The sequence below is a fragment of the Myxocyprinus asiaticus genome, chromosome 16, assembly GCF_019703515.2.
Source record: "Myxocyprinus asiaticus isolate MX2 ecotype Aquarium Trade chromosome 16, UBuf_Myxa_2, whole genome shotgun sequence".
In the NCBI taxonomy this organism is placed as follows: domain Eukaryota; kingdom Metazoa; phylum Chordata; class Actinopteri; order Cypriniformes; family Catostomidae; genus Myxocyprinus; species Myxocyprinus asiaticus.
Window position 1 is genome coordinate 22,785,721 of NC_059359.1, and position 72,089 is coordinate 22,857,809.

General features: G+C 40.5%; 1 protein-coding gene across 4 annotated transcripts; it reads right to left on the reverse strand.

The window, feature by feature from the left end:
• Positions 1–1,253: 1,253 nt before the first annotated feature.
• LOC127453937 (nuclear receptor subfamily 4 group A member 3-like) lies at positions 1,254–29,212 on the reverse strand. Of its 4 annotated transcripts, XM_051720754.1 has the most exons (9): positions 28,911–29,212; positions 25,950–26,102; positions 24,925–25,006; positions 21,652–22,505; positions 15,763–15,892; positions 14,312–14,475; positions 13,689–13,885; positions 10,117–10,295; positions 1,254–3,235 (listed from the first exon to the last, which is right to left on the reverse strand). In XM_051720754.1, the coding sequence occupies exons 3-9, from the start codon at positions 24,986–24,988 to the stop codon at positions 2,964–2,966; spliced, it is 1,860 nt and encodes a 619-aa protein (XP_051576714.1). In that variant the 5' UTR covers positions 24,989–25,006; positions 25,950–26,102; positions 28,911–29,212; the 3' UTR covers positions 1,254–2,963. The 4 variants fall into 4 exon arrangements, with proteins under 4 accessions (XP_051576714.1, XP_051576716.1, XP_051576717.1 ...); XM_051720756.1 differs by lacking the exon at positions 24,925–25,006; XM_051720757.1 differs by lacking the exons at positions 24,925–25,006; positions 25,950–26,102.
• Positions 29,213–72,089: the final 42,877 nt, after the last annotated feature.

Consider the following 72,089-nt stretch of genomic DNA (forward strand, 5'->3'; position numbering starts at 1 on the left):
CAAAAGTGCACTTTGGCATTACAGATCATTTGCATGTGTGTGTGTGTGTGTGTTTGTGTGCGCCAGTCTTGTTCTTTCCTTTAAAGCTTTGTTTCCACTTCAAACAGTGTGTGTCCAGCCCTGCTGATCCTCTCAACACACTTACTAACATCCAATCAATATATCATGAGCCACACAAACACACAGCACACCATACTTACGGGGAAATGAGGTGTGTGTGTGCCCCTCCCCTGCAGCTCTAATACAGGGTTTTAATGAAGACTCTAGGGGGGTGGGCTACCGGTCACTCTGAATCGATCTGCCCTCCCCCAGACTGACAGCTTTACCAACCTGCCCTCCACCTGTCTAAGTGTGTGTGCTGGTTTGAGTGTGTTTATAACATCCTCCTAAAGTTCAAAATTCAGGCGTATTGAAAGATGACAAAAATAATATGAGCCCTTACATATTAAATTTCCATAATGGAAAATGTTTATTTTCCTAACATTCTTTAACTAACTTTTTATCTTAAATTTGTATATTTAAACATATAACACACAGTTCCCCATTTATGTCAAATGTGTAGAACAGAATATTATGAAAAATATCAAACGTTAGTTAAATATATAAACAGAGGAATTGAGTTTTGACAGGGGCATTTAAAAAAGCGTCTGGTCAAATATCTCTTAGTTTTACATCCACTGCATTGGCATGCAGACTATTAAGGGTCATTGTGAGATACTTTAAAGTTTGCATTCATGTATATGTGTGTATGTATGTTCATGTGCATGTGTATGCATAGTGAGCTTTGCACTTGACAATCCAAGACAGATTTGGAGAGTAAAGGAGAAAGACAAAGAAAGAGCAGCCGTGTTAGTGGTTATGTGTGTAAGTGTGCCTTAGCGCTCAAATGTCACAACTTGGATCGATGGAGCTTAATGAGGACCGCAGGCCTGATGTGGTCAGAATCCCTCCAAAAATGATCAGAATCTGTTCCCCTGCTCAATCTCCTTTCAATGCTCTATGCATTGAAAGAGGGGTCTCTCAGAGCTCTGACCAAGATACCTGACACATATAAACACAGATTAGGGTACTTGATGGAATTAGGCTGTAAAGGCACGACACGTCAATGGTTTTTGAACTTGACAAAGGGGGAGTCCCTCGGCCTCATCCTGAGTCACAACAACAAACAAGTTTCAACAGTTCTGATGTTTTCAGACTTTCACACAAAAACACTCCACACAGAGGTAAACAGAAAAAAGACGCTTTCACACAAATCAGAATTTCTTTTTTTTTTTTATGATTTCAAAGTGCTGAACAGAGCCTCCAGTGAACCAAAGAGAGAGAGAAAAAACTAAACAAACCAAGAGAGACATTGAAAAACATGTTTTTTTTTCTTTTTTTCATGTTTCTTCTCCAAAAAAAAAAAACAAAACAAAAAAAAAAAAAAACAATGCACAACTTGTACCACAAGATTTGAAAAAGCTATCAAATAAAAACACCTCAAAATATAAGTTTTGTATTGTGTGTGTGTGTGTGTGTGTGTGTGTGTGTGTATATATATATATATATATATATATATATATATATATATATATATATATATATATATATATATATATATATATATATATATATATATGATTTGTACTTTCTCATCTGTTGAAACTGCTGCCGTATGTTAAAGTAAGCGAGAACGCCCAGTCAGTATGTGTGTTCAAGCCCTTGAGGAGCTGGCAGTCTTTGCTAAATAAATACAAGCAGAGGAGAGAAGGAGAAAACCATGCATATAATCCTTTTTTAGTTTTGTACATATAAAATAAATTTTTGCAGCAATGTCCACCATTGATAAAATGGTCTAGACTATATAAACATACAAAAATGAGCATGAACGCGGAATGTTTCATTCCATCCATCCTGTCGTCTCCCTCTGCACCTGTATCACTCTTCTGCCTTCTCTTATCCTTCTCTTTCTGTAATTTAAGTGCTCGAAGCCTGAATTCTACTTCTAATAATTTAAGTCCGTTATCCTACCCCTAAACTCCTTGGTTTTTAATAATAATAATAATAATAAAAAAAATAGTAATTTCAAGCCTGTGAAACTTCGTCATTAAAAAGTTAATGCGTAGACTGGGCTAAAATCATCTAAATTTAAAACCTTTACCTTATAAGGCGAGTCTTAGTATTAAAATAATTTAGAGTTTGAAATAGGACTGGAGTGCGTGCGCGCGCGCGCACACACACACACACACACTCTCTTTCTCTCTTCATTTACAATAGCACTTAGTAAATTGCACTTGTTTGCAGGTTTCTGGGGTGTGATCAACTGTGATTCTGGACATTAATGCACTCTGTCGTTCTGTCTGTGTGTGCCGAAAGCCTCCCTCAGAGACACTCCTACGTGTTTTCACACACACATCCACTTCGTTTCTGCCAATAACAGTTTATATGTCATAATCTGGCATCTGAAGCTGGCTTTTTGGATCCGTGTGTATGTGTGAAAGGACAGTATGTGTGCACTTGTGTGTCTGTGTGTGTATGTTAGTGATAAACAACGGTTAAAGTCAATTATGGTGGAACTTTTGGACCGCCTGCAAAGGAGCCGTCAGGTCTGCTTACACAAACACAAACACATTCTCGCACCAATAATACTTCTAACATGATACACTGAGCTATAGGCATTGGTCACAGCCATGCTCTCTTTCCCAATGCATGTTACACGCCAGTCATACAAACACGCTCAAACCCCATCTCGTATCTACACTATCAGGCGCAGAGCAGAGATTAAAAGCGCTTATATGATCAGTTTGCTTTCTTCCTCCTCAGACACATTGTTTCCTGTGAGGATTTGGGGGACTCATGGGATATTGAGTTCAGTGTCACTTAGATACTAGCTCTGTCCCTCAAAGGGTGAGTTTATAGCCGCTGTGGGCGTGTCTTAGTGAGCTTGTGGGCGTGTTAGTGGTGTGCAATAGCAGGCGAGGTCATCAATAGGGCAAGGTGTCCAGAAACCTATCGATGAGTGGTGGGGGTGGGACCAGGTCCTCAAGCTTATGGTAGAAGATCCTCTGCAAGCCTTGCGTCCGCTGAGATCGAAGCTCCGCCCTCAAGCCAAGCACAGCTCCGACAGGGGGTGGAGCCTTTCCAGCTGAAGCCACAACTCCAGCACCAACTGAGCTCAGATGGTCTCGCAGGCAGCAGACGAGTTTGGACTGCAGTTCCTCCACTTTCTTGGGCTCCTTCAGACCAGGACATTGTTCTAAAGTGAGAAAGAATTTTTTTTTTTACTAAATATTGTTAAAATGTCAATACAACAACTTAAATACAACAACTACACTGGCCTCTCTTTTGTGAACGTGAACCACCTCAATTAGGTGTAACACCTGCTTGCATAAACAAACACACCTACACACCAATTTGAGATTTACCAAAAGAAATTTAGAACAATTAGAAGGATTATCTGGAGCAATTAACCAAATTAAATGAGAGCCCAACACTAATTTTGTTACCCATAACAGCCCTGCAGTCCCTGAACACCAGCCGCCTGTTTATGTGAGATTAATCTATGACTCCATACACACATAAACACAAGCATGTCTTTATGTGCAACATGGCTAAAAGTTTGTGGACACCCTAAATGTATCTGCTATAACAGTTTCTACACTTCTGGGAAAGTTTTCAACTAGATGTTGGAACATGGATGGGGGGGGGGGGGGTTTGCTCCCATTCAGACACAAGAACATCAGTGAGGAGGACAGGCACTAATGTTGGGTAATGTGGCCTGGCTTGCATTCGCCATTCCAATTAATCTCAAAAGTGTTCAATGGGGTTCAGGTCTAGGTTTTGTGCAGGCCAGTCAAATTCTTCCACACCTCAGTAAACCATTTCTTTATGGACCTCAGTTTGTGCACAGGGGCACAAGGATGCTGGTGCTGGTGTTCAAACAAGGCTTTTTGTCTAGCTCAACAAATAGTTGACCAACTTAACCAGGGAAGTTTTGCTGGTGAACTACATGATCCGCTAGCTAGATCAGCACTGCGTGAGAATCACATTCTGGTTAAGCTGGTATTTTCAGCATGGTATGTGTGTGTTTGAAATGTGCCCAGAGTAGCTCCACTGTCATTGCATTCAGCCTACATCCTCTTTTACTCTCAGTCTCAGTCTTTTTTCCCTTGCTCTCTCTATCTCTCCTGGGGGATGATCGATGGCGCTCTTTCACTGCAGACACTTTTAGAGGGTCGATAGACTGAGTGGAGGACTGGAAAGTGGGGGACAGAGAGAGATCAAGAGAGAGAGAGAGAGAGAGAGAGAGAGAGAGAGAGAGAGAGAGGTAGGGGATGGAGGAGGAGAGCAGAGCTCTGCTGAGTAGCGCTCAATTCCTCTACTGAGTTAAGTGCTGCTCCATAGGGGCACACACACGGGCACACACACACACGCACACACATTCCTCTGTAGATTGTGGCAGAGAAAACGGAGAACATTGGGAGCTGGATGGGTGAGCAGTTAAATTGATGGCAGATTTGTTTCTCTCTCTTTCTCTGCTATTCTCTGCTACAGAGGTACTAATTATTGGACCAAAAACCTCTAAAAATAAGCTGCTAAAATATAATTTGACTCTCGATGGATGTACTGTTACACCATCTTCAACAGCGAAGAACTTAGGTGTTATATTTGATACCAATCTGTCCTTTGAAAATCAAATTACCAATGTTTGTAGAACAGCATTCTTCCACCTAAGAAATATTGCTAAATTACGACACATGCTCTCTGTTGCTGATGCTGAAAAACTAATTCATGCGTTCATGACCTCAAGACTAGATTATTGTAATGCATTACTGGGAGGATGTCCAGCAAGATCAATAAATAAACATCAATTGGTTCAAAATGCAGCAGCCAGAGTGCTGACGAGAACCAAGAAATATGATCATATTAGCCCCATTTTATCATCGTTACATTGGCTACCTGTTAAATATCATATTAATTTAAAAATTCTGTTTACTACATATAAAGCTTTGAATGGTCTAGCTCCATAGTACTTAAGTGACCTTCTACCATGCTATATTCCATCACATTCATTACGATCGCAAAATTCTGGCCTGTTAATAATTCCTAGAATATCAAAATCCACAAAAGGAGGTAGATCCTTTTCATATTTGGCTCTTAAACTATGGAATAGTCTCCCTAACATTGTTCGAGATGCAGGCACACTCACTCAGTTTAAGTCTAGATTAAAGACTCTATCTAATCTATTTAGTCAGGCATACACCTAATTTATCCTTCAACTCACAATTAGGCTGCTTTAGTTAGGTCTGCCGGAACCAGAAACAGTGATCATGATCTATAACTCTGCAATACATTGAATGGCATCTATGCTTATTTGTTACCCTGTCTCAACCTCGGGACTCCTATACTGAGGTCACCAGAACTGGCTGGATCCAGCTCCATTCCTGCTTCGTGTTGGACTCCACTTCTACGTGTCGCTGTGTGATGATGACTAATAGCAGCCGGTGCCAGCCAAACATCACTTCAGTCTATTACGATGGACTTCAGAGGATGAACTGATGCCAACTCCAACCATAAGACATGGGATACTTCATATGCCATTGCCTGAACCTTGGATTTAGGATAGACCTCACCGAAATTACCGGCCAGGTTGAATTGCGATGCACCTAACTGATCTCTGCCTGCATCACCTCGGTCTAATGATGGACTACACTCTTAAAATGGAACACATAGACTATCAATTAATTGCCAACAAAACCCTTCATCAGCCAACTAACAAGGAAAATTGCATCTATGTGAACTTCTGCAGTTAATCCAGGATGAACTTCAAAGACATTAGTCATTAATCTTACAGTTCATAAAAAATCTTTGGTTTAAACACTGACCCTTAACACTTACTTAATTTAATAATTTTAAACCATGACTTGCACTATACATTAGTAATATTGCCATTATATTCATGATGTTAGCCAGAGGGGAACAGGCCCCCACATTGAGTCTCTCCCAAGGTTATTTTTCTCCATTAACCAACATCTTATGGAGTTTTGTGTTCTTTGCCACAGTCGCCTTCGGCTTGCTCACTGGGGTTATAAATACACTTATTATTTAATTACTTATTTAATCACTTATACAATCGTATTTTATCAAACTACACAATGATGACTCTAAGACATTATAGATATTACAGTTTTATCTTCTGTTAATGCCTGATCTTCTGTAAAGCTGCTTTGAAACGATGTGTGTTGTGAAAGGCGCTATACAAATAAAAATGACTTGACTTGACTAATATATTTTTTAACTCTTGAAAGATGTTGCATTACAAATGAAATTAATCTGAACCATCATATAATTATTTATAAAGTAAAATCTTTACATTGATTATTCTAAAATACAAACTGAAAGTTTTAATGATTTTAAATGAAGAACAACAATCAATCTATTTAAAAGGTGGAGTGTGTAATTTTTTTTCATATTAAAATACCTTCTCCTACCCTAATGTAATATACAGAGACACCCTTAAGTAAGCCATTCGTAGGATGATTTCCCTGAATGGTGAAAATACTGTGGCATTGTGGAGTTGTAAAAAAATTGCTCTGTTTTTGATAATCCAAAACAGCGTGATACAGCTACATAGCTCAACCAATGAGGTGGCACTATCTGATTGGCTGACCAGTGGAAGATGGGGTGATTGTTTTTGAATTTCATTGGTGAAATTTATGGCACAGAAATTACACAGTTCACCTTTTTTTGCTTTTTTTTTATTTCACATTTTATATTATAAATGTTTTCCCCAGTATCGTGACATGTTTTTTTAGAGTTTCTTTGAGTTGCTTGTCAGTCTGTGAGTGTATTTGTGTGCTTGTGACAGCGACAGTGTGTGCGTTAATCTATATATAGGTCGATCTGCTGTTTAGCCTCAGTGTTAATAATGCATGGCAAGATTCAAGCACCTGCTGACACAAACACACACACACTGTCCTATTTTGTCAACCAATAATCAACTATATCCACCTGTGCTCACAGAGGACACACGTACAAACCTCACACCATCTCTCTGTCTCTGTTGAGTGTGTGTGTGTGTGTGTGTGTGTGTGTGTGATTAATGGGGATTATTTCTGCTGTTCAGGTAAACCTAATCTCTGTCAGCACCTGCCTCACACCTGTGATCACTGTGACAACCACTAGCAACTGGACAAAAGGGGTGTAAGGACGGGAATAAGAGAATGATAACAGCAAAAGGAGCTGGGAGGAAGTGAACATGTTGGAGTGTAATGCGTGGAGAACATGACAGGATAGGGATCACACACTACACTTCCTTCCACATGGAAGTGTGTGTGTGTTTGCATATATCTATCTATCTATCTATCTATTTACAGTGCGTGTGTGTTTGTATATATATATATATATATACACACATACAGGGTTGGAAAGGTTACTTTTACAGATTACAGAATACATGCTGTAAAATGCAATTTGTAACATATTCCATTAGATTACTCAAAGTCAGTAACGTAATCTAAATACTTTGGATTACTTCTTCAGTACTGGCAAATTTTTCACTTGTTTTGACTATAAACAATTAAATAAAGTAAGAAAACGCACTTAAATTTATCTTGCTTTAAGGATTTTTTTTTCTCCCCAATTTGGAATGCCCAATTCCCAATGCGCTCTAAGTCCTCGTGGTGGCATAGTGACTCGCCTCAATCCGGGTGGCGGAGGATGAATCTCAGTTGCCTCTGTGTCTGAGACCGCCAATCCGCGCATCTTATCACGTGGCTTGTTGAACGCGTTACCACGGAGACATAACGCATGTGGAGGCTTCACGCCATTCACTGAGACATCCACGCACAACTCACCACGCACCCCACTGAAAGCGAACCACATTATAGCGACCACATTATACCGACCACGAGGAGGTTACCCCATGTGACTCTACCCTCCCTAGCAACCGGGTCAATTTAGTTGCTTAGGAGACCTGGCTGGAGTCACTCAGCACGTTCTGATTCGAACTCGCTTTAAAGATTTTTTGATATTTTTACAGAAAAACAATATTAAAATTCTCATTAAGAATACGATTTTTGCAGTACATCTTTACTCTAATATCAATGGTCTTACTAGAGAAAAAAAAGTTATGCTCCAATGTGCATTTTTGTCATAGATATATTGGTTGTAGCTTTCTATATGATGTAAAAGGCTACATTGGTTAGCATTTCTTGTAAAAATACCCTAACCTCATAAATACATTGACAAGGCGTGTAATCGTGTATTTATTGGATTTATGTTTCATCTGTCAAAGCGTTTCTAACTGTTTTCTTGTTAAGCTGTAGAAACGTGATGCAGCGCCTCTATTAAGCTCCCAAGGGAAAATTCCTCAATGACATCATATTCACCTTTTCATTCACAACAGTATGAACTTGTATGAATGTAACACATCTTAAGAAAGTGTTTCACTGCTGTTCGAAAGCTCCTCAGATTGCATCTTTTATATGGATAAATGTTTTCCAACTGAATAGTCTAAACATTAAATGAAACAAATGACAATAAAATGCAAAGTAATCTCTTCAGTAATTAAAACACTTTTTGAATGTAACTGTATTCTGATTACCAATTATTTAAACTGTAACTGTTGTGGAATACAGTTACTAATATTTTGTATTTTAAATACGTAATCCCGTTACTCCCCAACCCTGTATATATATATATATATATATATATATATATATATATATATATATATATATACTATATCTGTATGTAAGTCGACCTGCTGTTTAGCTGTTTACCTTCTGTTTCTATATATATATATATATGTGTGTGTGTGACCTGCTCCATCATTTTGACTCAGAATCACATTTTCAGTTTTATGGACTAAAGTAAAAAGAAATGTCTAATGATATCATTTTTATGTTTTTGTCCCAAACCGTTGCCAATATATAATAATTTGAATGCTGGCTGTCATAAAACCTTGTTTTTGAGAAAACGGCACTTGTAATCAAACCAAAGAAACACTGATTCACTGATTATATTAGAGAAGATTATTTCAGCTAATGGCATTGTCTTTCAACATCCCATATGAATGTTCATTCATGTGTTTTTTTTGTGCTGCAATTTTGTATTAAAGAGGAGGGCTGATCGGAGGAGAGATGCCAGATGCAGCGCTCCTGTCTGACTTGACTTCAGCACGATTGGACACACCACATAAAAAAAAAAAAGAAAACATTTATAGTTTTAAATTCATTTCAAGACTTTGTTTTATCAAAAACAACAGAAAACCCTTACAGTTAAAACAAAAGGTTTTCCAAAAACGGCCCATTGCGACTTATGACTCATTCTGAGGGAGTGAGTCATATAAGTGATTATATGTACGTTTATTTAGAGGCAGTGCTTGAATTAGCATGCTGACAGTGTGCAGTGCTTCAGCTGTTAGACAGTTTGAATGGTAAAATCCAATCAGAAAAGCAACTGTAACCGTAAAAGGATGGGCAAGGAGGCAGCGGGAACCAGCTGAACAGTCAATGTAAGTATTAATATTATAAATTAACTCAAATCAATGTTAACACAAGCACATAGACACACACACACAGCGTCCGCATGTGGCTCTCTCTCTCTTGAACTGGCGCCTCCAACTCGTCTTTATCCTCCTCCCGGCTGATTAGCCCGATTCAGGGCCGGGCATGTGTCCCGGTCCCACCCACCTCCTCGTCACAGCAACATCTGTTAATTCATCCTCTTTAAAGAACTGCCACTATAGCCATACACATTCAGACCGACGTCTTTGGCCATTGCATCACGTTTTACGCTGGTTTTGGATTGTCCCACTATAAGCATTGCGCTTTTAAGATGGCTTAAAAATGAAAAATAGTCCAACTTTTAGAAATGTGCCTCGAGACCACCATATTCTGTTCCATTACATTGTTCTCCATCTACCTGTTTTGGAATGCAAAAACGTGCCTTAAGTAAATGCTCCCTACGAAACGTGGCTGATCGGGCTCAAGTTACCGCAAAAGTAGCCTAGTTATACAGCGCTTCCTTAAGACTGATTAGTCGACTAGTTGTTCAGACAACCCATGGCTAGTGGAAATGGAAAATATGTAGTTTTGTACACGTCTAATGTGTGCATTGAGGATTGTGTGTTACCTGTGAGCAGAACCAGGGCACATAAGCAGGAGAAAGCATGCAGGTCTAGGTTGAGACCCTGCAGGTGAGCGCTAAAGTCACGGATGGAGTCCAGCCACTCTCCAAATCCACGCAGACACTGAAGCCGGTGCAGGACCAGGCCTGTACAAAACACAAACTTCTCTTCTGCCAGCAATGACCTGAGCAAGAGAAAGGTAGAGAGGGGGAGGGGGGTTAAGGACTGTTTGTTATTTATACTGGTTCAAGGTGCTGTTTGAAGGCAAGAGTTCAGTGGCTGACTTTCATCTTTTAATTAATCAGCTTTTTTCTCATTCCCGTCAGAACAGGTACCTGTTTCAATTTAGCATTTGTGAGCCTCTAATTTTCAGTATGTAGACACACGCTATCAAAAAGGCACAAACACACAGACTCACGCAAACATAAACACTCTGATTATCACCTCTCTCTGATTCATGTGATGACGATCTGTACTCTGATTTGCCGCTGAAAATCTGTGTTTAATGCGTACTGCACGGAAACAATTACCATAGCGACAAATGAAAGCCAGCACAGGGAAGAGCACATCAAAGATAGGAATGGACCTAATTATGCCAAGCTTTCCCAATTAAAGCTTTTAAAACATTCCTGAGATTATACTCTTTATTTCTCTCTCTCTCATTCTCTCTCTCTCTCTCTTTCTGCTCTGTCCTTCACTGAGGGTTAAAGCAGTAAAGTTTTATCTTCGTGGTCACAGTGTATTCTGAGGTTGAATATTTATTTGCAGTTTTAATGGTGGAATAAAAATTTTTGAGGAAGAACATAATTGCACTGAAACACCCAAACACTCTCGCCCTCCACTCATCCATCTCTCTCTCTCTTCGTCTACATCCACTCTCTATGCCCGTCTCACCTCTTCACTCTCAACCCTGCAATTTAGAAAGAAAAACTTCCTCTCTTTTTCCAGTGGAGTGCTGGCTTCTGCTGCATGAACTGTTCTTCATTAGTCCACACTTGCAAACACGAAAGCACACACTCATATAGATTGGGAGAAGAGAGGAGGAGGAATATTCAAGAGTCATCTACTAGGCTGCTTTTGATGTTTCGAGGGGTAAATAATCAAAATATGTGCTTCATTAATGCAGCCTAATGGTCTTAACACCCTAGACATGAATGCATATATACAGACAACAAACACAGAGCCAATAATGTTGGTATATTATCTACCAGTAGAGAAAAGAGACTGAGAAAAGAAAGAGAGAGAAAAAAAAGAGAAAGAAAGCCCCCTATTATTGAGTAATATCAACAACAGGAACCTCGAGGAGGGAAAGGGACACATTCCTTTTAAATTTGTATCTGAGCAAGTCGGTCTCTTTGCTGTCCATTTATTCATTAGTCTCAATGTGGCATAAGAATGTCTGCATGTCCGTATACGAGTGTATTTGTGAGCTTGTGAATATCAGACACCATTCTCTGGTGTGTGCCATCTATTTTCGATATGTATGAGAACTGTGCATGTTTTGAGAGTGGAAAATGTGTAAGTTGGTCTGCATTGTGATTTTTTGAGTGTATGTGACGTAGGCCCGGATGAATCCCCCCACTTAAATGAGTCAGAACCCAAGTCTGCAGCTCCCTACTGAGGCTGTGACGCCACCACCCACTGCCCTCCCTCCCCGCACCTGCTTCTACACCATCAGAGAGGGAGAAAGAAACAGAAAAGTAGAGGGAGGTTCGAGAACCAGTGCTAGTTAAACAGGGAGCAGCTGAGCTGAGACAAAAATCCACTTCCTGTTAAAGCAACATCAAAATGTCACTGAGTCACAACACAAACACATCCACACACACACACACACTTAACGTCTTGAAACAACAGGTTACTTCAAGTCTGGATTCAAACTGTGCTTTGATTTAATGAATGCCAAAAAATGTAACAAAGCAAGTAAAATAGAAATGTGACATACTGTGTGTAATACTATGCAAGAGTTCTGGAAATGTAATATACTGTAAATTATGTTGTGTTATCGGTCTAAAACAGTTTTTGCCACACATAATGTCTGGGTTGGAGGTGAACAGGCAGGGCTTCTAACCAATAAACTTAAATAAGAGAATTCCAAAGGATCTTCCACACAGTGTCCATAGTAACCTTACAGTGCTGAATAGAGAGACGAAACACGTGCTCGCACATGTAGATACACACACACACTGATAGAAAATGTCATGTGATGTCACATTGTAACAACAGTGATTCCATTATATTGAACAATATAAATCACGCAGTCAGTGAATGACTTTTTCCACAGTCATAATGATACTTTATACCTCTTGCTTATTTCTCAGCTAGAAAGAAAAACAACCGACACTAGTTAGACATCACTAACAGCAAGTGAATGAGAATTTTGACAGTTGCTACAAGTTTAGATTCATAGGTTAATCTGTGACGATTGTTACCACCTACAACTTTCTGTTCTGAAGAGAGTTGTCTTGGTATACTTTATCCTCAGTTTCTTATTATATTTTCTCTGTATAACATTAGATTTTTACAAGCATTTTGGTATATTTTTATATAGACTTTGGGTTATGCACTTTAAAAAAATATATATATATATTTTTCTGGTCTTGCAAAGACTTTCTGAAAGCCTCCTTGAATAAAAAAAAAAAAAAAAAAAGGGTAACTACCTGTTCATCAGTGTCAGAAATGTTTTTACTATTTACTCATTTAAAGGAATATTCCGGGTGTATGTGGAATAATGTTGATTACCACAAAAAATAATTTTGACTTGTCCATCATTTTCTTTAAATAAATAAATAAAAAATCTGAGTTAGAGTGATGCACTTACGATTGAAGTTTTTGGAGGGTTTAAAGGCAGAAATGTGAAGCTTATAATTTTATAAAAGCACTTACATTAATTATTCTGTTAAACCTCATGTATTATTTGAGCTGTAAAGTTGTTTAAATCATCATTTGTACAGTCTTTTTAGTGTTTTAGGGTTTGTTGACATTACATCGTCATCGCAACAAAGTTGTAAAATTGGCTATAACTTTACACAGAAAATGTTAGTAAGCAATTTTATCACCCTAAAATCACGTGAACACGCATATAGTTTATGTCTTGTGGCTATACTTTTGAAATAGTAAGCATTTTAATGTTTATGGATTGGCCCCCATTTACTTCCATAGTAAGTGCCTCGCTGTAACCCAGATTATTGCTTTTTATTAAAGAAAAGTTAAACATTAAATCAACATTATGTCACAAATGCTGTTGATTGAGCTTAACTTGTATTCAACTTGGAATATTACTTTAAGTTGAATTTAAGTTGAGTATTTTTTTTTTCCTTAGTAGGGCATATTTACTTTATAAAAACACAGTATGTTTTCATTCCATGTCAAATGCTTAAATTTAATCAGTTAATTAAAATAAAATCTGAATAATTAGACTGATTAAAATAGGCATAGAACAGAATTTTAAGTAGTTAATTTATGACCCTGCTGTCCACCCCCTTTGCCAAACAAAGATGACCTGGACCGTGTTAGCATTTATAAATCTGTGTACACATTGTGTATTTGCACTGTAAGATCTGTATGTGTTTACATGTACCTGTTTGCAAGGCGAAGCACAAACAGCTCAAGGAAGGCAGAGTCAATGAGCAGGTTCTGGTCATCATGGTGAAGCTCAGAGAATCCAGGCAAGCGTTCAGCCCAGCAGCGTGTCACCTCCATGGAGCCAGTTAGCACTCTATAGAACATCTGGATCTGCTGTGATTCAGACAGACCCTCTGGCTCCACTGAACTGAACTACAGGAAGAGAGAGAGATGGGTATGTCACACAAATCACAATCAATAATTTCAATGTGATGACAATGGATATTAACCCTCTGAATATTAACATTCAAACAACAATAGGTGACTTTGATCCTGTCCTATAATTATAGAGGACTGTTCTCTTGTCATTGTATTTTCTATATATGATGATAAATTCAAAACGGCTGACAAAAGTGCAAATGCACTAGTACAACTATATACTATTGCTATGGATAAATGTGTAACTGACTGGCAATGATTATATTTCATGTTTTGAAGTAAACAGAAACATAGTATTTTTCCTTTGTAATTTAATAATTCATTTATGAAAGGGTTAAATAACACTGATCTTCGAAAATTAGGCTAGACTGATGTAATGGCAAAAGTATTTCCCAAACACACACACACATACTCGGGTACCTGACTGTAGTCTAGTTCTCGTGGTGTAGACTGGGAGTAGGCCCGCACTAGTGCATTGAGCAGGGTAAGAGGGGGTGATGGGGGTGAGGGCTCAGACTGCAGTGGACTCTTTGGTTTGGACGGCAGGCGACCTCTCCTCCCCTTTAGGTTGTCTGTGCGTACCACTGTGTCAAAAACAACAATGCACCATCTTAACAATGCAATTAAACAATGCACAATTCTTACACTTGGTCCATGCAATTATAACATCTAAGAACTAAATACAAAGACTATTTAGTAGAGACAGGCCACTTCTATAAAAAGGAATGGGAGAAATTGGAATGAACAACGGTCAATGGATGTAGAAAGGAAGTCCCTCTTTACAGGTAAAAGAGCCAATCACCTTTTAGATACAGACATCGCCTGTCAATCAACTCGAAAAAGTGCATGCACATTGGCAATACAAGCCAGGAAAATTGAGTTTTTAGCGTAATCTGAGGTAAAGAAGTAAAATTTATGATTCCAGTATTGTCAGATGTTACTACTGATTTAAAATATTTTCTTTGATCGTAATCTTGACCGTTTGTTTTTGAGATTTTGGTCTTTCCCCATTCAAGTAGATAGGAGATGCACTGCCATGATTAGAAATAGCCTTCCGAGAGAGTTAGACAGTAGATTGACTTGCTAGAAAGACATTGCTAAATATTAAAAAAATCATATAATGCAAGTCCACACTCACATGCAAAATCTTTTACTTTACAATTACTTTTTATTTTCACTTTTTTAAGTTTACAACCTTTTGCCCTTTCCCAGTTTCTAACTCCAAACATTCTATCCCTCTCAAAAATACAGAATTGACCAGTAGGTGGCAGTTGAAAGCTGCATGATCTGCATGAGAGAAGGGCACTAGGAGAGCAAACGTGAGATATTATAAGAATAGTGTATGTCTGTGCTAATAACCGTTCGGGTTGTATAAAATTAACCAATGTGTGATCTTTTGAATCACACTACATTCATGCTTAAATTCTATAAATATTAAATGTCCTCAACCCCATAGGCCTGTGACTTTCCTGTGAGTTGTGTTATTACCGGCTCTAAAGCTGTTGATGGGCTGTGATTGCAGAGGCGAAGAATTGCTGGTAAACACCTCTATTATAGTTTAATTCATACACACATTCATACTAACCAACCAAACCAGCTATGTACCAAATCTCTATCAATGCATGCCGCTTCTTGATCATAGGGTGTGAGTCTGTGGATTTTAAGTGATTAAGATTAAGAGTGTCTATCTCCTATTCCGCCAGTCTCTAACCAGAGGTTCAGCTGGGGTCATATGCACCAAGGCCTATTGTGTGATAATTGACTTGAGTGGCTTGGCCAGATAATACAACGTATATTAGACTCATGTATAAGTGGTTTGCTTCCTGTATCCCTGTGCACTTACTTTACAGGTATATGTGTGCATGTGTTACCTTCTTTCACCATGCCTACATTGAGACACTTCTGGAAGCGGCAGTACTGGCAGCGATTTCGTCTCCTTTTGTCCACAGGGCAGTTTTTACTGGCCAAACACACATACTTTGCATTCTTCTGCACTGTCCTCTGCAGCCACAGACAATAAAAAGGGAAAGAGAAGAGAGAAGATAAACAATAAGCTAACAGGTCTAAACATTCTATCTATTAAATTTAATCCCATTTCGGCTAAGATTTAAAAAGATGGCTTGCAGGTCAGATTTTAATTGCAATGTGAAAAAGCTCCAGCTCCATCAGGATAATTAGATAAAATTAATTTCCCAACATGCCTGGCCTGCAGGAGGGACAATTTTATTAGCGCGTGCCACTGACAATGAAGATCAGTGCAAAGAGTGCAGAGGCCACTCCCGCGAGACATCCCGCACTGCGTGATAAAATTGTTTGTGAAACTCGCGGATCAGCTCACGGCACCTCAGGGTTTTGGCGGATCATGCCACTGCAATAGCCCCCTGGGAGTTGTTTTCTCCTCGGCTGGATATGCACGATTATTGCTGACCTTATTAAAATGAAATCAAAACGATCTGCGAGCGCTCCCGCCCTCAGAACCGTAGCAAACAGGAAACAACTTAACACAAGCTCTGTGCATAACAATGCTAAGGTTTAGACATCAAGCCCACGTGCTACTGCTGAACCAAAAGATTAAGCATTTTCCGTGAGAGCATTAAGTTATACAGTGATATCCTAAACAAACAAAAACAAAACTTTAACAAGCTACAACTGCGGTCAATTTAATTGCACTAAAACTTACACCAACAATGCCCGTTTCATTGTGCAGTTATTCAATTAGCTATGCTGCTAGTAGTTAAATGTTAAGCAAATAAACAACAGAAATGGAAAACATAATTTTCATGATGGTCATCTAGGTAAGGCTTTCATTACCTTTTTTTACAGTTCTTATTTAGAGTTTCCTTTTTAAATGTAAATAAAGGGGCTAGCAACTATAGTGATTCCTGATTACGCACTGAAGCTAGAAATGTGTTTTTAAATGTCAAATGGTCTGTTGTTGTTACTTTATTTTTTAGTTTGTAATGCTTTTAATAAAGACAATCAAGACAAATCATCATACACACACACACACACACACACACACACACACACACACACACACACAGCTGTTTCCAACAGGTGTAAATTAAAACAATTATAGCACCTGTGATTCCAAGGAAGCTGGAATTTTACCATCAGGTTAGGCCAAAACACCCTCCCACACAAAAATCATCCATGTGATTTGCACAGTCTCTCATATTTCACTTTAATTGACTGCCAAAAAAGCAAAACTATCACTGTGGCCAGAGTGGACTGATATCCCTGTAGACAAACCAATGCACCAACACTTAGAGGAGTCTAGTCAATTGAGAGCCAGTTACAGCTAATGCTGAATTTACACAGATTCATTCTGACTTGATTTAAGATACAACCTGTGGCGCACATCATCTTAAAAGCAGCCTGGGGTTAGTAGAAAATTAACTCCTCGTCCTTTCAATCACACCACATGTACAGAGTTATTTGAGTATAACTGTATTCTATACTTGATAGTTGGTTCAGACTGTGACAGATTCAAAGTTTACAGTCTGCAAATGCCGGTTTTATTGCTGCAGGAGCATGGCAAATTAATATAGACATCTCATGATTTTTATGAAATGAGATAAATGGCTGTACTGTATGTATGCTGGCCAATAGGTGACTGAAATGTCTACTGTGTTAATTCACGTTTGTATACATTTTAAATGATTTCACACTGCAAACAGTGCAGCAATTGTAATGTTTTTTTATTTGTGTCTTTAAAGGAATAGTTCACCCAAAAATGAAAAATCCCTCTTAATTTACTCACCCACATGCCATCCCAGATGTGTATGACTTACTTCGGCTGAACACAAATGAAGATTTAAGAAGAATATTTCAGCTCTGTGGTACCTCAAAATGCAAGTGAATTGATACCAAAATTTTGAAGTTCCTTGCTCCATGGCATACTACCCATACTACTCTTAATACTTCCGCCAAATGTGTCTATGGCAGAAATAGTATGAGTAGTATGGTAGAATGCAATTTCGAACTCAGCCTATATCTTCAGAAGGGATATAATAGATGTGGGTGAGAAACAGATCAATATTTAAGTCAGTTTTTACTATAAATTCTCCTCCCTGCCCAGTAGGTGGCGATATGCATGAAGAATGCAAATCACCAAAAACAAAAGAAGAATGCAAAAGTAAAAGTGGAGATTGGTAGTAAAAAAGGACTTAAACATTGATCTGTTTCTCACCCACACCTATCATATCGCTTATCGAAGATATGGATTTAACCACTGGAGTCATATGGATTACTTTTATGCTGCCTTTATGTGCTTTTTTGAGCTTCAAAATTTGGTACCTACAGAGCTGAAATATTCTTCTAAAAATCTTTGTTTGTGTTCTGCCGAAAAAAGAAAGTCATCCACATCTAGGAAGGGATGACGGTGAGTAAATTATGAGAGAATGTACATTTTTAGGTGAACTATCGCTTTAATTTCTTGAATTGTTTGAATGGTATAAGGACATAAAAGGCTAGATTATAACTTTAAAGGGTTAGTTCACTTAAAAAAATTATAATTCTCTAATTTACTCACCCTCATGTTGTTCCAAACAAGTATGACTTTTTCAAAATGAGATGTTCATTTACTTACATTGTATCGAAAATAAGTTATATGGGTCTGGAACAACATAAGTTGTTTACTACACAAGTAAATGACAGAATTTTCATTTTTGGGTGAACTACCCCTTAAATTACCATATCTTTCAGTTTCTGATGCACACACAGATGGCAAAATAAATCCACTCTATACAAGTCAGAAGAGCTTGTTACACTCCATGTAAGACAAAATGAAAAAACAAAAATCTACCATCACTGTCTGACTACCATCATTCTCTCACACATGCACACACACACACATACACACACACCCATACATACAGAGTCGCGGTCCAGTGCACAGCAGGGTCCTTAGGGTTGGTAAAGACAAGCAGTTGTGGATTCATGACATGTAACATGTGCTAATGGCCCTGTCGCAAATTAAAACCCTTAGGGAACCTATATCCCCCTCTCCTCGTCCTCTCCTCCCCTAATCAGAGATGATCAGACTTTCTTCTCTCACCCTCTCTCTCTCTACTCTGGGTGTGTAATTAGATGTGTGTGTGTGTGTGTGTGTGTGTGGCTGTTCAATAGGAGAGGTGGAACAGGGTCATCATTAATTGGTTAAGTATGTTTATTGTATGAGTGTCTTGCACACTTGGACAGTATTATGAGAAAATGTCTTCTACCCACTCTTTCACTCAGATTTTGACAAACTGTGTTCACAAATCAAGTAAATTTTGGTTTATTATTTTGGTTATTATGTGGTTTATTATTCAAATGCTAAGAGAAAACATTTATCTTTGTTGATTCAATTACTGTAAAGTGCTTGAGACAAGTTCTTATTCAGTTGCACTATGTTAAGAGCTGTTAAACTTTTATTCCAGTGGAGTGGGTTGTGGAGGTTTTGTGAATGAGCAAGCCTGTCCTTAACCTCCATTAGGTAAATATTCAGAATAAATTTTCTCACTCAGAGTGCGTTATGAGTCACTGAGTAATTTCAAACCAAAGAAACAGTGTGAAAATAAGTGGAGAGGAGTAGGTGAGCAAAACAGAGAGAAAAGATTTGGTGTGCCGATATTTTATTTTCTGAAACAGCAGAAGCAGTTTGTATTCAGATGGAAAGTAAGTAAAATGATTTAGTGCCTGTTAATGAACATAAAAAACAAAAGCCAGGGAAAATCTGAATAATTTGAGCAGATAAATGCATGCACACCCCATTAAAATTTATTTTATAAACTAGCGTACTAGGAATCAATATGCATATTCAATATTTAAGAATAAACTCTATTGTATAAAAAACATTTATCTGAATTTTAGCTGCCACACAGTGCCACACAATACTCTGCTTTGCATTAAGATGCACCTGCTAATATTTATATTGTGAGTTAATGAGTTGCCTGAGATAATTAAATGGTTAGTGTGTTATGTGAGTTAGTGGTGAGTGTGTGTGTGTGTGTGTGTGTGTGTGTGTGTGTGCATAAAAATAAGTATGCTGATTGTCTAAAACTTGCCAGTGTGCTTATGTCATTGTGGATGTAATTTGTGTGTGTGCATGTTTGCTAGTGTTGCAGTGATGACTACAAAGCCTCAGGCTTACTAACCCCTGCTTCTATTAATTACTAAATAAAAACTATTTGTGAAACTAATTGAAAAGAGGCATAATTTATTTCTGCACCAGACCACAGGCCATTTTGAATTATTTCAGCTCTGCCACTCTCTCTCCCCTTAACTTTCAGTGTTAGTTTTTCAGCAATTTCCTACTCATTCTCTCCATATGTTAAAGTCTTCTCAGTGTTTCTGTAGGATAAAATTTTTTTAAACCTGAGCAAAAAAGAAAAAAAGACTTACCCAAAAAGGCCCAATTAACACAATTTACCCAATTTTATTTTATTTTTATTTTTTTATTATATCTTTCTATTTTACACTCTTTGGTGTGTGTGTGTGTGTGTGTGTGTGTGTGTGTGTGTGTATGTGTGTGTGTGTGTGTGTGTATGTGTTCCTGGCTATAGCTCCGAGCTGCTGTATTTTAAGTGTGCGCCGCTGTCACACCTCTCACTGGTCACCGAGGGAAACGACCCTCACAGGCGCCTTGGCAACCGCCGCTCAGACGATTTGTGAAAGCACTCAAAGACACACAAACGTTCACACTCAGAACACACAAGCCAGTACTTTCATGAAAAGGATGAGCAAACCTGTCACAGTAAAACATCTCTGAAACTGAAACTAAACATTCTTTCAGGTTTTGTACAGGAACACAAATTATTTTTTGTACAACCTCAAACACTTCATATGTTAAGTCATATAGATTGTAACACATTCAAACACCCCACCCCTTCAGAACTAAATGAACAAACACATACAGCTCACTGAAAAATCACTATTCACATGGTGGGCTTTAACCTTGTTTCAAATGCCTGCGGAGTGTGTAACAATGGTTGGTTATCCCTGAGCCTCACACTCAGAGAATGAGGTGTGATCGTTTTAGAGCCATGTGAGACTCTTCAGCCAAGAGCTCCTTTCAAAGCAATAATAAAACTAATGACGCTAATGAATACAAAATTAACAAACACTACCTTGGCCACACTGCCACACAGAAAAAAAAAAGGAAAAAAAAAAAAAACTGCTGACCAACACACACTCAAATTTGACAATAAACCATCTACAACCTCCTAACACTCTTTTTAATGATAGACATGAAACAATGAGAAATGCATTACACTTTAAGCACACACTGAGAAGCACGATTTCAGCATAAACTGCAAACACCTACATATCAACTTTTCATAACAAAACAGCCATATATTAGACCACAATACTTTGAAAATGTTAATGCATCATGGGGAATCCAAATTAAATGTGTGTTTCCCGTCTGTTTCAACTGACCTCAGCTCACTGTGTTCCAGCTCACTAGTTTGGTCTACAGCCCTGTGCTTTAAAGGCCCAAATACTGGCGAGTCAGTTATATTGTATGCTCTGCAGTGCAATCTTTCAGTGTAAATAGTAAATAAAATGCTCCTATTGACATAAAAAGGATTGTTATACATGTTTGCATTAGTATGTTTGCGCCAACACTAATGACAATGATGGAACTTTATATTTCTTGAGAGTGGATGGGATTTCAAAGGGTACCTTTGAGCTGAGAACTATAGAAAATTATTGAATGTATATGTATGTTAACCACAATATTGAATGTTGTTCTTGTTGAGATGCTAAATTCTTACCTTAAAGAAGCCTTTGCAGCCCTCACAGGTACGTACACCGTAATGCTGGCAAGCCGCGTTGTCTCCGCACACTGCACAGGTACCCTCTCCAGAGCTGGTGCGACTGGGTGGCGATGGCAAACTCTCTCCCAGCAGTGGCGGGCATGGGCCCATGCCCAGAGAGCGGAACGCCAGGCCACTGGGCTTACCCATGTTCAGGGGGTACATGTGTGAGTGTGTTTGAGAGTGTGCGTGTGAGTGTGAGTGAGTATGCGTATGTGTATCCAGGCTAGGCGGCACATGTGAAGATGAAGACGAGGTTGAAGGAGAGCGTTCGGGGCGCAGTGGAAGGCCTATGGCAGTGTCGTAGCTGCTGGTGGAGGGTGGGCCCGTCTGCTCATAGAAATGAGGGAAGCGGGGACTCTTCAGTGGGCCTTCAATCAGGCAGGTCTGGGGCACAGGGGGAAGACTGTGTTCATCCCACAAGAAAGAGCTGCTGTGTGTGCCTGGGTGAAGTGGCGTGGGGGGCGTTGATGGAGGTGACTGCTTAAAGTACATGGAGCTTCCAGCTATTGCCTCATCAGATGGTGCCATGGGAGGGTAAGACTCCTCCTCCTTCTTGATTATGGTGCATTGATGAGACATTTGATAAAGACAGGAAGGTTTGGGCTCAAAGCCTCCTTCCACAAACACATTAAAACTGGGCAGGGAAGTGGTGGCGGCTGCCGCGGAGATCTCCCCCCCACCAAGTTCACACTTCGTGTAGTCTGTTGCCATGAGGTCAGCGGTGTAGTCACCATGGTAACCAAAGGACTGGGCGGAGTAGCTGGACCCATGAGGTGCAGGGCCGTACTGGGCCTGAACACAGGGCATGTCTACAGAGACGTTGGGGGGGGGGGGGGGGGGTGGGAGAGACTTAATGAATATCAAATTGCCTTTTGGCTGAATTTCTTCAGGTGTAAAGAGGATATGATGTCAAACACTGCATTTCATCCCTATTCTGTTAGTACCGAGTTAGTAGATAAACCATTCACCTGGAAACATGTGTTAGGCCATGAGCTGGTGGGCACACATGCAAAAAGATACAGACCTCAGTCCTGGCGCGTGTTCTTTCAATGTTACAAAAAGCAATGAAATAAAATGTCTTATTTACTCTGAATGAACATTTAAACTATTGCAATATCTCCTTCAACCTTAATGATGACAGTTAGGTAGTTTTGCTGGATTTTAATTTCCCACCACTTCTGAGCGAACACAGTCCAACCCACAGCACACACATACCTACACTTGACTCGGCAAATCATTCTTCAGTTATTCATTACAGCCCTTATATCTTGTCTACTTGGCACAAAAATAAATAAGTATAGATGTAAACATGCAAAACTGCACAAAACATGCACACCTTGTTCAGACTGAGAAAGATGTATAGTCATTTATTTTCTAAGTTTTAATCAAAACACTATGAGATTGTATCACTTTTTTTTTTTTTTTTTTTTACTAATTTTAATCAGTTGTGTACAAACACCAAACACCTGTTGAAATAAAATTATTATTAAAAGCAAAGAGGAACTCCCTTGTTTCTGTTCATTTAGTATTTCCTGGGCCAGCACTACTCCAGGAAAACCATATTGCCAACGCGCTCTCTCTGAGTTATATAACCTACAACTGTGCGCCTTGACGCTGCAGCTGTTTAAGTGCATCCGTGCATAGCTACCTGAGTCCGTGTGTGTGTGTTATTTGTTTGCTTATTTTTACTAGGTGGGGAAGTGTACACACACCCGACGTCGGACTGACGCTGTCGCGTGGTCTCTCCGTAATTCTTGTTCCTCCAGCACCTCGTGTGTTTAGTAAAATCAGTAGGCTTATCAATTCTGAATGCTTCTTTACCTGCAATGACTCGTACCGGTGTGCGCGCGCCTTCCGTTTCCTACGCACACCGCCGACTATGCACACAAACGCATATTGGCATAAAGCATGATCGATAACAGTGAGTTTAATGTCAGTAGACATTTCTGTTACGCCACTAAAATCAAAAGATAACGAGCGTTATTTACTCACGTGAAGAGATATAGGATACCTCTCTAAGAAAAGATCGACCTTTTCCTCTAAAATTGGTTGGCTTTTTTTTTTTTTTACTAAAAAGGCAGCCTGAAATCGACCTTCTAAGTGTCAAGGTAATTTTGTAGACGGATATTTTCTTTCACATGCTAGATTTATATTTTCAATTTTAATATTTAATGAACCAGTTCGAGGTATTTTGTGAAAATTCAACTTAAAATAAATAAATAAATGAATAAATAAATTATATATATATATAGAGAGAGAGAGAGAGAGAGAGAGAGAGAGAGAGAGAGGGGTGTTCATATGGTAACCTATTCATATTTATGTAAGCTAGAGGAAGTGTGAGGTGTCCAAGCGCGGGCAAGAGGGACAAGGTGCGACCCCACTCATCGTCATGGATACTGACGGAGGACTGGTTTGAGGTCACTCGCGCTGGATGGAGCATTGCAAGAGTGAGTCACACTTTCTTATGCCACCGACATCACAGAAAATACCCTACTTTGTGAGTGTGTGCACTTAATATAAGTAATTCCATCCAAAGACTTATTTTACTAACGAATCCTTATGTCTCATTCTCAATTGAAACTTGAAAAATATAAACCCATAGCTTTACATACATTTTAAAGTAGGCTCTATTTGTTTTATATCTAAAAAAGTTTCACTAATTTCAACAAACATACATTTCTGTAAGCCATCGATAGGAACAAATATGCTGAAGAAAATACTTTTGAATAATTTTGAAATGTAATGGCAGTGTTAATCGCAATTGGCATTTGGCCAAATTAAAGTTGAGGTGTTTTTCATATTTATTTGACACATTTAAAGCCAGCTCAAATTATAAAAGGCTAAGGCAAAACCCAATACAAAAAGGACCTGTTATTTGTTTCACTCTCTCCTTCTCTCTTGTGTATCCGTTTATGGTTTATCCGTGCACGTGCATATGCAAACCCCACAGCATGTCGATTCGCAACCTCATGTCCACCATTCACCATGATATGGATAATTAAAAGGAAAACGCGACCATAACAACGGGGAACCCCCCCCAAAAAAAGCCTAGACCACATAAAGTCATACTGAAACGAAGATTTACAGCTCTAGTGAGTGTGTGTGTGTGTGTGTGTGTGTGCGTGCGTGCGTGCGTGCGTGTGTGTATATGCACCAGACAGAGAGCCTCACACAAATACACACACAGGGTTTAAGAAAGCGCTTTAGAGGGATGAAACAGTTTCTAACCTCGAGGTGTGCATTTTAGATGGACAAAATGCAGCTGTTCCAATAACTGTGATCGCTTGTTCATTGTCAGAGTGCCATAGATCTAACAAACAAACAAAAATCAACGATATAAAAAAATAAATAAATCAATGCACAAATGACACGCTAACAAGCATCAATTTGGTCTTAATGTAAATATTAATAATTAGAACAGGTAGCACAAATACATTAGCCCAACCCACACTTTTTCTTTCCATACACCAAGACAACACAGAAAATGCATTCTAACAGAAGCACATGAGGTTGCTATCGGACCATGGAGAAGACAGTATACTAGTGGTAGAGTGTATAAAATGAAACATGAACTGGAATAGAAAGTCACTCTTATCTGCCAATAAAACAATACGTCCAACCACCATCTCCGCGGCTCATATTTTAGACCGGATTAAATGCAATTTTGCTGAGGAATTTTGTACAGAACAACGACAATAATGACTTAAAATCAGTTTTTAGTCAGTTCTGAAAGAAATCAAGGCCTTTATTTCCAGTACAAAAACAAACTCAATCAAATATCTCAAGTTTCCCTACTTTCCAGATCTTTTAGTTTACATATAGGCCTACATTATATATATATATATATATATATATATATATATATATATATATATATATATATATATATATATATATATAACTCCTATGAGATAATTATTGCATGAATCAAACTTTACTTTTTCAAATCGTTTTAGGGGAACAAAATATCAATACATGGTCCTGAAATTTCCCAGCTTCGAAAGCCAAGTCAAACCAAAATGTTATAGGCCAACATAGGCTACTTGTTCACCGGCTTACAGGTTTTTTCAAAATAAGATACACCCCCATTATTTAACAACGATTCACATTTAGTGAAGGTGAAAGATGATAGTCCAATAGCCTATGTATGATCTAGTTTAAATATTTAATGGTGCACATAAAGTAGGCTATCTTTACAAAATGGGGTGAGGTATCTTTCTGAATGGGGTGAGATTCTAAGTGGGTTGTGGTACCTGGTTGGCCTTTTGCTCGCTGAATCGTGGTCAGTTTCACGGGTGGAGGCTGCACGCGTCGGGGGTTCGGGGCTGCTTCAGCACACGCGGCGGGAGAGGTATCTGGTAGCCGGGACTCAGACCTGGGCTGCAGGCGCTCTTCCGAACCGGAGTCTAAGCACAGGACGATATAGTTCACATGAAGAAAGTCGCACACAAACACTGTACTGTAAAAATGATAAAGAGAAACGCGCAGGCTTTTCTGACACTACACAGCTGGATTCCATTTATTTTCACGTCAGAGTGCAAGCTAATCTAAAGAAGTCTTAAAAGAGACTGACTACACGTTTGGGCTCCACCATTCACAAGTCTTCTATTTTATTCTAGACATGTGCATGCAAAAATGTAAAAGAGGTTTAGGTCACCTAAATTCGTGCATTAACATTTTGCTACATATTTTGTTAAATCAAAATTCATACTAAATATATATAGCCTAATAAAATGTTCGAAATATGTGAATTGTGAAAAAAGACACGAATAGCCTACAGAAAGTTGTTTAATTAGAATACGAATCTGACTTGACCATTTCGATACTTTGTCTACAGAAATAATACAAAATGTAACGTTGACAACAATGCTGATCGAAGCCTTTGTGCACAATCCAACAATATTTAAAAAGGAAAACTCCACCAACAACAAAGTAAACTTGGAGAAAAATCGTACTTGTGTAAGACTCGATGAAAAAAAAAAAAAAAAAAAAAAAAAAACAGCACGCAAAAATGTAGGAAAGTCAAAAGGTAATTAGCATTTTTAAGCACAAAAAATAACTTAGGAACATGATCTCACACGTGATATCTACAAATGTAATGTTTCATTTCTGGTGTTCCTTCTGGTGCTGCACGCGAGCTTGGAGTTAGAGCAGTTCTGTTCGTCTAATAAAAGATTTTGCCTTGTTGTTTTTGTTCCTTTAGCTCAGAATAATGCCACTCTACTCTCAAGAGTGACATTATTCACCTGGGCACTCACAGAAGTCTGACAGTCCCCCGTCTTCAAATAAACACGAGCGCCACCGAGGAGTTTTTAAAAGCAGCTAGCGCCCCCTCCCTGACAGAGGCGCGCTCACACAAAGCCAGCCCTCAACACTGTGTACAATATTGAGCAATGCTGCTTATCTCTCAGCCCCTGTTACTCTCGTGATTTGGGAATATGACTGGAGGACGTGATTTAGCCTATACATTGTATAATGACCTAAATAGCCTATAGCCTTACATTTTTAAGTTAAGCTTTTCTAATCGCCATTAATAGTAGGCTACAATGAAGCGGATAGCTTTCTGTATAATTTATTACGTTTATTTTTTTTAGTTCAAAAATGTGTCTTTTTAGGTCATGTGTCATTTTGACAGAGCGTGTTTCAGTGTGTACTACATCTAGAGCCGCCGGTCCGCTTGTGCCCCGGTAACCCAGAGAACCGCGAGAGAGCACTGAAGCACGCGCTTTGTAAGAGGCGCTCCGTTCTGCGTTCAATAAGTGCACAAGATAGAGGCTTTCCAGCAAACGCACAAAGAAAAGGAGACAGTGGAGATAAAGGGATGGAAAAATACAAGTAAAATAAATTAGCTTGGAGAACGGGATTTGACATCTGTCTGGGACAGTGATCTGAGGGGAAAGAGACAGAGAGACAGTCTTTCTGCAAAACCACTTAAACAGGTGATATGTCCTCCCTGACCCAATCTCGCGTGCTTTAGAATATAACTTTTGTATAATAACTCACTTACGCTGACCAATACCTATAGTGTTGTATCATATAAGCTACCACTTGGAGTTGGGGGTGGGTTGCCATTATTCTGATGTAAACAGACAATGAAATACAAAATTACAAAGCTTTTTGCAGTAAGCCATATAAAACTATGAACATCGATACCTGTCATTGCACATCACCATCTGGTTTGATTCGAGCTGAACTGAAGTATAAACCGCAAACTAGCAATAACTTTTTGAAAGCGCGTTGCACGTGAGTGGTGTCACACTATTACCAAACATAAGAATGTAAACACCACTATACCCGTAACACACTCAATCACACTGTATAAAGTTATTAAATAGATATTAAAGTGTTCTGAAAGCAGTGAAACACTTCATGTCACAAGGTAGACTATGCCCCTAATAGATAATCATTTAGGCTAAAATTAAACTCCTCAAGAAAACATTGTCGAAAAAGAGCGAGAGAGTGCTAAATAGAAAAATAAAACTTGAGCTCATTGTGAATAGCTTCTTACAGTTTGTGAAGATTTACACCTGATTATTGTTCAAATGTGTATTTCACTGTGTAGCTAGCCTATGTGTGCATACGGTAAATAGGCTACAAGACAGAATGAATGGAGCTCGTGCAGTCGTCTGATTCAAACGTGGGAAAAGCTATATTGATGAGGCAATAGAAGTCACTGAAAGTCGTCTCAACGCACATACTACTACAAGCGAATAAATAAACATTTGCACAATATCAGTTAAAGTTTGTAAGAAACACGGAGCGCGTGCCACTCACTCTGTATATTACTAGGGCGCATCTCACGAGACTCTCAACCGGCTCCGCGCGAGCTACCAGCGGTTTCACCTAGGTGAGTTAGTGGCATCCCATTTCCATGACAACCAGAGAGAGTATTATATGCTAGCTTTCGCAAATTAAATTCGTTTTCAGTCCATGCATCTGCTAGAGAGACATCACAACACGGCTCGTTTGTTTTCGTGGTGAGGATCAACAGGTTACTAGAAACAAACGCGGAGCAGAAAGTTCTCAAAAACATTGGCATTGCAATAATAATAATAATAATAATAATAATAATAATAATAATAATAAAATATGAGCGGAGACCGCAGTACAAACTACACAAAACAGACCAAGCATGTTCTTAATATTTTCACATTTGCCTGCGTAAATTAGTGTGGTTTTTCTATAAAGCGTATTAAAATTAAATTCCCACTTACTTGCTTTCTGTTGAGGTTCCGTCTTTACATGTGTTTTTAAAGCCTTAATAATTCCTTGTGCATATCCAACAGAATTAGGCAAAAACTGAAAATAGTGGTTGAATTGAAGTTGAATTTAGAGTCGCAAAAGTTGATGATTTTTCATTTAAAAATATTATTTGGTTGATTTTCCTCTTAGCTAAGAAGAAAAAAGTACTCCGTGGTTCTGTCAGCTCCACTTTTAAAGTGTCGGCGTTACTAACGGAGAGGAGGATGCGCTGGGCTGAAATTGCAATGTGCCTTTGTTTATGTGGCGCGCTGAGCGAGAGAAAGTCTAATAGCACATTTATGTGTGTCTGCCTTCTACATAGCGAGCCTGGTATGCGCTACGTCAATGTGACGCCATGGGAGAGGTGACGTCGAGCCTGCACTGTAGCGCTCCCCCTGCCTCGCTGGTACAGTATACACAAGCCGTACAGTCCATGCCAGGGAGAAAGAGAGGGGAGGAGGGAAAATCTTCCGAGTCTTTGTCAGGTGTTGGCTGAAATGGCGCGGTAGGGCATGTGTTACACTGTTTTGCTTGAGGACATGTTCATATTTCAAACGTCTTATATTTTACTATTCTGCCAACAAGTGCAAAAGTATAAAACTATGTGGTACAGACATGCATAAATGTGGCCTCAGTCAGTGTTTTTGTTTTCACTTTGAAATGCTCACTCCAACGCTGAAGTTAGTAATCATTACCGTTTAATAAAGTGTGTAAAGTTAACACATTATGAATGTGTGCGCTTGTGAACTTTTATCTTTGAAAGACTGGAAGGCAACCTACCGTCAGACTGATAGATTGGCCCAAAAGAGGGGTCATTTTGTAATTCACTTCAAAATGATATATAAAATGAATATATTAGTATGTAGTCATTTATGAATGCAAAAATGACTATAAACCCATTTAAAAAAAAGCAGGTACATTATAAGGCAGCAAAGCAGGTTGGATTTGAAATCCAAGGGTGTCCGAGGCGCGCCCACTAAACAAACTATGAAACATACAAACTCAATAATGGCCAATCACAAGACGCGTAATTTCTTGGCCACGTTCTAAATCTGGCCAATGATCAGCTCCCGGAGGCGGGGTGAGAGCTTGACGCACTGAGGCGCGTGATTGACGCAGGCAATGTTACTAAATTTAGCAGCGGGCGGCCCGGCGGTGTGAGATAGTAGATCCTTCATTCATTGTGCCGGGGCGGGTCCGTTTATTTTAGACATTTGATTGTGTTCCAGCCAATCCAAATATAGTCGTAGACAGGTATTTTTAGCGGAAGCGTGTCCCCATTACCTCTTGCCAGGGAACAACCTTATGATATACTCATACTGTAATGGGAGAAAGTAGACTGAATCGATAACCTCTGGTTATTTCGCTCGTTTGCAGGTTGTTTTTCTCTCCATTCGTACTATGTTTAAACAATTTTTTTTTTTTAACTATGTAACCTCGCTCGCTTGGGTCTCCGGAAAAGCAGTATAGGTGCGGTCACTAAACACGTTTCGGTTGTTTTGTAGCCTAAATTATTTTTTGTTTTGTTATTTTTTTGGTAGTAGCATACGGTTTTAAAGGCGAATGTTAGAAAGGGACAACACTTTTTGCGTTGTAGTTTATCCGGACTCGCTACAAAATATCTCTGAGTAGTCTCGATACAATATAGTGCACCGTGTCTGTGGGCGAGGAAGGGTTACAGTTAAAATAAAATTAGGTAAAATATCACAGGTAATGTTTCATCCTCAACTGAAGAGAAAAAATAGTACTGTGTAAGCTGCACTTGTGAAGCACAGAAAATCATAATACGTCAATGTAATCCCCATTCAGAATTTTTTGACTATTTCCCAACTACAAGAAGTCCAGTAGCACATGAGGTGGTCTGTAGTTGAGGGGAACATGCTCTCCGTCGCGAGACCTCGGGGCTGGGTATGGAAACGGTGTGCGCGCGGAGGAAAACTCACTCCTCGGAGCACTGTTACTTTGCCGTCACGGGGAATCCCCTCTCCGTGACCTTCCCCCGCCTCTTTAGCGATTAACGAGGTAGCGGGGAAACCGGGACAAGACAGAGACAAGACCGATTCTGCTTGGGTGGTTAACAGACAAATAGTCTGATAAAATATCACTTAACACACTTTTTAGAACCAGATATAAATTAACAGTGAAATATATCGGGAAAAGTGTAAAACTGTTGGTATATCTTGAAAATATGATGGCCCTATTCATCTTAACCTGAAATGCTATGAAGGTCAACTAATTACCTGCACCTAAACACCTTCATATATGTTACTCTGTAAATACTAATAGGTATCTAAAAAAAAAAAAAAAAAGAAATAAAATAGTTGACTTAAAGGAACAGTTCACTAAAAAAATGAAAATTCTCTCATCATTTATTCACCCTCATGCCATCCTAGATGTGTATGACTTTCTTCTGCTGAACACAAATGAAGATTTTTAGAAGAATTTCTCAGTTCTGTTTGTTCTCACTATGCAAGTGAATGGGTACCAAAATTTGGAAGCTCAAAAAGTGTATAAAGGCAGCATAAAGTAATCCATAAGACACTGGTTAAATCCATATCTTCATTAGCAACATAATAAGTGTGGGTGAGAAACAGATCAATATTTAAGTCTTTTTTTTTTTTTTTACTATAAATCTCCACTTTCACTTTCACATTCTTCTTCTTTTGATTTTGGCGATTCATATTATTTGTGCATATCGCCACCTACTGGGAAAGGAGGAGAATCAATAGTAAAAAAGGACTTTAAAATTGATCTGATTCCCACCCACACCTATCATTTAGCTTCTGAAGATATATATTTAACCACTGGAGTCTTATGCATTACTTTTATGCAGCCTTTATGTCCTATTTTGAACTTCAGAATTTTGGTCTCCATTCACCTACATCATATGGACCTACAGAGTTGAAATATTTTTCTAAAAATCTTTGTTTGTGTTCAGCAGAAGAACGAAAGTCATACACATCCGGAATGGCATGAGGGTGAGTAAATGATGAGAAAAATTTCATTTTTAGGGGTGAAATATCCTTTAAGCTTTATTTTTTACGATTGTTACTAATTTTAATAAAGTTACCGTTACTCTCAATACCATAAAGATGTTAATAATAAAAACAATCCAGTGTTCTTAATTAAAAAGTACTTGAAATGTAACATCTTGGAATTACAACTGAAATATGTACGTTCTTTAAACTTTGGTTTTGAGTACAACTATCTCAAAATTATCAAGTACAAAATTGCGGTGTGTGGGATACCCATAAGCCCTTGCACTTTAATAAATTATGTATGTTTGGTCAAGACATGAGAACTTATGGAGGAATAATTGTTATTAAAAATTTATATAAACTCAGCAAAAAAAGAAATGTCCTCTCATATTCAACTGCTTTTATTTTCAGCAAACTTAACGTGTAAATATTTGTATGAACATAAAAAGATTCAACAACTAAGACATAAACTGAACAAGTTTCACTGACATGTGACTAACAGAAATTGAATAATGTGTCCCTGAACAAAGTGGGGTCAAAAGTAACAGACAGTATCTGGTGTGGCCACCAGCTGCATTAAGTACTGCAGTGCATCTCCTCCTCATTGACTGCACCAGATTTGCCAGTTCTTGCTGTGAGATGTTACCCCACTCTTCCACCAAGGCATTTGCAAGTTCCCGGACATTTCCAGGGGGAATGGCCCTAGCCCTCACCCTCCGAACCAACAGGTCCCAGACGTGCTCAATGGGATTGAGATCCGGGCTCTTTGTTGACCATGGCAGAACGCTGACATTCCTGCCTTGCAGGAAATCATGCACAGAATGAGCAGTATGGCTGGTGGCATTGTCATGCTGGAGGGTCATGTCAGGATGAGCCTGCAGAAAGGGTACAACATGAGGGAGGAGGATGTCTTCCCTGTAACGCACAGCATTGAGATTGCATGCAATGACAACAAGCTCAGTCCGATGATGCTGTGACACACTGCCCCAGACCAGACGGATCCTCCACCTCCAAACCGATCCCGCTCCAGAGTACAGGTGTAACGCTCATTCCTTCGACGATAAACGCGAGTTTGAACATCACCCCTGGTGAGACAAAACCGCGACTCGTCAGTGAAGAGCTCTTTTTGCCAGTCCTGTCTGGTCCAGCGAAGGTGGGTTTGTGCCCATAGGTGACGTTGTTGTCAGTGATGTCTGGTAAGGACCTGCCTTACAACAGGCCTACAATCCCTCAGTCCAGCCTCTCTCAGCCTATTGCAGACAGTCTGAGCACTGATGGAGGGATTGTGTGTTCCTGGTGTAACTCGGGCAGTTGTTGTTGCCATCCTGTACCTGTCCTGCATGTGTGATATGATATGTGCAGGTGTTGTTACACGTGGTGTGCCTCTTCGAGGACGATCAGCAGTCCTTCCTGTCTCCATGTAGTGCTGTCTTAGGCATCTCACAGTACGGACATTGCAATTTATTTCCCTGGCCACATCTGCTGTCCTCATGCCTCGCACGTTCACACAGATGAGCAGGGACCCTGGGCCTCTTTCTTTTGGTGTTTTTCAGAGTCAGTAGAAAGGTCTCTTTATTGTCCTAAGTTTTTATAACTGTGACATTAATTGCCTACCATCTATAAGCTGTTAGTGTCTTAACGACCGTTCCACAGGTGCATGTTCATTAATTGTTTATGGTTCATTGAAGAAAAATGGAAAACATTATTTAAATCCTTTACAATAAAGATCTGTAAAGTTATTTGGATTTTTACAAAATGATCTTTAAAATACAGTGTCTTGAAAAAGGGACGTTTCTTTTTTTGCTGAGTTTAGTTTTAATTCCTATGACTGTTGTTTTGTTGTAGCTGGTTGATAGTTGAGATATGTATGAAGTAACCATGAGGGTGATTAGTGTTACCTCTGGTGAACTTGGAGCCTGTTAATTTTAAGTCATTCATCTCGACTCAGTTGTACTTTACAAAAGTGCAGATTTATGTGCACTAAGAATTACTGAGGGGAATCAAATGTGCCATATGGCTAACCTAGAGTCCAGTCATAATTTCCCTTATACTGTATAAGACGTGCTATAACTAAATTTAAATAATTAAATAAAAGCAATGATACTTCAATCACAGATGAGTTAAGTTCACTTGTAACTAATAAACTGTACTTAAATAATTAAGTTCACTTTACTTGAGCCAAATAAGTATGTTTACTTAAAGCATGCAAACCGATTGCCTTAAAAAAATCTAATTAAGGTCAACTAATTAGATTTTACAGTGTACTCAGATGTTAGTAGTATGGAAGGCTGCATGCAAGTTCTCACATAGCTTATTTGAAATAAGGATCTTTAATTGTAATTGTTAGGACAGTGGACTGAAACCATAAGAGCAGACTTATTATGAATAGTATTTTTATAATTTCACATGACTGAATATACAGACAAATGACAATTGTTTGAGAAAAAAGGAGTTACATTTATAAAGGTCTTGAACTTCTCTCTTTTCCTTGAAAAGAGTGAATTTCTACTTAAACTCCCACATTTCCCATATCAGTGACTGTATAAAGAATCTGTGACTCATGGATATCTGAATGGCTTTTACAGCACTGACTCATCATATTGGACAAGGGAACACTCCCTAAACTGAGGTGAAAGTGACAGGCCTAATTGTCAGGTGATAACTAAAATATATTAGCTGATTTTATTAGCACAAACCGGTAGTGATGAGACAGCGTAATTATGTCTCACTTAAAGACATTTAGTGAAAATTGGTTAAAGTGTGACAGGTAATTCATAAAGTGGGAAGATATTCACATTTTTATATAGCTTAGGCAATTGATGTGGAACTGAGTGTGCATTTTGTTGTATTAGTGCTTAAAACTTATATAAAGCTTATCACCGGCTGACAAGCTGAAAGGTTCTGCATGGTAAAACACCATTTGTTAGTGAGTCTTGTGAATATGAGTACACTGTAAAAAGAAATCCTGTTGTTTTTACAAAAAAACAAAACAAAACAAAACCAAAAAAAACTGGCAGCTGTGGTTGCCAGAATAATTATGTAAAAAATACAGTAAAAATGTAAACAACTTTACAGAAAAAAATAAAATAAAATACAATAATTTGTTATATTTACAGTAAAAAAACAAACAAAAAAAAAAATCATAAACTTGATATTAGCCTTGTGAAACTGTAAAAATCTGCTTTTCACTTTATAATGTTTTGTTACTCACCGTAGTAATTACAGAAGAACACATGATGACATTAAGTTCACCAATAGTGTCTCTTCCAGGAGCAATGAGCAAAAAAACATGCAGAGACAGTGCTCAGTGTCACTCACACAAACACTAAACACCATCAGGGTAACACATGTGAAATTAAAATAATGCAGTAAACATTAACTAAACTACATTAAATATAAAACAGCACACCCCAATGTACGTAACTGATATTAAAAATAAGAAGAAACATAACTGTTCCCATAAAATATAATGAAATATGATGGGTCATGCAGGGAATTGTGGGAACGCCCGATTATAGTTTTTTACTGTAATTTTAACAATAATTTACTGTAAAAATTGTACATGTACTCTCTTGTTAAACACTGTAAATTTTTACCATTAATTATACAGGTAAATCATACTTTTTACATTATCTTGTAAAAACTACTGTATTTGTCTTTTAAAATATATTAATTTTTTTTACTGTATATTTTACAGTTAATACTCATTAATCAATTAACCTTTTTTCTGTAGCATTTTGCAGTCTTTTACCGTTACAATTACAGACATTTTTTACAGTGTAGGTGTTTGTGTTTATGCATGGTGTTTACTCTCAAGCATTGACCTGGATGTGGGAGTAAATTGTTTTTAAGTACAGTGTGCTTGAATATGCGTGCTTGTATGTGTCAAAAAAATGTAGATACTATAGAGGCTTCATTGCATGATTATTTCTGTTTATTTGTTTGTGATATGTGACTCACTCTTCAAAATGAACTAAAATAATAGTAGCAGAAAAGTGCAGTTTCTAGGAGTGGATATAAATGTCATTTTGCAAGTACAGACATGAGGTGAAAGGGAAAGAACAAATGCATTTGCAGGTTCAGTATTTTTGGGAATGAGTAGACAAGAGAGGAAGCCCTCTTTACATGTCTTGACTTTAAAGGGGTCATTTCATGAGGAATCAAATTTTCTTTGATCTTTTGACATTCTACTATAAATACATTCTGTAAATTTCAGAACTCAAAACTTAATCCCCAATTTAATAAAAGCATTTATTGAAACCAAGATGAAAAAATACCTCGTTCTCTACTTCCGTGACTTCCCTAAGTCATTTGGGGGCCCATTAATTCATGACCACTTCTACAGCGAAAAAACAAACGCCTACTTTACGTCATTGCATCCTTGGCCCTGCCCACTGGTGCTTCAGTTCGTAAACTGAGAGAGAGCATGACAGACAGGACTAGTATGGCTTAACTATTCCTCAACACCAAAGGGGACCATCTGGACTATTTTGAATAATTTTCGTATATAAACATGCACTACACAGACGTCTTTGACTGCTGTCATGTATCTGGCTCTGCTTTTCAAATACACGGTGTCGAATTTCAACTCAGAAAAGGAGACCCCATCCTGTTTAATTCAGCTGCTGTGCCTCTTGCTGTTTTGAGCACAAACTCGTCATGGGCACAGTTCTTTCGCTTATCTTTGCTATTTTTAATTGTTTTTTTTTTTTTTAGGGCTGGGCAATTCATCGAATTTTATTTTCAATTATGATCTTGGCTTCCAACGATTATGAAAACAAGATAATCGAGATAAAATGGTTAATGTGCCACATTCCATTTTGCAATGAAACACCCCGGAGTTATATCTTTAAAGCATCCTTTATTAAAGTTCAAATAATAAGGAAGTGGTTTATGAAAAGAAACTCAGAAACTGGCATTTCTCTGTGTGGTCAGCATCGCGTCTATGAGTTGCATGAAGTGACCGGGTAAGAGATTGAATCTTCTCCCAGCTGATGCACACTCTGATAACATTTCTGCAGCTAGATTATAACGTAGTGAATCATAATATAAGTGTCATGTTCACGGTGTGTTCACAATCTTATCATGAAGAAAATTGGCGGTACGCAGCTCTATTATGGATCGAAGTGAACAAAGTGTAGAGAGTGTAGTATTAGCCCATTATACACTGGAACAAAATACATTTTTGATTAGTCTTTTTTGGTTTGCTTTCCAAAGTAATATCTAAAACTCCTTTAAAACAACGTACATTTACTTTAGGAGCTATACTGCAGAAGAAAAAATTGTTATTGGCGAATGTTGAATACAATATTTAATCAGGGCTCGACATTAACGCTAACAAGTGGATTTTTGAAGGGGCAAGTGAAAGAGAATTTTATTTGCCCGATCGGACAAGCAGACTGATTAAAACGTAAATAAAGAAAAAATAACCGGCTATATTTGTGATAGCCTAGGCCTGTGTCACTTATTAGAAAGTTCATATTCTTATTCTGCTGTTGAAAGTAATCCAGAGCATGTCATTTTATAATTCACAAGCGATCTAGTGACAGCTGCGCCCTGTTTGATGGACATGCGGCGTATGTGTGTGTGCTGAACAAGCGTGTGTGTTCCGAAAATGCTCACGTTAATGCGCATGTTCAAATACATTTAAAAATTCTGCCAGAATGCCCGTCTTCGTGAGGTATTCATGTAAACACAGAGAGTGGTGTTTAAAGTGAACCTAAACAGCAGATTTGTTTTAAAATGTCAGACTTGTAAGTACAAATGTAAGTTAATAGACCTGCTGCTGTCTAGTGTAGTTTGTCTTTATAATAATCAAACATATCATAACAAGAAAATTAGAAAACACTCACTGCTCTTGACAGGATAACTTTAGTAGCTTTAATACATTAGGTATTAATGTATTATAATCATACAGTGAAGACCAGTATTAGTTTTATGTTGCATTTCATTCTGAATGTTTACTTGAATAATTGATAGCCTACTGCTGTTAAAACTTTTAAAGCTGTTAAAAAAAGCACTGAATTTTCTTAATTTGTATTTTTTGTTCTATTATTTTTAATCTTTCTATTCATTGCTGTTATTTATTGTTATTTTATTACTGACTGTTTACTAGCCTTGAATAATTACTTAAGAACTTGATTCTTCCATAATTAACAAAGTAGTTAGTGTTATTATTTGTTGTGGTATTGATGCTGGTATTGAGAATTGTCAAATTTCACTACCGACTACTGAAATTTTGGTATTGTGAAAATTTATAGCCTTTATTGTACATGGTAGATCTTGCTGCAATAACATGATGAAAAAGTAGATCTCATTCCATAGAACTATGAGCATCCCTGCTGTAAATGGTGGCGATGGAGGCTTTTCTTTATTTGACTACCATACGTAACATAAAATAATTATCATATGACAATAGCCTCCTCCCCTACCCAGTACAGTTTACATTTCAAATCAAATCAAATCACTTTATTGTCACACAGCCATATTCACAAGTGCAATGGTGTGTGAAATTCTGGGTGCAGTTCTGATCAATATAGCAGTCGTGACAGTGATGAGACATATACCAATTTACAATAACATCAAATTAACACAATTTAAACATCTGATATACACATAATTACACTCAACAATATACAAATAATAACATACACTGTACAGTATACAATACGCACTATATAGATACACATTATTCAATAAACATAAAAAATAAAAATATATAAAAAAGTATATGTAGTAGTAAATATAGAATGTACAGTATTGTACTGTATTGACATTCAGGCTGTCGGTTGATAGTCAGTTGTTAAGAGACAATATAATATAATAATAATATAATTTATGACAGTCCAGTGTGAGATATAAGAGTAAGGGTAATAAAGTGCAGTGCTGATGTATTTTGATCGTGGGAGATCAAGAGTTCAGAAGTCTGACTGCTTGGGGGAAGAAGCTATCATGGAGTCGGCTGGTGCGGGTCCTGATGCTGCGATACCGCCTGCCTGATGGTAGCAGTGAGAACAGCCCATGGCTCGGATGGCTGGAGTCTCTGATGATCCTCCGAGCTTTTTTCACACACCGCCTTGTATATATTTCCTGGAGGGAGGGAAGCTCACCTCCGATGATGTTCAAGTTCAAGGAAATTCACTGTTAAAAAGACAATTTTTTTAAAAAGTTCAATAAATGCATGATGTTTCCAAAGTCAGTGAGTAATTGTGTTAAATAATCATGATCTCAATATTGACCAAAATTATCACGATTATGATTTTTGCCAAAATCGAGCAGCCCTAGTATGTAAACATGCACGAAATGGACTTCTTTGACCGTTTTGATATGATTCCAGCGACGTGATATTGTTTGTGCGTATATTCACTGTGCTTTGGACTATGTATTTGCATTTTTTCGGCTCATATCAGTGTGAATTACTTGTGAACCAGTCATAATACGATTCAAGCTTTGCAAAGGAACTGTTATTGAAGAATGGGGCAGTTAAAAACACTTGGACCCAATGAAAAACGTAAGTAAATCATTTAATTCATGAATATTTAAAATGTCATGACTGTTTGATAGTTTATGGTGCTAAATGTGTTAAAAGATGTGCTTGAGATGAACAGTGTAATATATTCGGATGCAATGCGTTGGATGTGCGTTATGTGTAAACCATGAAATTTTGTTTTATAATATTGTGGACCTTGTTCATTCTCTTCCGACTGAGTTTCAACTATGGCTGTATTTGAAGAGCTGCAGGATGTTAGCCAATCATAACAGTGGGTGTTTAAGTAGAAGTTTTAAGGAGGTGCTTAGGCCAAAACCGAGGGTTTCAGACAGATGGCCAGAGACAGGGTGGAAAATTATCATAAATGACTAAATTATGACTGTTTTGGTGCCTAAAAAAAAAAAAAAGAAGCTTTACTTACATTATCAGTAGACCTCAGGGAAGATAATAAAACTATATAAGAAAAAGAGCATTTTATGACCCCTTTAAGACTGCATTAATCATTAAATCTTATATTTCTTTATGACTTTATCTGACTAGAATTTATAGCATTTTATCTTTTTGGATTTTTTCCCCTTTTTCTCCCAATTTGGAATGCCCAATTCCCAATGTGCTTTTATTTATAGCGTTTTATTTTTAATTGTTTTGAATTTTTTGAATTTTTTCCCCTTTTTCTCCCAGTTTGGAATGCCCAATTCCCAATGTGCTTTTTGAGTCCTCGGTTGTGTAGTGATTCGCCAGTGAAACTGGGTGAATCCCAGTTGCCTCTGTGTCTGAGACCGTCAACCCGTGCATCTTATCACGTGCCTTGTTGAGCGTGTTGCCACAGAGACATGGCACGTGTGGAGGCTTCACGCCATCCACCACGGCAATCACGCTCAACTCACCACGCGCCCCACCAAGAACTAACCACATTATAGCGACCATGAGGAGTTTACCCCATGTGACTCTACCCAATTTGGTTGCTTAGGTGACCTGGCTGGAGTCACTCAGCATGCCCTGGGATTCAAACTAGTGAGCTAGCAAACTCCAGGGGTGGTAGCCAGCTTATTTTACCACTGAGCTACCCAGGCCCCCCTTTATAGCATTTTATTAATCCTTGCTGCTAATAATGCGTAATTTAAAGGTGTTTGTTAAAAAGATTCAAATAAATAGTATATAGGTGGGAGGGGAAAATGAAATTATATGCCACAATTATATCCAATTATAATATATCCAATTATATCCAATTATAATTTAATCAGCATATTCATAGAGAAAATACATAATTGCACTGTTAATAATAATAATAATAATGCATTATTATTGGTGAAAACACTATCTGCCTCCTAATTGCTAAATAATGTCACTTAGATTGTCTGTGACAAGCTCCCACCGTAAACCACTCCCCTAGGGTTCTGCTAAATGAGCCTCTAAAAGGGCAAAAATCACGAAAGAGAAACAAAGTTGATTCTAGTCTGTGAACCATGTGGGTGGATGCGTGCATCTCACCCTCGTTCCACTCCTCAGTATTTGAGTATAGCCTCTGCTGCCTGGGGGTGTCAGAACAATTGCAAAGAATTCTGACTGATAGTCTAGCAGGTGTTCATAGGTGAAGTATGCAGGCTGCTTTTGTTGTCAGTGTGCCACTGTGACAGTAAGATAAATGCTGTTTAGAGCTGAGACCCATGATTCATGTGGAGTTGACTATTGATCTTAAGTACCATGTAGTATAAAGTAGTATAATGTCAATATCTTTACATGAATTATATCCTCTGAATTTTGATACAAAAACAAGTATTAAACAAAATTTGCTGACTGCAGACACAATCACCTAAAATGTAATCAGGAAAAAGTTAATAATTAGTCACAAATTAAAAACAAAAATAATATTCTAGTTATTTGCACCTTTGCTCTAATTGAAAGGCTCCATAATTAATTCAGATGAGATGAAGGAAACTGAGTTATATTTATATGAACACAGCATTGAATAAACTAAAAAAACTAATTTCAAAATGCTATGTGTGTGCTTCAAATAGATGCAACACTTGTTTCTGTTGTAGCATGGTAAATAAAGACTTTTGCAGTTTGAACTATGCATGTGAGCATAATAAGGGATACCCATGTACAAACCTCCTTGGAATGTGTTTGTAGTAGTTTTTGTTTTTGTGTGTGTGTACTTGTGTTGAGCTTTTTAGGGGAGCAGACCATTACATGCTGGTTGTCTGTTGGCCAGGTAAATTAGTTCCTGAAAGACAAGACCCACCCCCAAGCCATTGCTGAAAGAAGGAGAGAGAGTGCACAGAAAAACAAACATCCTTTAACCTAAGATAATAGCCCTAAGAATGGTATTGTCATCAGTTAGGACACAGATACTCACAAACACACACACACACAGAGAACACGGATTACTGCTTAAGGTGTGTAGCAATGATGTGTGATATGTTTTAAATGTCAGAGCGTTGGTGTGCTCTCTGGTCTTAAATGATGGGGATTGTCATTCATTTATATACCATGATCAGTGTTGGGGAGTAACTGAATACATGTAATGGGATTACGTATTTAAAATACAAAATATAAGTAACTACATATTCCACTACAGTTACAATTTAAATCATTGGTAATTAGAATACAGTTACATTCAAAAAGTATTTTGATTACTGAAGAGATTACTTTGCATTTTATTGTAATTTGTTTCATTTAATATTTAGTCCTTTCAGATGGAAAACATTTATACATATAAATGATGCGATCCAAAGTGCATTTGAACAGCGGTGAAACACTTTCTTATGATGTGTTACATTCATACGAGCAGACAGAGAAGTAAGTTTGAAGTAAGTTTGGAGCAGAAGAAATAGAAATAAACCTTGTGTAAATTGTCAGCTTTACGCTAAGCTTAAATGCTATTTCTAGCCATTTTACATGCACGTTACCAGGCACGATCATATTTTTTTATCAAGAAAATTCACGTTGAATCTTAATTAATTTTTTTCTAGTAAGACCTTTGATATTAGGGCAAGAATCGTATTCTTGATAATAATTTTTTTCTTGTTTTCCTGTAAAAAAATATCTAAAAATCCTTAAAACAAGATCAATTTGATTTATCTTGTTTTAGAAACAACACTGCATAAGATATTTAGGTTTTTCAGAGAATGTATTTTTAACATGTGTATTTTGTCTTACTGTACTAGCAGTTTTTATATTCTAAACAAGTGAAAAAATCTACCAGTGCTGAAGAAGTAATCCAAAGTATTTAGGTTACGTTACTGACCTTGAGTAATCTAACGGAATACGTTACAAATTAAATTTTACAGCATGTATTCTGTAATCTGTAATGGAATACATTTCAGAAGTAACCCTCCCAAACCTGACCATGGTTAATCACTTGAGTAATGACACATCTACAATTTTGATCAAATATTTCCTTAAAACATTTCGTCATTTTTATTTGTATAGCACATTTCTTAATACACATAATTTCATAGCAGCTTTACAGAAAATCAAACTGTACTGCCTATAATGTCTTAAACAGAAGTTGTCACTTTTGAAAAGCAAAATTATGCTAAAATAACTTGTTAGATTATTTGCAATTTTGGGCCTATTTTCCCTAAAATTTTATTCTAAAAAAAACAACAACAAAATACCAGTTTGGACCTTTTTGTGACGTTCCAATAAATTATTATTTAAATATTGATATACAATATATTGAGTGTTGTACCCAATTTCCTTCATAGCTGTGCTAATTTCACTTCCTTTAAAAAAAACCTTATCAATACCCGTTTTAGTAACTAACTGTACATTTTACCTTATTTAAAGGTGCAGTATGTAACAATTTTCATGTAATATTTGCCTTTTTTTTGCCAATGTGTGAACAGCTTGTAATGCAACTTTAAAAAATGAGCCCTTCCTGGGCTTCCTAGGTTGCCTATTAAAGCCTGTAGGCTGATTTTCATGCAAAGGGAACGGGTCGGTTTTGCCGGGAAAATCCAAAGAATGTGACATTTATGCGTGCTCCCAAGAGCCTTCTACTGAATCCCGTCTGGCTAAGCGGTAACGTGATTGTGGTCGAGCGAAAACTAGAGTGAACATCGGCAGGGCATTTGATTCCTGGAGGGACATTCGTTCAGTTTTGGGGATCAAAACCGACCCTGAATTGGTGTTCTTCTTATTGGACAGGTAAGCTTACATAACTGCAAAGCATGTGAAATATAGTGCCATAAGGATTGATCTGTGTAATTTTAGCTAACTTAATCTTGCCTGCTAACGCTGACGAATTGCAAGCTACCTTGCTTCGTAACTTTCAAATAATTTCAATGATCTTCTCTTTATACTAAATGTCTGGTATACAGGATAAATTTAAGCAAATACGCTGGTTTCTTGATCGTAGCACAACATATGACATTCATAACATACAATAGTGCAACATAACTGCAGTGCAACAGTAAACTGTCTGGTATAGTTCGGTAGTATGTAGATGTATGTGTGTATCAGTATGCTATGTTAGCTGATAAGTAGTTTTAGTTTAGTCTCAAAGTTTGTAGTAAAACAATCATGACTGTCTTATTTTAATTATGCTACCTTATCTGTCAGCATGATGCCGGTGGATCACGTTCAGTCTCTTTGTACGTTATGTCATTGTTTTGGCCGATGCTTGCTCGCATCCCTATGGAGTGTGTGCACGAGTGTGAGCACGAGCAACAGATAGCTGGCTGCAGATGGCCACAGGTGTCATTAATAACAAGGGTTTCTGAATCTTACATACTGCACCTTTAATTGTAATAAACATTTTTTTTTTTTTTTTTTTTTTTGCATTTGGTGTACCAGTGGCATTAAAAATTGTTTGTTTGGTCTCCAAAACTATAATGTCAAATGGTTTATGGCTTGAGTGCTACATATTTAGCCTGCTCTATTTGTCAAAATGCAACCCATTTCTGTTAACAAGAATGCAAAATTGTTTGTACTATTTACTGTATATCATAGTTTAGTGTTTTTTGAGATCCATGAAATCAAGCAGAAAATTATTTTCACATCTTTTCTGAACTTCTAATCATATGCTTTTTTCCAGACAACTCGGAATTGTCCCACCTCCTACTTGAAAATAACTACTAGAATGGTGCTCGGACAGCCAAGATCAATTAAACCCAACTTAAAGGAGAAGTATTATTTGACACCATTTCTAAGATGGAGGCTGGATCATGTCAAAAGGTAAACACAAACATTAAGTTCCCTATCTGTCACTCACTCGACGTTGTGTCGATGTAGTGACACTAGGGGTCACTCTTGGGAGCCCGAAACACCTCTGGTCTTTGATAAAAGGCCAATGAAAATTGGCGAGTTGTATTTGCATGCCACTCCCCCGGACATACGGGTATAAAAGGAGCTGGTATGCAACCACTCATTCAGATTTTGTCTTCGGAGCTGAACGGTCATGCTCATTGAGCTGAATTCTCACGACTGTTCATTCACCTCTCCACTATATTTCTCTAAAAGAGTGGCACACACGGAACATATCTTTAAAGACGTGTCTTTTTAAAGATGCCTTTCCGATTGTGTGTTATTCCTGGTTGCGGTCGCTACCTCTCAACTTCAGACGTTCACGATCGCTGTCTTTCGTGTTTGGGCATGACCCACATGGAGGCAGCATTCGTGGATGGTTCATGTTCTCACTGCGAGAACATGACCATGGCAACGTTGCGGTTGCGGCTTGCTTTCTTCCCGGAAGTGCACTAGGAGCTGACAAAATCGTGGGAGGCACCTTTTACTGCCCGGTCCCGATTTCTCAGTTCCCCCGCCCTCACTACCCTCGATGGCGGGGCGGCCAGGGGCTATACGGTGATTCCCCCGGTAGATAAGGTGCTCACGGTGCACCTATGCCCACAGAGCGCCGCCACCTGGCGAGGACGCCCAAAGCTCCCGTCCAAGCCCTGTAGGTTCACGTCGTCCCTGACGGCCAAAGCCTACAGCGTTGGTGGACAAGCTGCCTCTGCCCTGCACGGCATGGCTCTCCTGTAGGTCCACCAAGCCAAGGCGCTAAAAAAACTGCACGAGGGTAGTTCCGCCCCAGATCTGATGCAGGAACTGCACTCGGCGACCGACCTCGCTCTCCGAGCAACGAAGGTCATGGCACAGTCTCTCGGGCGGAGATGTCCACGTTAGTTGTCCAGGAGCGCCACCTTTGGCTCAACCTGGTCGAGATGGGTGAGGCCGACAAGACACGGTTCCTTGCTGCCCCCATCTCCCAGGCTGGCCTATTTGGTGACACTGTCGAGGACTTTGCCCAGCAGTTCTCGACGGTGAAGCAGCAGACGGAGGCTATCCGGCATATCCTGCCCCGGCGCGGCTCAAGATCCCGCACCCCGTCTGCTCGTCGCCAAGGGCGTCCCCCTGCGGTGACTGCACCAGCTCTGCCACAGCCCGCCCCTTCGGCCCGGCCCTGGCGTGGAGCCCACCGCAGGAAGCAGACGCCACCCGTCTCATGGCCGGCCGCTAAGAACCCACGAAGGTCGTCAAAGCACCCCTGAGACGGGCGACCCAGGGTCAACGAAACCCACTGCATTGGAGCTGGTAGTAAGACCACTCCACCCCCCGGTGGAGGGCCGGGTGGAGAATCTTTTGTTGCCTTTTTATTTGATTTTGCTGCATGCCCAAGTGGCTGCGGTACCCAAAAGTTCAGCAAAAGAGCGGTTTCATCACGACCACCGTCCACAGATTTTTTCCTTGCAGGATTGGCGCTCCAGCGGCAGTCTCCCCGCCCCTGTGTGCTCAGCTGTGGCACACATCTGCCCCCGATGTGACAGTCTCCACGGGTTGCGAGGACAGGCCTCTTCCTCCCCCGTCCCAAGCTGTTCCGGGGGTGGTCACAAGGAGCCAGGTAAGTGCTTCGATGTCCCTAGACTCAGCACGGCCACGACATGGTGTGGCACCTCGAGCTCTGCCCCACTGCGAGGCCCCACCAACCGGAACGTCCAACTATGTTGTCCCTTTGGCCTCCCTTGCGCGGAACTTGGATGCGTGGCTTGTGCTTTCCAATCCGTCGCGATGGCTGGTCCAGACCATCTGACCGTCAGTTCGCCAGGCGTTTGCCCAGGTTCAGCGGTATCCACTTTACCTTGGTGAAGGATGAAAACGCTGCTACCTTGCGTGCGGAGATTGCTACCCTCCTACGGAAGGGTGTGATAGCACCTGTCCCTCCGGCCGAGATGAAGAAGGGGTTTTACAGCCCCTACTTCATCGTACCGAAAAAAGGTGGTGGTTTGCGGCCAATCTTGGACCTGCGAGTACTGAACTGGGCTTTACACAGACTCCCGTTCAAGATGCTGATGCAAAAACGCATTCTGGCAAGCGTCCAGCAACAAGATTGGTTCGCGGCAGTAGACCTGAAGGACGCGTACTTTCACGTCTCGATTCTACCTCGACACAGACCCTTCCTGTGGTTTGCATTCGAGGGTCAGGCATATCAGTACAAGGTCCTCCCTTTCGGCCTATCCTTGTCCCCTCACATCTTCACGAAGGTCGCAGAGGCAGCCGTTGCCCCATTAAGGGAAGTGGGCATTCGCATTCTCAACTAACTTGATGATTGGCTAATCCTAGCTCACTCTCGGGACATGTTGTGAGCACACAGGGACTTGGTGCTCTCGCGCCTCAGCCGATTAGGGCTTTGGGTCAACTGGGAAAAGAGCAAGCTCCTCCCGATTCAGAGCATCTCTTTTCTCGGTTTGGAGTTGGACTCAGTCTCTTTGACAGCGTGCCTCATGAACGAGCACGCACAGTCGGTGCTGGCCTGTTTGAAGGCATTCAAACAGAAAACAGCGGTTCCACTGAAACTCTTTCAGAGGCTCCTGGGGCATATGGCATCCTCAGCGGTGGCCACCCCACTCGGGTTGATGCATATGAGACTGCTTCAGCACTGGCTTCAGACTCGAGTCCCGAGATGGGCATGGTGCCGCGGGACACATCGCGTGGTCATCACGCCGGTCTGTCACCGTCTCTTCAGCCCTTGGACCGACCTCTCATTTCTACGGGCAGGTGTTCCCCTAGAGCAGGTCTCCAGGCACGTCGTGGTCATGACAGACACCTCCAAAATGGGCTGGGGCACTGTTTGCAATGGGCACACAGCCACCGGCTTATGGACGGGCCTGCGGCTGCGTTGGCACATCAACTGCCTCGAGATGTTGGCAATTCTGCTCGCCCTGCGGAGGTTCAGGCCGTTGATCCAGGGCAAGCTCGTGTTATTTCGGACAGACAACACTGCAACGGTAGCATATGTCAACCGCCAAGGCTGTCTGTGCTCTTGTTGTATGTAACAACTCGCCCGCCTTCTCATCCTCTGGAGTCGGCAGCACTTCAAGTCACTGCGAGCCACTTACATCCCGGGTGACCTCAACACTACAGCGGACACGCTGTCATGGCAGGTTACCCTCAGGGGAGAGTGGAGACTCCACCCTCAGGTGGTCCAGCTGATTTGGAGTCAATTTTGACAGGCACAGGTAGACCTGTTTGCCTCCCAAGAATCCTCCCAATGCCCGCTCTGGTATGCCCTGACTGAGGCACCCCTCGGCATAGACGTGCTGGCACACAGCTGGCCTTCTGGCCTATGCAAATATGTGTTTCCCCCAGTGAGCCTACTTGCACAGACCCTGTGCAAGGTCAGGGAGGACGAGGAGCAGGTCGTCCTGGTAGCACCCTACTGGCCCACCCAGACATGGTTCTCGGACCTCACGCTCCTCACGATAGCCCCCCCAGGCGAATTCCCCTGAGGAAGGACCTTCTTTCTCAGGGATGGGGCACCATCTGGCACCCACGACCAGACCTCTGGAATCTCCATGTCTGACCCCTGGACGGGACGCGGAAGACCTAAGCGGTCTGCCACCCGCGGTGGTAGACACGATCACTCAGGGTAGGGCCCCCTCTACATGGCGCCTGTATGCCTTTAAGTGGCGTCTGTTCGCTAAGTGGTGTTCTTCCTGATGGGAAGACCCCCAGAGATGCGCAGTCGGATCGGTGCTTTCCTTCCTGCAGGAGAGGTTGGAAGGGCGGCTGTCCCCTTCCACCTTGAAGGTATACGTTGCTGCTATAGCAGCACACCATGACACAGTGGACGGTAAGTCCTAGGGTAGAACGACCTGATCATCAGGTTCCTGAGAGGTGCCAGGAGGCTGAACCCCTCCAGACCGCGCCTCATTCCCTCATGGGACCTCTCTGTAGTTCTTCAGCCACCTTTTAGCCTTTGCAGTCAGCTGAGCTTAAGGCACTTTCCTTGAAGACTGCCCTCCTGACTGCGCTGACTTCCATCAAGAGGGTAGGAGACCTGCAAGCGTTCTCTGTCTGCGGAATGTGCCTGGAGTTCGGTCCAGGCTACTCTCATGTGATCTTGAGACCCCGACTGGCCTTTTAGGGACCAGGTGGTGAACCTGCGAGCGCTGCCCCAGGAGGAGGCAGACCCAGTCCTGTCGTTGCTGTGTCCGGTGTGCACTTTACGCATCTATTTGGATCGCACACAGAGCTTTAGGATCTCTGAGCAGCTCTTTATCTGCTTTGGTGCACAGCGGAAAGGAAGAAGCTGTCTCCAAGCAGAGGATCGCCCACTGGCTCATTGATGCCATAGCTATGCCATATCACACCCAGGACGTGCCGCCCCCGGTAGGGCTACGAGGGGTGTAGCGGCCTCCTGGGCCCTGGCCAGGGGTGCCTCTCTAACAGACATTTGCAGAGCAGCGGGCTGGGCAACACCCAACACCTTTGCAAGGTTCTACAACCTCCGGGTGGAACCGGTTTCATCCCAGGTAGTGGCACGCAATACAAGCGGATAAGCCTGGGATAGCCGGCCGGGTGTATTGCTTGCACATAGCGCCTTTCACCTCCTCTGAGCTGAAGACGTGCGCCATTAATTTCCAGTAGTGTTCACAAACTATGTTCCCTGGTTGACTTCCTCCGAGCCCTGTGGCAGTCGAGTTTTCAGAGAGACTCACTGCTGGCCCAGTACACGTGCTAACTAAGAGCGCTGTTCTGGGGTAGGTGCTCCGCATGTGGCGGTTCCCTGTAAGGTAACCCCATGCGATGTATATCTTCCGCTAATTCGTTTCCCTGTTGGCAAACTGCGTCTTCCTTGGGCAGATTCCCCTCTGCCACAGTCTCCATGTTTGTAGTAACTCCTCCCCCGTTGAGTAGGATCTACCATGAGACTCTCCACATGGTCAACAAGACCATGTGACATATTTTTCCACTTAAATATCCCCCCTCTCTTTGGGCGAGGTGTGGTCTCCACGGTGTCCTCCCCTTGGGAGGGACACCCCCCGACTAGACCTAGTGGCCCAGTCGGATAATCCCCCTTGTTTTTTAGGGAGTGGAAAAAAAGAAGGGGAAAAGAGGCCATGACTGGGTTAGCCTGTCTCTATCTTTTGGGTAGTCGACACTCATAACTATGTTGGGGGAGGTTACGTGTCGGCCTGGTGCACTGGCTACAAGGCACACAGTCGTCTGCCCGTCACACACCACCAGTTCACGTAACACAGTTCAGCCAGTTGCAGCATTTTATATAGGGACCCCTAGTGTCACTACGTCGACACAACGTCGAGTGAGTGACAGATAGGGAACGTCCTGGTTACTTGCGTAACCTCCATTCCCTGATGGAGGGAACGAGACGTTGTGTCCCTCCTGCCACAATGCTGAACTACCCGCTGAAATGGCCAGACCTTGTCTCGGCTCCTCAGCATAAAACCTGAATGAACCTGAACCTTTTATATCCGTATGTTCGGGGGAGTGGCATGCAAATACCACTCGCCAATTTTCATTGGCCTTTTATCAAAGACCAGAGGTGTTTCGGGCTCCCAAGAGTGACCCCTAGTGTCACTACATCAACACAACGTCTCATTCCCTCCATCAGGGAACAGAGGTTACGCAAGTAACCAGGACGTTTTTCACTTCAAGGGAAAGAAAATTTATTTTGCATCAATGAATGCTTACATTTTCACCTATTTTGTTGTTAATTAGCTATTAGCTAGCCAACTAGCTAGAAAGTAAGCTAACAGACATCTAGCTTGTTATAACATCTGGAAGACTGTGTGACCATGACATTTGACAGACTGGAGCGCTTTGAGGTCGAAAGTGGTGAATTTATACACCCACCTTCATCTTCAGCTGGAACGCGGCAGCAGTTGTGAATCAGCATATCAGCATCTTGACATTTAAAACCTGGGGTCACTCTTAGTGATATTTAAGCACTCACAAAGGGCGTATTGCTCACTGTTTTAGTATATTCATAGAGAAAGTTGTGAGAACAGTTTTGATGATGATAACACACAGTCTCACACATGCATACACTGTGTGGGTTTTGAATCCCTGTCCCTGCCATTGTGGATTGGATGAAACTGTGTCCCACATTAGTTTAAATGGAAATCTCCCTATAAAGTCTGCCAGTTTTCGTCACATCCAGGAATCACCCCTCTTCATTGCTTTGAACTCTCACCGGGATCCATACCAAACCCCTGCCACACCTGCTTACCGACCAACACAAAGCATAGCAATGTGTATGTGTGGGAAGTTGTCAATAATTTTGACATAACTTACATAACAGTTACTTGTTGATGCAACTTTCATTCAAGAGATTGAGATGGAGGGGAAGCACAGGTTGAACAACTATTAATCACCCGCAGTTAAACCTGCTTTCTGAACAAATGACATTTTGGCTTTTATAAAAACTAGAAGCTATCATTTTCATCATGAAACCCACACACACTTACAGAGATTGTGACATGCTAACACTTAGGTAAACAGCAAATACTTTTACCCTCTTAGTTTACTAAATGACTCAGAGGGTCAGGCTCATGTTCAGACAGGGATTTCCCACCTCACACCATCAGTGCCTTTGAAGAAAGCCTCACAGAAAGTCATTTGCTTCAAGGTTCAACGTGTTGTGCATTCTGAGATGCTATTCTGCTAACTACAATTCAGCCACGGCCCGTGCATTTTAAGTCTAGGCCTTCAGTGCGATTCATGTCATTAAGAAAACACAGTTTCACAATAAATAAGATGCCGTATGCCCATCATACATTACATGACAGTCAACTAATAATACCAATTGACATTTTAAAAACACATACATGCACGAAAGCCAGAACCAAGGAGGTTTAATACCAAAAAAAAGTTCTCTAATAATATTTGCGATTTAAATTTTGCTTGTAATAAATTTTGTTTCATCAGGGTTCACGGTTACTTTTCAAAACTTGATCTGACACTGAATGCTCAAGCAGCCTAATTTGCACTTTGAAAACTCCTGATGTTGCTATAACAATGCAAAAAGCACTTACCAGTTTGCTTGAAGTGAAAATCAGTCCTCCTTTCCTGTTTAATTAATCAACCGCACAATCATGCAGAACATCTCAGGTTTGTAAATCCATAAGGATCTCTTTCTTAATGCTGGCAATACCAGCAGTGATGACAGCCAACTCGTCAGCAAGATCTCGCGCTCTTCGCTTTCAAATTATGTACATCACTTTAAGCGTGAGAAGGACATATCCTAGAGATAACACCAACAAGAACAAATAAATCAATCTGATTGGCTGATGAATCTGACAATCAGACTTTAGATGCCTGTTCACTGCAGTGTTGAGGGATTCTGTGGAAATTCTGAAGGCCTGACCGGGTGGAGCTTGGCTTCGGGCATGCGATTTGTGAAACCGTTGTCACATTTTGCTTGTAAGCATCGAGGAATAAATTCTGATTGGATACATTTTTTAGTTTTTTTGCTATTCTTTGGTAAATTAATTAGGAGTGGAAAGTGATTGAAAATACATATACAAACAGGCCAATGAGAATGAAAGGATGAAAAAATATTTATTTATTAGGCATGTTATGCCAGCAGAGAAGGCTTTGCTGGCCCTGAGAAATCGCCACTGCTACAATTGTACAGAGGGTTTATCTGAGTTACCGTAGCCTTTCCGTCACAAGAGTCTGTCACAAGATGTTTCCGTCTGCAAAACTGTGGCTCACTGGATGTTTTTTGTTTTTGGCACCATTCTCAGTAAACTCTAGTTACAGTTATGCATGAACTCCCAGGAGATCAGCAGTTATAGAAATACTCAAACCAGCCCATCTGGCACCAACAATCATGGCATGGTCGAAAATCACTGAGATGAAAATTTTTCCCCATTCTGATGGTTGATGCGAACATTAACTGAAATAATTTTACCTGTGGCTCTGTCCGCTCCCCCAGAGACCATTCCTCCTGCGGCTCCGCCCACTCCCCCAGAGACCATTCTTCCTGCTGCTCCGCCCGCTCCCCCAGAGACCATTCTTCCTGCAGCTCCGCCCGCTCCCCCAGAGACCATTCTTCCTGCTGCTCTGCCCGCTCCCCCAGAGACCATTCTTCCTGCAGCTCCGCCCGCTCCCCCAGAGACCATTCTTCCTGTGGCTCTGCCCACTCCCCCAGAGACTCCTCCTACAGCGGCTCTGCCGCCTGACCCTGTCTCGGCCCTGCGGCCGCCTCCCAGGCCTCCTGACCCTGTCTCGGCCCTGCAGCCATCTTCCAGGATTCCTGACCCTGTCTTGGCCCTGCGGCCGCCTCCCAGGACTCCTGATCCAGTCCCCACCTTGAGGTCATCTCCTTGGTCTCCTTGGTTTCCTGGCCGTCCGCCTGATCTGCTCTGGTCTCCCTGGTCTCCTGGCCGTCCGCCTGATCTGCTCTGGTCTCCCTGGTCTCCTGGCCATCCGCCTGATCTGCTCTGGCCTCCTGGGCATCTGCCTGATCTGCTCTGGTCTCCTTGGTCTCCTAGTCATTCGGAGGAGGAGAAGGAGAAGAAAAGTTTCTGTTCCAGAGTCTCCGCCCATGCCCATGACCACAGAGGTCATTCACGAGTCTCCGCTCATGCCCACAACCACAGAGGTCTTTCCCGAGTCTCCGCCCATTACCACAGATGTTGTTCCTGAGTCTCCACCCACGACCACAGAGGTCGTTCCCAAGTCTCCGCCCATGTTCACGACCACAGAGGTCATTCCTGAGTCTCTGCCCATAGTTCACGACCACAGAGGTCGTTCCTGAGTCTCTGCCCATGCTCACGACTACAGAGGTTGTTCCTGAGTCTCCACTCATGCCCACGACCACAAAGGTCATTTCCCAGTTTCTGCCCATGTTCTCGACCACGGAGGTCGTTCCCAAGTCTTATCCCATGAACACGAACATGGAGGTCGTTTCTGAGTCTCTGCCCATGCCCACGACCACGGAGGTCATTTCCCAGTTTCTGCCCATGTTCTCGACCACGGAGGTCGTTCCCAAGTCTTATCCCATGAACACGAACATGGAGGTCGTTTCTGAGTCTCTGCCCATGCCCACGACCACGGAGGTCGTTCCCGAGTCTCTTCCCATGTTCGCAACCACAGAGGTTGTTTCCCATTCATCCAGGACTCTTTGTCTCGAGCCTGCCACGGCTCCGCCCCAGAGCCTGCCACGGCTCTGCCCCCAGAGATTATTCCTCCAGCGGCTCCGCTCGCTCCCCCAGAGACTATTCCTCCAGTGGCTCCACCCGCTCTCCCAGAGAATACTCCACCTGCGGCTCCACCCGCTCGCCCAGAGACTATTCCTCCTGCGGCTCCGCCCGCTCCCCCAGAGACCATTCCTCCTGTGGCTCCGCCCGCTCCCCCAGAGACCATTCTTCCTGCGGCTCCGCCCGCTCCCCAGAGACCATTCTTCCTGCAGCTCTGCCCGCTCCCCCAGAGACCATTCTTCCTGTGGTTCCGCCCACTCCCCCAGAGACTCCTCCTACAGCAGCTCTGCCGCCTGACCCTGTCTCGGCCCTGCAGCTGCCTCCCAGTCCTCCTGACCCTGTCTCAGCCCTGTGGTCACCTCCCAGGCCTCCTGACCCTGTCTCGGCCCTGCGGCCACCTCCCAGGCCTCCTGACCCTGTCTCGGCCCTGCGGCCGCCTCCCAGGCCTCCTGACCCTGTCTCAGCCCTGCGGCCGCCTCCCAGGACTCCTGATCCAATCCCCACCTTGAGGTCATCTCCTTGGTCTTCTTGGTCTCCTGGCCGTCCGCCTGATCTGCTCTGCTCTCCCTTGTCTCCTGGCTGTCCACCTGATCTGCTCTGGTCTCCTGGCCGTCTGCCTGATCTGCTCTGGTCTCCCTGGTCTCCTGGCTGCCCGCCTGATCTGCTATGGTCTCCTTGGTCTCCTGGTCGTCTGCCTGATCTGCTCTGGTCTCCCTGGTCTCCTGGCCATCCGCCTGATCTGCCCTGGTCTCCTGGCCATCCGCCTGATCTGCTGTGGTCTCCCTGGTCTCCTGGCCATCCGCCTGATCTGCTCTGGTTTCCTTCATCTCCTGGCCGTCCGCCTGATCTGCTCTGGTTTCCTTGGTCTCCTGGCCGTCCGCCTGATCTGCTCTGGTCTCCCTGGTCTCCTGGCTGCCCGCCTGATCTGCTCTGGTCTACTTGGTCCTCCGAGCCTGCAGTGTCGCCCTGGCTCTCCATCACTCCGGCTCTGCCTTGGTTCCAAGCCTCCCTGACTTTGCCTTGTTCCTCTGCTCCCCTTTCCCCTTGTGCCCCCCTGAACTACCTGTTTTCCCCCACACCCCATGGACAATTTGGTTTTTTGTTTTGTTTTTGGAGCGTCTGGAATCCGCTCCTTAAAAGGGGGGGGGCTCTGTCACATATTCCCTGTGTTTTTGCTTAGACTTTTATGTTGAAATTCTTGTTTAGTTCCTGTTTCATGTGGTTTTGTAGTCCTTTGTAGTTTTTTTCATGATTGGTTCTCTCTGATTGTTTCTTCATGTGTTCCTCGTTCTCTGATTGTTTCCCCAGGTGTTCCTTGTCTTCCATTGTGTATTTAAGCTCTTGTTTCCCCTGGTTAGTTTGTCAGTCTTTACATGTGTTGTCATGTTCTGTGCTTGGTTTCCCGTGTTTTGTTTTTTATATTCTGAGTTTCTTTGTTTATCCTTTTGTTAATAAAGCTGTGTTTAGATCCTCATTCCTCACCTGCCTCATCACACATACCTCAAATGTGAATTTTGAAGCTGTATTAAATTATATACTTTTTTTTTTAAACACACAGCTGCTTCAAAATTCACATTTGATGTATGACTATGTGTAATTTTTGTTGTAGAACAAAACGTCCTGGTATCATCAAGTAATGTTCCCAACAGACCTTATTTTACACATAAGTTGAAAAAAACCATTTTAAAAACCCTTAGGAAAATACAGAGTGAGCCCATGCGAATTAGACTTCCAGGTTTGCCTACAAATTGATGTCACGGATGAACAGCTCTATTAGGATTCAAATTAAATACAAGAAAATTTTAGCTAATATTTTAAGCAACAGAATGGAATTCAATCGTTCAATTCAGTCTCTTGGTTGATGGTTTTCAAATCATGGAATGTCTATTCCATTGTGTGCTCTTTTACAGGTTGTGTCCTATTTTCCAGCATTTAGAATTTTAGATTTGATACACTGTTTTTAATACACAAAATGTCTTTATTGCTAAGTGCTCAAATCAGTTAAAATATAAATTATGTCTGGCCTTTGACCTTAGTAGGAACTGGACACTTTTGAAACATCCTGACACTTAATTTATCAATCGTGAGCTTTAAGTGAATATGCAGTAGGTATATATTTGTACAGCGTGCAAATGACATACTGTAAAACTGCATAAGAGTGGGAGTGATAATTTGACAGGAGAAATTCAGGACTTTGATCTTTGTAGGTATAAACTTAAGTAACTTTCAGCTTCATTTACATTTCTCATCTTGTGTTTACCTCAGGAACAACCCACCAGGTTGTTCTCAAATGTATGTTGTGGCTGCTGGAATATATATCCTGTGGAATATTTTAACTTGAATATTTTCAATTATGTTTGAAGAGTTTGAATAGCCTCACAACCTAGAAGAATCTATTACATCTGTAACACCCTGTCTGAGTGTGAGCTCATTAACTAAAAGTGTGCTAATGATAACGCCTTTGATTATTTAAAGCTTTCAAACAGTAGGCAAAGTTGTTGAATTGGAATTTTAAGGGAATTTTGAGGGGGAGGAGTTGTAGGAAAAGAGGAATAGATTTTTCCACATGTCAGCCAGCCACCAGTCAATCTGTTAATATAATTTAATAAAAATGTGTATTTCAAGTTATAAATAAAATTCAGTTGAACCCCAAAACACTTCAAGTTCATGTAAAAACAACACAAGGATACCTCTGACCTTAGAAACATCTAAAGTTTATGACTCAGATATAGTACACACATAATCAAGAACTGAGGTTTGATGACTTAATTCCTGGTTTAGGGTCAATGCAAATGTAATGATAAGATTTTTAGGTGGGGATACGCATTTTAGTGTAATGTTGTGTGCAAGGGAGTTGATTTGGCTTGAATATTGGGGGAGTTATCATGGTATAAGGGGGGGGGGGGTGTACTTGCTTGTTTTGATAATGGGGGGTTACCCCCCCCCAATCCCCCCTGGAAACTATGTCCCTGGTTGTGTGTGTCTGTGTATGTGAGATAAAATTCATGTCTAATGATGTTAGACCAAGGTAACCAGATTAGCCAAGGGTAAGGCCTAGTATATTCACTAATAGTGGTGGATTAAGTCTACATGATAATAATCCATGTTAGTGAGTCTGTTTTGTTTATTATATAATATGGTTGCATTATAGGCCTGTTGAGTGAGTGTATGGGGGTGTATGTGTTTGTATGCTTTCTAACAGGATATGATTCAGATGTGCTGGATTGAGAGCAGAAAAAGGATCTCTTATCTAAATGTTTGGACAGCGAAGTTTTTGTGTAATAAATAATCTTATTAAGCGTTGCTCCGCCATCGGTCTGCCGCTGCACATCATGTCAGTTCCACATAACCTGGCTTGTTGTCACAAATAAAACACATTACCATGGGTGTAGGAGAAATTTGGAAAGTTTGTGCGTGTGTGTTTGTGCGTGTGGGTGGTGCATTAAAAACGTATCAGCGTGACTCATGAATATTAATTACATGACGTGACATTCGCTCATTAATTTGCAAAAGGTTGGTACATAGGCACTAGCCATAGTAGGACTGTCACGTGCCACTTGCTTTTCGCATCAGCTTGGGCTTTAAGTTGTTGTTTTACGCGGCTGGCAACTATTTTTTTTCTTTGTGCTCGTCAAAGAATCTCTTTAAATATACTGATTTTTATCAAAAATGTGTGTGTATGTATGTTGTATGGGGGGATTTAGACATTAGACATTTCTAAAATGTTGAAAAGTTTTAATGGTTGCAACACCGCTTAAGGCTGAAACATACTATACACAAGTATGTGAAGACATACACTTCTAGCTATGCAAGCTCGATTTTGTGCTTTGTTGTGTTCCGAAATGCGTCAGGCCTCAATTCATAACACAATGCAAGATTGTGTTGCATTCTTAACATTGCTGCAAGGGGCGATATAGCAGACATTAGTGTGAGTTGTCCACTTTACATGGCGGAGTAACATTTAGAAAAGAATATTGTGGAGCAAGTAAGGCCGGGTGTACATGGTGCAAGTTCTGACACTCAGGAGGTTGTGAGCCCCTGCACACGTTATGAGTCAGTTTCCTGCCCTTGCAAAAATCTAAACTAGCAGCAAACTTGCCACAAATTTGTCGCTTTTTATTTTCACATGCAAATGAGCTTTTGATTTGCCACAAATGTTTGCCAGAAGTTTGCAGCTCTTTGCTGGTAGTGGTGAACCTCCGGCAAACAATTTACTTCAAGTTTGCTGCAAAGCTCATTTTCATGTGACCATTATCAATGGCGAATTTGCAGCAAGTTTGCGGAAATGAACTCTCGATTTTCGTAAGGGTGCTAATCGAATAGACACAGAGGTACACAACTTTACAACCTGGAGAATTCCGATGCAGTCACATGAATTCGCACTATTCTTGTTCAGTCATAACAACTCACGGAAATGGTTTAGAATGTAGTTATTGATAGAAATGATGAGTTAGTAGGTTTGGTCTTGGCGGACTAGATCTGCTACACTGCTGCTGCTGCTTCAGAGTAAGTTCGAAGATTTGCGGCTGCTAGGAAATTGATGTATAAAAGTGAAGTATGGAAGACATGCTGCTGCTGCTGCTTCTGCTGCAGAACAAGTATGAGGAAAAGTTACTGTTTGGAAATGGACGTATAAAAGTGAAGCATGGAAGACATGTCGCTGCTGCTACTGCTGCAGAGCAAGTACGAGGACTTGCTACTGCTAGGACATACTTAGACATACAAAGTGAAGCATGGAGGCTATGCTGCTGCAACAACAAGAAAGTGAGGCTTAGAGAGGATCCTCCATAGCAGATCTAAACCTGTGATGCTGGGGAGGAGGTGGGTTAGTGAGGAGTACTTTCATTGCACGTGCAGACACTGGCTACAGAAGCTAACTGAGGTACTATTAATATATTCCGGCAATTGGGCGGAGAGGGATAATCAGCTGGCAAATAGTTTCATGACTGAACTTAATTACATTTATGGCATAATTTACTGTTTGAGACATTATCCACTGTATAAGCAATTATCAGAAAACAAACAGCAACATTAAATTCTACCAGCATACCAATAATCAACATTATCTACCTAGCTAGGCTGTATCAATTAATTAAAAACCTTGTAAAAGTGGGGCCTGGGTAGCTCAGCGAGTATTGACGCCCCTGGAGTCGCGAGTTCGAATCCAGGGTGTGCTGAGTGACTCCAGCCAGGTCTCCTAAACAACCAAATTGGCCCGGTTGCTAGGGAGGGTAGAGTCACATGGGGTAACCTCCTTGTGGTTGCGATTAGGGGTTCTCGCTCTCAATGTGGCGCGTAGTAAGTTGTGTGTGGATCACGGAGAGTAGCATGAGCCTCCTGTGCTGTGAGTCTCCGCAGTGCCATGCACAATGAGCCACATGATAAGATGCACGGATTGACAGTCTCAGAAGCGGAGGCAACTGAGACTTGTCCTCCGCCACCTGGACTGATGTGAGTAACCGCACCACCATGAGGACCTACTAAGCAGTGGAAATTGGGCATAAAAAAGGGGATAAAAAAAAAAAAAACCCTGTAAAAACTGCAGACAGCATAGCTACTTAGCTAAAATGAACTGCAACTAATGTGACAGCTGTACCTCTTGAGCAATCCTCTGTAAAATATCCCTTGTTTCCAAAACCGCGTTCTATCACAGTATGTATTCTATTTGATGAAGGACAAACTTCTCGGCCGATACCAACAGTACATTCTTTAGGTATGCATGTGAGTAGTATGAATAGATTTCAGACATACTTCATCCAGGGACGTGGGTATTGGTTCGTGACCCGATTATATGAGGCAATAACAACAACCACGGAAATAATCTGTTTTTTGTTTGTCTGGTTTTGTTAAACATGCACCATTTAAGCACAAGAAACAATTTTCTTGGTATACTGTATATATCACTTACAGTTGAGAAGAGCCGTCCAACTCACAGTTCACCGACATTCTTTTAAATCCAGTATTTTGATCGTGACATCTCCTCAGGTGATCCGCACTTCAGAATCTCGCCGGAAATAGTAGGTCTTCTGGATATTTCTCGTGTACTGCTTTATAAATCCTGAGGATTTGGACATACTACTCCATTGGCATACTGTTTTTGGCATACTATGTAGTAGGGAAGTATGGATATTCATTCTTCTGTAGATTTCTTTGCCTCCTGATTGGTCAACTTCAGGTAGATTGTCTAATCGGATTGTTCAACCGCACATACCTCACAAATTCAAGCTGACAGTGCCTGCATTTTTTTTTTTTTTACATGTTTAATGATCGAGTGGTTGTACGCTGCTAGTGGCCGCTCGGCTTTGGTCATAATACCGCTCATCTAACATCTAACGACCTCACAAGCTCCAATGTTTTTCACGTGAATTCTCCCGACAGAAAAGAATACACTGGGAGCTTGCATGACAGGCAAAAATTGCACAGTGTACACCTGGCCTAGTTTAAAGTCAATATATTTATAGCAACATACCTGCATAAAATCATCCAGTTTAATGGCACCTACTTTTGAATGTAACTCCATTGCCCCCTTGAGTACTGAGATTTGTTACCGCCATAGTAATGCAAGAATGTCAAGCATGTTCAACCGGAATGGTTGTTGGCAGTGAAGTGACCCAGCGCTCATATCTGAGAACGTAAATTTGCTTATTAGGTTCTGGCTTGCAAACCTGCAACAGATTACAGAGTGCCAATAGAAGAAGGCCAGGACCAGGACCAGGACATTACAGAACTACCATTCACTAAAGCATGTTCGAGGTTTCCCTTTCCATAGAACATCACAGAGACTGACAAGTTAACGTCATAGAAGGGTTTTGTGGGTAGATAGACACACACGTAAACACGCTACATTTCTTCTGTCTTGTGATTGTTAGAGGTTTTGGTAACCAATAGGCTCTTTATTGAATCAATCTCTTTCAAGCAGGGAGGCCATTAACTTATCTCCCTCTATCTCTAAAACAGAGAATACCATGTATTAGAAAACTCTTAGAAACTTAGAAACTTTTTTTACGTATGTAAAATTGAAAAATAAAAAGCTATCTGATGTTTGCTGTGTTTGGTAATACGATGGGTTCGATGGGTGCCAAGTGTGGAGTACAGTGGTTACAGTGTGAATTGAACTGATCTCCACTTTCAAGAGAGAAAGTGACTTCTCTATTTAACTCCAGTACAACATTGAATCCTAATACAAAGCACTCAGATAAGCTATAAATGTGAAATGATGGTCAACTTGGTCAGATTGTTGATGAAAAACAACACATCAGCTATTTTAAATTGTCACTAGTAGACAGGAAGTTTGGCTGACCATAATTTAATTTCATGTACTATACATTGTTTCACTCTATTTTAACTGAGGCATATTTTAAGAAAGAAAACATAAACTGAACTAACCCTCAAAATAAGTTTTGTTGCTACAGTATAACTTGAAGTATTCAACTGTATTCAGTGATGTTAAATACTATTTTTGACTTGAATAAAGCCAGTTAATATAGATGCTACCTCATGAAGCACATTATTAAGTTAACATTTTTTCAGTGTAACTTTGGTTGCACTGTAAATAATAATTCTTAGATCAAGTTTATGTTGAAAAATAACCAAAGATTTATTTGATTATTGTAGATTTTTTGGGTATATTTACTAATCGGACAACTTTCAGGAACACAAGTAATATTTATTTATTTTTATTTTTATTTTTATTTTTTTAAAGTTAAACAAACAAGGACATTTTAAGGTATTTTGTCAAATGAGTGTTCATTTGATGAGCGTTCATGTGTTTTTGACAATAGTTTAAGACAACAAGCATGTTGCTCTCCATGACAGTACATTACTCATAGAAAACATTAGATGAAGCACATAACATTGAATAGTTGAAATCAATTTTAAAGGGATAGTTCACTCAAAAATAAAAATTCTCTCATCATTTACCCATCCCAGAGGTGTATGTCTTTCTTTCTTCAGCAGAACACAAGCAAAGATTTTTAGAAGAATATCTCTGCTCTGTAGGTCCAGACAATGTGAGTGAATGGTGATCAGACCTTTGTAGCTCCAAAAAGCACATAAAGGAAACATAAAAGTAATCCATATGACTCCAGTGGAGAAATAGAACAAAATGTTTAAATGTGAAAGTGAAAGTGGAGATTTAGAGTTTAAAAAGGACTTGATCTGTTTCTCATCCACACCTGTTTTATTGCTTCTGAAGATATTGATTTAACTACTGGAGTCTTATGGATTACTTTTATGTTTCCTTTATGTGATTTTTGGAGCTACAAAGCTCTAATCATCATTCACTTGCATCGTAATTACCTACAGAGCTGAAATATTCTTCTAAAAATCTTTGTTTGTCATTCACATCTGGAATGGCATGAGGGTGAGTAAATAATAAGAATTTTTTCATTTTTAGGTGAACTAACCCTTTAATGTAATCAAAGGGAGCAATTTCCATAGATTTCATACAAAAAAACTTAATATAAATGGTAAATGTTACAATGATGGCATATTTTAAGTCTCATAAACTGGACTTTTCTGCGAACACCTCACTTTTTAGGTGTTTGAGGCCAGATGCAGGGTCAAACTCATCTCTTACTGCCCCTAGATTCAGCAGCCTGCAGTGTGGTGTGATCCTCTTCACACAACCCTCAGGCCAGATTGACAGAGAGGATGAATTTTATCATCTGTCCCATGGTCAGTGTGCCAGTGGTAGTGTCTTATAAATGATTACACTGTAATCTGGCGCATAATTTTCAACTAATACTAATTGCCACATTTCTATTTTAGACATAATGGCTGGGTTTGCATACTTACATCAGCTGTACTTTGTCCATGTTTTTGCAGTCTTTTAATTTGGGAGTAACTCAGACACATACTCATGTATACACAAACCTATGCGCTTTGATACACGCACACACAGGAAGCTCGACACAGTGGGGCTTTTGTCTGCGATTTGGCTCCAGTGGATTAGAACATGGTATAAGAGAGCTAAGAGCTGCTCTGTCTCGCATGAGCACCTTTATCATCACTCCTTCACTTTCACTCCATTTTCTATCCTTGATTTTCTCGTATTCCTCAACAGATTGATCTGATTTTCATTGAAAATAGATGGCCTTCTAATGAAGCACACTATTGCTCACTTTTAACTTATAAACATTGTTTTAATTTCTCACTCTTGCTTTTCATTTTTTAACAATGCTGCCTGCTCCCAAAAAGCTTAAAAGAATAGTTCACCCAAAAATGAAAAATGAAAATTATAAATTAAAAACTTGGAATATAGTGCACAATTCGTGTGGACTATTGTTATGATAGATTTATGATGCTTTTGAATCCTCTCTGACATTTGAAAGCTCCAGTCCCCATTAACTGTAAATGCACAGAAAAGAGTGAGCGATCTTCAAAAAGTGTCCTTATGTTATGCATGGAATAAAGAAAGTCATACGAGTTTAGAATGACATGTGGGTGACAAAAATGATGACCTAATTTTGGGGTGAACTACTGTTCTCCTTAAAACTGATTTTCTGGACACATTCGTCAATAAATTTAAAAGAACAAAGTGGGGGAGAAGAGAGATATACTGGCAGACTGTGTTGTTACTGTATTCTGTGATGGCCGTTAGCTGTGGTCAGGGTCAGGTTTGATTGACGGCTCATGAATGAATTCATGGCAGAGTGGGCCAGCCGAGTGTGCAGCCCATGGGCAGTTTTAAGTTACAAGTAGGAGCGTCTCATTGATTGCCTGCTGGGTTAAATGGCGACAGAAAAAGCTGTGTCTCCACAGGGTGGTTGAACGCGCAGCTACTGTGCAGAGTCAGCAGGGGAAGAAGGACAAAGTCATACTTTCACAGCGCTCTGTTAATACTTCCTAAACTCCTTTAAGGCTTGAATGAAACATGCCACTCATTAATGTTCCCTTTTAACTAATGCACACAAAGATACGAGGTTAAACAGGGTCAAATCCAAGCACACGCACACATAGTGTGTCTAATTGAGGTTAAGTCTCTTAAACAGAGATGAAGAATTGGAGATTTTGGGTACTTCACCGTAAAAAGTGGTAACCTGCAGTTGTTACCTTAAGGAACTATTTCTATATGATATAACACTTAAAATTAGTAAACCTAATGTGTTCAGGTTGATTCAGTGATGTTAATTAATATTTTTTACTTAAATAAAACCAGTTTATTTTGATGTTAACTCACAAATTAAGTTTTTGTAGGTTTACATTTCTTTCAGCGTTGATAAGACACTGATTTTGATTCCCCTAAGGTCAAACTAACATTTTGTTTTCCATTACGTTAGTGAATCATCATTTGTATGTGCATGCAGTCAGACGAAGTATACATCTGAGTCAGTCACAGGCAATCCACTCCAATATAGAAGGGGGCGCGCGCGTGGTAATGCAACGCTGTTTGCTAACCGCCACAACAGGAAAAAGAGCAGAAGAGGAGACCATCGATGCACCAACCCAAAACAAGAATGGCCTCTCCTAAAGCACAAGTTTTATTTTTCATTATTCTATTTATTTTGTACTTTTATAACATATGCTTTTCAGTTTTGTAGCTGATTGTGACCAAATACCTTTTGTTTTTTTTATCAACCCTACAAAAACATATGGCCTATGCAAGAGTGCATTCTGTTTACTGCTTAGTGCTTAATACACTAAAGGAGGCTGTACTGTACCAACTACCTCAGGGGGGACTAAATGCCACTAGGTGGAACAAACTGTAATTTGCACTACTGTCTGTTCAAAATAAATGAAAAGAAACCTAGCATTTGGGATTTGTTGCTTTTTCCTGTTGTACCGAACTCGTATCGAACCGAGACCCCAAAACCGAGGGACGTACCGAACCGTGACTTGTGTACCGTTACACCCCTAATGAATATATTAGGTTGTGGTCGACAGATATATCGCTGAGGTCAATAAATTGTCCAATATTCATAATATTTCAATTATTGGCATCGGCCAATAAATTGTTCCTTTTGGACGATTTGTTTCTTGAGGGCACTGAGAATCGCCTGCTTGCATGTGAAGCGACTGAGACATGTAAATCAGCAGTCACAGTTTGTAACGTGCCATCGTGTTACTACAATAATAGACCGTGTCATTTAATAGTGTCATTTAAACGGCCTGCATATCAGAGCCGCAGCAGACGCGTTTGAGCTCATAATGTTGAAGTGCTCACCTGTTTCATTCTCCCTCTCTCTCCTCAACAGTTCCCTGTAACTTTTAACTCTTGTCTAATAATAAAAAGGCAAATATCAATAAAACTAATATCATATACCATCTGCAAATATGCACATATCACGTATAAACAGATGTAATAAAACAACCTCAGGATCAAGATCAAAAGTTCCTCTGATTCACAAATCATGACGGTCACTCTGTGACAATCCAAGCAGGCGATCCAGGCTGTTTAAACTGTTGGTAGATTTCTGCTCGTGCTGGATGCGCATGAGCGCGTGAGTGCTACTTCAATGTAAAAGTGCTTCATGTGTGCTATAAGTAAATGTCATATTCACTATGCACTGTATGTACAATTGGTTTGATTCAGTATTTTTTGAGAAAATACGATTGTTAATGCGCACATGCCATCCATGGTTGCTGGACTACTGTGTGTACTGTTATTTCATTCTTCCTAATACATTAACAATTTCCTCATGTGCAAATAAATTACTAAAATCATAAGAAACTGCTATCTACCATTTAAAATACAATATTATTTTTTTTAGATTCTTTTTTACAAAGTTAAAGTTTAGTGTGAAATTGAGTAAATATAGTGCTAAATAAGAGTTGATTAATTTTTTAGCAATTTTATGTTTATGTTATTTACTATATTAAATTGTGTGATATATATCGGCATTGTATCGGCCTATCTGCCACCCTGCTTTCTGGATATAGGCATCGGCCTTAAAAAACACATATTGGTCAATCACTAATATTAAGTAATAGTCCTCATTCACAGCAGCACCATCAATGACAATGAGGATGTGAGGAATAGACTTACCATCTCTTCAAAGTTTGAAGAGATGGTACCATTACACCATGGTACCATCTCTATTATCACATAATGTTTAAAGTGTTTTTGGATTGTTCCGCTGATGAAACATTGAAAAATATCTTTCCAAGAAATTTCAGTGAAAACTCAAGACAAAAACTCCAGACAACATGAGTTGTGGAAAATTAAATGGGATATAGGAGCTTTTTGATAGCTTTACACAGTGCATGTCATTGAAGAGACAGCAAGTCTAGCCCTCACAGCCTCATTTTCATTGTCGTCAAAAATCAAAGATGGCGCTACTGTGAAAAAGGTCTATACTAATAACTTCCCTTCAAAGACAAAATGCAGTAACTTCAACACTGAAACTGAGAAAAATGGCTTCAATGTGTTTGATTGTCCAGCCAAATGTGTTGTTTATATGGTAATGCACTGATTAGATATGTACATGAATCTGAACATAGCTGAGGCAAAACTGTCTGTCTCGGGACATATCATAGTCTAAGAGATCCAATTTCAATCATAACTCAATTTTGACAAAATGTGCAGTTACTGCATTTTGCCTTTGTACTACAGAATTGTACAGATCCGTATGACTGTATGTTACATACAACATAATATGTGTGACCAGTTAGTTTTCTTAACAAATGCATCTGTACTATTTATGTCCTTTTTGTAAATGTCTTGTATGGGTGGATATAAATAGATATTTGAAAGGTGTGTGTGTTGAGTGCGTGAATGGAAAAGCATTGGTAAATTGTCCTTCTTTTTCCAAGTGGAGTAATTTGATGGTCATGGAAGTTCCGAAATGGTGAAGAGTCTAAGAAGCCAAGAGGATATTTAGTTACACACTTTCTTTCTTTCTTTCTCTCTCTCTCTCTCTCTCTCTCTCTCTCTCTCTCTTTGTAACATATGCACTCACACTCAGTGCTTTTGAGAGTTTAAATGCCAGAAAAGAAAGGAGTCACAGAGATTGTTGAAATTCTAGGTCAATGCAGCACCAAGCACATATAACATGTTATGACGATAGAGAGAAAAAGAACAACAAAGAGAATGACAGCCTCAGTCACCATTCACTTTCATTGTATGGAAAAAGATGCAATGAAAGTGAATGGTGACGGAGGTTAACTTTTTGCCTAACATCTCCTTTTCGGTTCAGCAAATATTTTGTGAGTAAATGACAACAGAATTTGAATTTCAGAGTGAACAATCCATTTAATTAATCTGACAGAAGCTAGTGAACAGGTACATTCCAGTAACCTGTACTGGAAAATTCAAATGAGTTGTCAACCTCCAAATGCCACACAAGCACTTATCAGTTCATCTTCTGCATGATTCTTAGTGTAATATTCTTGATTAAGCAAAGCTGTTCACCACTGAGTCTGTATTTGGCAAAAACAAAATTTGGCTGCCTGTTTATTGTTCAATAACATGTCAAGATTACATTACTGTAATCACACCACAACCTACGTAACAGAGCCCTATTTGGACTATTAACAGACACATTATTCAAATCATCCAGGAATAATACTAGGAATATCCAGCAGCCCTTAGGTCATATCAACTCTGCCATCACCAATAAACACTGGAATGGAATTTCATTCAATTTTTTGATACGGATGCGTTCTACTTGGACTGCCGCAGAGGGATGAGGTCACCTGTGTTTCTCTGACACACAACACTAACTATCACCAACTGTGATGGATCAGGCTCTCTCTAAATATAGGGTAATCACTGTTTATATTCTGACCAACTTAGTCATGCTCTGTTCATTCCCCACTGGATACATATTAGGGATTTAATGTTTGTTACAAGTTGAATAAATGGAGCAAGTGTGTTTATATTTGCTGGAGAGTGAGTGGTATAATTAGAAAGAAAGAGAGAGAGAGAGAGAGAGAGAGAGTTTGAGAGAGAGAGAGAGAGAGAGAGAGAGAGAGAGGTGGTGTGTTGCTTGGAGAAAGGGGCGTTTTGAGAGAATGGTATTTAAGAGCTGCTTCATCAATTGAAAATGTGTGGAATGTATTCAGGGTTCTTCCATTCTTGAACTGACCCTGTGCTGCTAGAAATAAACTATTACAGACTCTCATCATTGACTTTTAAACTGATGTGCATAATTTCAGCACCACTAGTGTCGCGAAATAGAATTGCATAAATAATGTTTGTTTTCAAACAGCTTTCCTGAACACTGTTCAGGAAATCCTATGCAGTTGTCAAGGTGATCTCTGCTGTGTGTTTTGGCGCATTGCTACAGTGTATGGTTACCAAGTTGTTACTATTCTGTTGCTAAGTTGTTTTCTGTGTTTTTAGCACATTGCTATGCAGTTGCCAGGGTGTTCTGGGTGGTTGCTGGGTGGTTGCTTATTGGCCCAAATGAAAAGAGCCCACCCCTACAAGTCTCTATTCTGGTCACTAATATGACTCAACTCCCTCCTTCAATTTTCCAATGTTTATGGACTGTGGTGTTCATTTACACTCATCCCATAAATATGATCATTCTGATGTGACTTGAATGCGCCATTAAAGGGATAGTTCGTTTAAAAATTAAAATTCTCTCATCATTTTCTCACCCTAATTCAATCCAAGATGTGTATGACTTTAATTTTTTTTTCCTGCAGTACACACACACACACACACACACACACACACACACACACACACACACACACACACACACAAAAGATTTTCAGAAGAATATCGCTGATATGTAGGTCAGTGTAAGTGAATGGTAGCCAGACCTTTGAAGCTCCAAAAAGCACATTAATGCAGCATAAGAGTAATCCATAAGACTCCAGTGGTTTCACCAGTGTCTTCTGAACGGATCCAATTGGTTTTGGGTGTGAACAGAGCAAAATATAACTCCTTTTTCGACTATAAATCTTGACATTAGCTGTCTCCGTGGCGATCAGGATTTCAAGCTCAATTACACTTCCTATAGCACCATGTAGGGCTCTGCGCATACGTCAAGCACTAGAAAGTGAAATCGAGCTTGAAATCATGATTGTGCCTAGAGATTGCAATGGCAGTATATACAGTGAAAATCAGTTACAATTTGGTTTGTTCTCACCCAAAACCGACTGAATCGCTTTAGAAGACATGGATTTAACCACTGTAGAAGTATGGATAACTTTATGCTCCCTTAATGTGCTTTTGTAGCTTGAAAAATCTGTCCACCATTCACTTGCATTGAACCGACCTATAGAGCTGAAATATTCTTCTAAAAATCTTTGTATGTGTTCTGAGATGGCATGAGGGTGAGTAAATGATGAGCACCACCAATCAAATAAGTTGTCATGGATTTAATGAACGGGGGCCTGTTGCACCAGCTGTACGTACGTTACAACTTAGCCTAGTTGTGCCGTTAATGGGCACTAGTCATAATTTACGCACTACTAAATATTTGCGCGTTGCACCATTAAACTTAGGTAGGACGTATCCCTACGTATAAACTAAATATTTACGGAAGCCTCCGACCAGGAGTAATGGATGGAATAAAAAAGCAGACTCACTTAATGACATCAATGAGCTCATGTTTTGCGTGACAGGCTTCAATCCTTTCACCATATATGATGATGTTGGCATTTACACTCATTTACGAGAGAGAAAAAAACCGTACTTTTAAGTGGCTCTTCAGCATGAAACCAATCTAACAGTGCAGTTTTCAGGGTGTGTCGCCGGGTGTCAAGTGTAAACATATACAAAATGTCTATTTTTCCAGCCTGTTGTATAGTATGATTTATCACCCCTTATTTATTTTAGATACAGTTACTATTTATTGTTATTTATACGGGGCAAATATACTATTTATCAAATGTACAGTTACTTGAGCAAACAAGGTTTGAACATCAACCGTAACGAGTGAATTTCACAGCTTTTTAACACTTCTGTGTATAAATTTGAACACGTTACTTTACGGAGAGCTTACGACCTACTAGTTAAGTCTTGCCTTAAGAACAGGTGGTGCAACCAAATTAAGCACTGACTTAGCTACAAACTAGTAGTTACCAAGCCCTTAGTGTGAAATTTACGTCCTAACTTACATGAGACCTTACGCACAGCTGGTGCAACCCTACCCGGTTCTGTAATTTATGCAATTTACTTGTACTTTTGATACTTAAGTAAATTTAATATCAGTTACTTTAATACTTTTACTTAAGTCATTTTCTCATGAGCTACTTTAACATTTACTTGAGTCAATTTCCATGAAGGTATCTTTACTTTTACTCAAGTATGACAAATGGATACTTTATACAACACTGGATACAAGAAGTTTAACACTTCAAAAAAATTACACACTTCAGCTTTAACCAAACAGGATCACTAAGGATGTTTGATATTTAGTTGGATAACAGTGAGTGTCCATTAGCACACAACAAGTAGATGATATAATCACAATGGCACATATAAACACAAATAAGTACTATGTGAGATCCAGTTACAGTCACTTAGGAAAGAAATTAACTGAATCCACCCATTGGCCTCTATGATTCTGATGTACGTTTACACAAAAAGATACATATATAAGGATGTTGGTACATGAGTTTGAACTTTAAATGACTCACACAAGGAAATCTTGTGTAGGTATAATTATTGTGTTTGGAAGACCTGTTTATCAGGTCATTGTTGGTGATAGATGGATAAAGTGTATGTTTTCAATGGCCAAATGCGGGTGCTGGCAGGTTTTGATTTACTACTTCATAAGTATGGGTCCAAAAAAGGAGATAATGTCAGAACTTACTGTAGTTCTTTCACTTGAATTCTCAGGAACGTTTAATTAATGCTATGCAATTTCTGTGCCGTTGGTTTAAAAAAAAAAAAAAGGTTTCCCAAACACTCCCTCTGTTTTCCATTGGTCAGAAAACAGACAGTTCCCCTTCTGTCTCTCACTCGACATTGTGTAGATGTAGTGACACTGGGGGTTGCACTTGGGAGCCCCAAACACCTCTGATCTTTGAGAAAAGGCCAATGAGAATTGGCGAGTGGAATTTGCATGCCACTCCCCCGGACATACGGGTATAAAAGGAGCTGGCTCGCAACCACTCATTCAGATTTTTTCTTCGGAGCCGAGCGGTTGTGTGTCAGTGAGCTGAATTCCACTGCCAGTCCATTCACCTCGAAGCAGCTTATGCTGTTGGATATACGGCGCATTCCAGCGGCTTTCTCTCCTTCTGCACGATTAGTGCAGAGTACGCCCCTGGGTGCTTCGACAGCGCTAAAAAGAGTATATATTTCTGCAAAGAGTATATTTTCTCTATTAGAGCAACACATTGACGTGAACGTCTTTTTAAAGATGCCTTTCCGTCTTTGTGTGATTCCTGGATGCGGTCTTTATCTCTCCGCCTCTGATGGCCACGGGCACTGCCGCACGTGTCTGGGCCGCGATCACACTGAGGCAGCGTTCGTGGATGGTTCATGTTCTCATTGCGAGAACATGACCATGGCAACGTTGCGGTCGCGGCTTTCCTTCCTCCGGGGGAAAGCCACTCCAGCCGCCCCCCATGCTGGGCCTTCTACCTATGGGTACGAGACCGGCCCGGCTGGCGCTGGAGGCAATTTGGGGATTCAAATGGGAGCGGTCTCGCCAGGTAAATCTCCGCGGACTCCCGTTCCCCAGCACGCTCATTTGCCCCCGTTGAGTTCCGAGATGAGACCAGCTCGCCTCCACCTGCCACCTTCGGGTCTGCCCGCCCAGTCTGAGTCCGACGCAGAGCTGACCACCATGCTTGCCCGGGTCGCCACGAGTGTCGGGTTGGACTGGAACCCTCCACACTTCCCTGAGCCCTTGTGGCTAGATGATTGGTTCCTGGGATCAGGGCGCCGCTCACGGCCACAACCCCGAACCCCGAACGGGCTGTGGTACCCACATTTTAAAAAAAAGAGCAGTTTCCTCACTCCTTGGGTCACACAGCCAGTGTTTACGACCACTGTCATCTTGCCAACCGGACACCAAACATTCGCAGCCAGGGCCCCATGAACGCAGCCCCCCCGCCTTCGCATGCCCGGCCACACCACACCCATACCTCTGGCCAGCCGGTTGTGACAAGTCTCGAGGATGGCCCAAAAGGTTCTTCTCCTCAGTCGCTGAATCGCCCTATGCCGGGTATGCGGAGCAAGGTAAGTGCTTTGAGGTTCCCCTCAGCGCAGCCACCTCGGGACGAAGTGAGGCTCCTCAACATGGCGTTTCCTGCTCTCTCCCACTGCGAGGCCCCACCCCCAGGTACATCAGACGCAATTGTCACCTTAGTGCCCGTCGC

What these genes read in the sequence shown, in the direction of transcription:
- LOC127453937 (XM_051720754.1), bottom strand. Translation starts at nt 24,988, where the DNA reads ATGAACAAGCGATCACAGTTATTGGAACAGCTGCATTTTGTCCATCTA. An exon ending in GTGCTTCGCCTTGCAAACAG is followed by an intron (nt 10,296 to 13,688) that starts GTACATGTAAAC and finishes TCTCTTGCTCAG; the next exon opens with GTCATTGCTGGCAGAAGAGA. An exon ending in TGCCCTGGTTCTGCTCACAG is followed by an intron (nt 3,236 to 10,116) that starts GTAACACACAAT and finishes TTCTCACTTTAG; the next exon opens with AACAATGTCCTGGTCTGAAG.